This window comes from Dendropsophus ebraccatus, chromosome 3, assembly GCF_027789765.1.
Source record: "Dendropsophus ebraccatus isolate aDenEbr1 chromosome 3, aDenEbr1.pat, whole genome shotgun sequence".
Classification (NCBI taxonomy): Eukaryota; Metazoa; Chordata; class Amphibia; order Anura; family Hylidae; genus Dendropsophus; species Dendropsophus ebraccatus.
In genome coordinates, this window is record NC_091456.1 from 64287803 (window position 1) to 64348750 (window position 60948).

At 41.1% G+C, this 60948-nt stretch overlaps 2 protein-coding genes across 7 annotated transcripts; one reads left to right on the forward strand and one right to left on the reverse strand.

Annotated features, from left to right (window-relative positions):
- Positions 1-10616: 10616 nt before the first annotated feature.
- On the reverse strand, positions 10617-48057 carry SPATA6L (spermatogenesis associated 6 like). Of its 5 annotated transcripts, none has more exons than XM_069961917.1 (14): positions 47618-48056; positions 46784-46902; positions 46553-46690; positions 41271-41319; positions 29611-29652; positions 22390-22514; positions 19613-19690; positions 19225-19485; positions 16025-16100; positions 15489-15529; positions 15233-15354; positions 14937-15027; positions 11214-11305; positions 10617-10707 (listed from the first exon to the last, which is right to left on the reverse strand). In XM_069961917.1, exons 2-13 carry the CDS (start codon positions 46820-46822, stop codon positions 11219-11221), a joined length of 1149 nt encoding a protein of 382 aa, XP_069818018.1. In that variant the 5' UTR covers positions 46823-46902; positions 47618-48056; the 3' UTR covers positions 10617-10707; positions 11214-11218. The 5 variants fall into 5 exon arrangements, with proteins under 5 accessions (XP_069818018.1, XP_069818017.1, XP_069818016.1 ...); XM_069961916.1 differs by having other exon boundaries at positions 16004-16100; positions 46784-46898; positions 47618-48055; XM_069961915.1 differs by having other exon boundaries at positions 16004-16100; positions 47618-48055.
- CDC37L1 (cell division cycle 37 like 1, HSP90 cochaperone) lies at positions 47751-60575 on the forward strand. Of its 2 annotated transcripts, none has more exons than XM_069961921.1 (7): positions 47751-47905; positions 51893-52161; positions 53643-53730; positions 54057-54172; positions 57425-57547; positions 57890-58054; positions 59962-60575. In XM_069961921.1, the coding sequence occupies exons 2-7, from the start codon at positions 51898-51900 to the stop codon at positions 60055-60057; spliced, it is 852 nt and encodes a 283-aa protein (XP_069818022.1). In that variant the 5' UTR covers positions 47751-47905; positions 51893-51897; the 3' UTR covers positions 60058-60575. The 2 variants fall into 2 exon arrangements, with proteins under 2 accessions (XP_069818022.1, XP_069818021.1); XM_069961920.1 differs by lacking the exon at positions 47751-47905 and adding an exon at positions 47912-47974.
- The last annotated feature ends 373 nt before the right edge of the window (positions 60576-60948 follow it).

Genomic DNA, 60948 nt, shown 5'->3' on the forward strand with positions numbered 1-60948 from the left:
GATACATTTCTAAGCCCCGTAACACCCAAGAAATGTAAAATATGTTTACGAAATGAAGCCAGAATAAAGAGGACATATTGGTAATGTGACCTAGTAACTAATTTATGTGATACAACTTTCTTTTTTTAGAAGCAGAGAATTTCAAAGTTTGTAAAGTGCACATTTTTCATGATATTTTTATGTTTTTCACAAAAAACACAAAAGATAGTGACCAAATTTTGCCACTAATATAAAGTACCATATGTTACAAAAAAAACAATCTCAGAATCGCTAGCATACGTTAAAGCATCACTGAGCTATAAGCGCATAAAGTGAGACAGGTCAGATTTTGAAAAATGAGCCTGGTCATTAAGGTCTAAATAGGCTTTGTCCCTAAGGGGTTAATGTGTGGTGAAATTGGAAAAAAAAAAACCATTTGTTTTATTTTGGGGGTATTTGCTTTTACGGCGTTTGCCCTGGGGTAAAACTGACTTGTTATATATGTTCCTTAAGTTGTTACAATTACAACGATATATAACATGTATAACTTTTCTTTTATCTGATGGGCGGTAAAAAATTCAAACCAGTTAACAAATATATGTTCCTTAAAATCGCTCTATTCCCAGGCTTATAACGCTTTTATCCTTTGGTCTATGGGGATGTGTGAGGTGTCATTTTTTGTGCCATGATGTGTTCTTTCTATCAGTACCTTGATTGCGCATATGCGACTTTTTGATCGCTTTTTATTAAAATTTTTCTGGATTTGATGCAACCAAAAATGCCCAATTTTGCACTTTGCGATTTTTTCATGGTTACGCTGTTTACCGTGCGAGATCAGGAATGAAATAAATTAATAGTTCGGGCAATTACCCACACGGCGATACCAAATATGTTTATTTATTTATTTATTTATTTGTATTTATAACATTTGAAAAGGGGGGTGATTCAAACTTTTATTAGGGGAGGGGACAGATCCACTTCAGGCTGGGGCTTACATCAGGGGACAGGACTGTGGAGGTAATCTCTCCATAGCTGTAACCGCTCTCTCCCCGGACAGAGAGTGCTACTATACTGTGCTCACATCTGCGCTGCTCATTCCTTCATGCTCCCTACAGTCTATGTCCGCCCTTGTGTTTCCCATCCTCTCCATTACTGTACAGTAATTTATAAAATCACATATTCTGCTGTTTCTAAATGTTTGTTTCATTAGTTTTACATGTTATTCAGAATATTAAATAATTATTTTTGGGGTGGGCACCACTGTATGTATATATATATATATATATATACATACAGTATAATGTACTGTGTAGCAGCTCCAGTTAAGAAGCAGCAGACAATAAATAATTATGCATCCCATACATAGAACAACTATCTAACACAGGTACCTCTACACTATACATCATACCACATGTTATATAGTTACCAAGATTTAAAAATTTTTTCCAGGAACACTTCAGCTTATTGTCTGACTTATTGTGTTTCTGGCTTATAACCTTGAGGGGTCCCCTCCATAGCGAATGAAAAGAGCTACAGGCCACATACCAACCCTCGGCTCCATCCATAACAAAGCCAGGGCTTTGATCTAGATCAGTGATGGCTAACCATAACACTCCAGCTGTTGCAAAACTACAATTCCTATCATACCTGGGAAGCCAAAGCCATATCTTTGGTTGTTCAAGCATGATGGGAATTGTAGTTTTGCAACAGCTGAAGTGTCAAGGTTAGCCATCACTGATCTATATATTCATAACAAAGGAGCCAGGGCACCAATCTATAGCTCCTGTGGATAGGGAACAAGGTTAAATCTGAAAACCTCTTTAAACATGTTTAACACAAACCAGGCAGCAAGTGGGTCTCTATGTGTAGTGTCCCAATACAGGTGGTCCACTAAGCTTTAAGTCACCCAAATAAAGGTAACTTTGACGGGTGTCACATTCTAGGATGATAGCTGCCTTTAGCATTTTCACCACTTGGTGTCTCACTTATCCACTTTTAAAAGCACAGTTGCAGGACAAAGGGTTAGCTATGTGCTTTTCTGTGTTCACTGTTTAACCAATAACAGATGCAGGTGCTTCACACACCAAACTACCAACTACACTTTTCCTCTCTCTTTTCTCTACACTGCCCCACCAACAGAAGGTTAGACCTGGTAACCCCTATTTAAGCTAGTTAATTCCAAGTAGGAGGTCTTTTTCTAGTTATCTGCAGTGAAGAAGATACACCTGGCTTAGGCCAGGGCTCTCGGAAGGTCTTTAGTTTGTTGGTCTGGGAGTTGGAGAGAGACTAAAATAGAGCTGCTTTTTCTTCTATAAGAGACTTCTAGTTAAGATACACTTCCAGAGACTGATCCCCAGTAGGACAAAGAGACTAAGCTGACAAATCCATATCCTGATCTACACTCAACTACCTTGCGAAGGCTTAAAGTGACACTGTCACCCCCTTTGTGCTGTTGTGGGCGGGGCTAAGCGGCGCTAATGCCGTGAGGCCACGCCCACTTAATACAATCTGCAGTTGATAAAAGGACACTTTTTACTTGAACAAACACCATGACGTATGATATGAAATAAGGTATGAAAAACGCTAAATTTACCCTTTACACCTGTGTAGAGATGTCAGAATGCACAAAGGGGGTGACAGTGTCACTTTAAAGAGTTAGCTACACCCAGGTGTAAAGGCCTGGGGCTTGTACTACCAAATCTGGCACTCGCTGAACTGGTTTGGCAAAGGCGGTCTTCTCTTAATTGTGCTTTTAACCGTGAGTTCCATTTTCTACAGTACACTTAGTATTCTCTCAACACTATGCCAGCAAAATACTCCTCTAAAGAAACAGAGATATGTCATTTATAGGAGCACACCAACAAATGTTGAGAAAATACAAGAATTATACAAGTGTATTAATTATTACCACACAGATACAAAAAACACAAAAAATGGCAAAGGAAACCAGATCCCTGCACATTAAAAACATTTAAAATTCCCAAAGAGGGAAAAACACGGTGGGACCAACACGGTATTTGGGTCCCCCAGGCCAGCATACGGTCATATGATGTAGCTCAATCAACCCTCAGACAAATTAAAGTGAATAAGCAGCATAAGCAGCAATGAAAGTGTCTGAAATGTGCATTGATAATGTGAATGGTGACTAAACTATGAAATACTGAGCAATAAATAAATGAATCAGTCATGCATATCACCAGTGAGGGAGAGGAGCGACTCGTTGCGGTCCATGATGCCCCTACACGTTACGTTTCACCTGAACTTTGTCAGGGAGAAAGAGTACCATACAGGGATCCTATTTATCTACAGTTAAAGCTAGGGAGACATCTGTTGCAAATAATTCATTAAGATTCATCACCAACCTGTAAGCAGCAATTCATCTCTCATGGTGTGTGTAAACACGGCAAGATGGCGCCCGACTGCGCCCCACTGCGCATGTGCGGGAGAATTACTGGCAAAAGGTTAGACCGGAAGTTCCATCAAAAGGGCAAACGGCACATCACAGCTTGTGATAGTATGTTGTATCACATATAGGACAGCACTAATAGCGCGTACTGATACACCAGGCGCATGCGCACAGAACTATTGGCAGAAGTTAAACTCAGGACATTTATGGGCAAAATTATACACATAATGCACAGCATAGCATAATGATTCTAGGTCAGTCAGGAAGTCAGTGTCTCCTATGTATCATTAATCTCTCACATTCCCCTGTGTATTATTAACAATATCCATTATAAATGAACACTACACGCCCCATTCCTCCAGCGCATGTGCAAGTGACACCATTCATAACACATAACCAACACTGATTCAACCATTGAATATGGCGATCATAAAGATAAAATGCAGGTATCGGGTCGCCGATCACTGTTCATCTGGCATATAGCCATCCCAATGGTGCATATAACATACAGATTTGGTGTTAGCGATATTAGCATAATAACCTCCGCTATATGTCTAATGCCAACGGCGAATTAAAGTGCTTGCGAATAGCCAAGAAATAAACAGCGGCCCATGTATACACAAAATTTATTCAAATCGCCCATGTTGGTATAGTAGTCTTCACTATATGTGCTATCGGCGAGTTATGCAAATGCAAAGGAGATAAAATAATAAACATAATTATATCACTAGTGTTCTCGGCGAGTTATGCACATACGCGAGAGGTCAAATGGTAAATAAATGTGTATGCATATATAGAATATAATAATCAGCCCTCCTGGGACACTGTCATGTCGCTATAATAAATAGCACGGTATGATAGACAACTGTATATGCCAGATAGCTATAGTATAGAAATGGTTATGTATATAATGTATAATAAGCAGACTGCACTATATGCAAAATATACTATATATAAACAGAGAGAGACGGCAAAAGAACAAACGGCTGTCATGCCCATTTATCCTAAATGCATGATAGCAAATGCCAACCGCTCTAAGGGTACTATTACACCAACAGATCTGACGACAGATTATCTGCCAAAGATTTGAAGCCAAACCCAGGAGTGGATTTGAAAAGAGGAGAAATCCAGTTTATCCTTTATGACCTGCTCTCTGATTATAGTCTGTTCCTGGGTTTGGCTTCAAATCTTTGGCAGATAATCTTTCGTCAGATCTGTTGGTGTAATAGTACCCTTAACATGAAAAAAGGCAAGAATATATATATACAAAAGATGATATGCATGCTACGGGTACCTGCCAAGTGTATCTTATACCAATTTATCCTTGTTTTCATGTATAATCATACAAGCCCTGCATGTAAGTTTGTTTGTGCTGTTTATCTGTTATAAACAAAAAATGTTCTAAAAAAAAAAAAAAAACAAGTAAAAAGAATTATAAAAAAAACTTGATTTAACAATACGTGATTTTCTGATGACACATTCTCTTTAATTGTACCTGCTGAGGTCAATAAAGTAAACGTAAATTGTCTTGCTAATCTCCCTGTACTCCTGAAGGAGATTGAATTGCTCTTTATAATCTTCAGGGCCAGTCTCCCCATTCTTGGCCTTCAGTGAGAGTTGCACTAAGGTAATCTCCCCTCTGCATCTGCCACTCTCTTTTCCTTACGCAGACCTTGTGTTCAACCCATGAATCAGTACACTCTGGTGACACATAATGTTCTTTCTGGGAAAATACTTCATTAACTCATTTACTGAGTTTGGTGTCTCTGGTCAGATGTATTTTCTTCAATCTTCCCTTCTTTTCAAATTAAATTTTTGGTCTATTTTTATAGATAAACTCTGAGTGACATCTTTACATTGTCATTGCATCTGGCAATGCCTATTTGGCTTATTTACTAAGCGATCTTGAAAAACAGAGAGTTTTTAAAGAAAATTATATGTTTATAAGTATATACTGTATGCCTATAATGAATGTAATACAGAGGGCTAACTGTAGTATGATAACATGAGTTTCTGCCTTGCACAACTAATAGTCCGAGTCCATTCATTGCTCTGACAGTGTATTAGGATAGCTACTGTAGCTATAGTGCATACCAATATTACTTGCAGAATACAAGAATGAGGTTACAGGAACACAATTATAATTACAGATTTCTCCTTATATGATTGCTCACAGACATCTGGTGCCTGACAATAAAAGTGGTTTTAGTTTTATGTGAATATAGCATAATTATTATACAATTAAATTATGTTGAATTTGCTCATTTCCAAATATTAATATTCTACTTGTTGTCAGTGAATGTCCGTACAGGGGATTAAAGTGGACCTCAGAGGGAATTTGGTGTATAAAACACCTCTGGTCTGCAGAAAGTTCATCTCCTTCACTTGTTATGCCTCTAAGGCTGCTTGTAACCTCTGAGAGTCGCACGTTGTTCTGCCTGAACTCTATCTGGCCTTTTTTTTTGTCATACCCTTCCACAAGGTGTTATCCAGGGATTAAAGCCTTAAGGCACCTTGCTTAGAACAGTCCAGAGTCCAGTTAAGTACCTTAAAGGGAACATGTCACCAAGACAATGCTTTTTAATCTAGGGGCATCATGTTATAGAGCAGGTAGAGCTGAGCAGATCAATATATATCTTTGTGGGAAAAGATTTGATATAACTTGTAACTTGTTGATTGAAATCCTGCTCTTCTGTGTCAATCAATGGACTGGACTTTTTAGCATGGAAACAACAGAGATTTCTATCAATAAATTACAAGTTATACTAAATCTTTTAAATCTGCTCTGTAACATGATGCTGAGACCTTAGGGTGGGTTCAAGCTTTGAGTGAATGAGAGGGCGCGCGCGTCCGCAGCCGCCGCTCTCTGCTCAGATAAGTGACATGTCATTGCTTTGAGCGGAGAGCGGTGGCAGCGGAGGAGCACGCGCCCTCTCACTCACTCAAAGCAGCACACTAACACTGAGAACACAAACACAGCCTTTTATTAGTACCATAAGGCTTGGGCTACATGGTGCAATTTCTCTTTCCTGGCGACCAAAATTGCTGTTGTGTAGCTTGCAGTGCGGCTAATAAAAAGGAAAGTTGAATTGTCACTGCGACCCAAAAGTTGTCAGAAGTTCATTTTGGATGGATTTCTGCTCATGTCAACACATGGGTTGAAAAGTGACATTTACTTTTTTATTAGCTGCAATACAGACACTATGACACTGTTATCTTTAGACACAAAACATGTTGTGCCACCAAAATGGCTGTGTTGCCCTAGCTTAAATATTAACCATGTAACCATAAATATATGTTCAGGGAATAAAAGCTTGGTCCAATCCCTATGTTGCGTCAGTGAAAATAAGGCGTATGTCAGCAATTTAAGTGCTAGTAAATATGTAAAGTCACTGCTGCAACCATTACCACTTCTACAAAGAGATGAGCTGATCCACATACTCTATGTGCCGCCACCCTTGCACTCCTCGGAGATATGGCATTTATAATTCACTGCAGGGTTTCAATTATACGCTCGCTTTAATTAGCTAACCCACCAGGAGCTCTAAATAAACCAGAGGTGATAAAGATAAGAAAGGGCTCAATGCAATGAAGAAGAGTTGCCTCTGCTCATGTATAGTAAATCATCCCAAATCAGTGCTACTGCTCGGATTATTGTTTTGTATGTGTGACTGTGAAGTAATGATATCATAGTCATTTGGTAAGCCAAGGATAGGAATGCCACTGCAACAGACAAGGCGTTTGGTATAGTTGGTCAAAGTAACCACTAATATATATGTAAAATATATTTGAGTTTTCCAGGTATTTACTATTGATAGCCCTCTATTTGAACAGCTGATCCGTGGGGTATTGGGTGGTACACTGCTGGTCAGACACTGATGGCTTATTCTCATCAATGTTATAAACCCAGAAAACCCCTTTAATCCTCTTTGGCACTTCACAGATTGACTTATGATAATATGGCACACCTTTCTGAGTAAACTGACAATTATTTGAATAAATCCAATATTCTTAAAGAGTCAATGTTTTTGTTTTTTTGCAGAAATCAATAGTCCAGGCGATTTTAAGAAACTTTGTAATTGGGTTTATTAGCCAAATATGCCATTATCTGCATTTAAAAAGCCTTTTCCCAGGTCCCCCCTCCCTCCTCTTTTCCATCCACTGCAAAAAATCAGGAAATTGTGACTTGTTGCATCAGACGTAGCCTGTCTGTTTCAGGGAGAGGGGAGGGGGGAGGAGGGAGTGACAGCAGAAAGCTTAGAACAAAGGATTAGAGGCATGGAGCTGGGTTAACTCTGTATTTAGAGGTCAAAGAGGTCAGTGGTGACTGTCAGAGGAGATAGAGGGTGATGTATTTGTAGATTAACTCTTTGTTGTCCTGTTTTGGTGTTTTATTTAGCTCTCTCCATAGGAGAACAATGAAGACAGGGGGGAGAGCTTCAAACTGCTTTTTCTTGATAAAAATAATTTTTTTCGGCTAATAAACCCAATGGCAAAGTTTCTTAAAATCGCCTGGACTATTGATTTCTGCAAAAAAAAATTTCACGACAGTGACACTTTAACCCTATGAAGACCCCCCTAAAACGTAACTTTTATGTGTGTTTACATTCTTCCCTAATACGGGTATCAAGTTATTATATATCAAGCAAAGTCGGCAGCATTAAGATTGTTAAATCCAAACTGGGTGTAATGCTGATATTAAAATCACAATGATCAGGCCCCTCTACGTGCTTTGTTGCCTAAGAACCGTCATCAGGAGAAATAGGCACTCGAAAAAGTATTGTACCCCTGGCCTTGTGCCTTAGGGTTAAGAACGTTGCGTCAGTTGTGGAACCACAGAGCCACCTGTGAGAGGGGTATGTATTGGTCAATTATCTGAATGGACCTTTGCTTAGAACTTTGCAGACATTCCTTTTAGTGCCACTCAACGGATCAACTACCCACACAATGCGGATCTAAGTATTTTGTCATCCCAACATCTTTCTGCTACAAACTCCTATCATCCTCACTTGCTGGCCAGACCTATACGTGAGTACTACATCACCACGCTCCACCGGGAGTCAACATTACCTCTGATCGAACTGGAACCACAACATCATAGTTGTACCATTATTGATATACCGAGGGACAGCTGCCTACTGAAAGTTGTGTGTTAGCCTATCCATTTACCTCATCTAACATCAATAAACCTACCGCATGAAGCAAAAAAGCATAAAGGACACATTGGTTATTCACATCCAAACCAAAGGACGTGCATAAACCCAGGACATCGGCACTAGATCTGGCTACATCTCTCAGATCAAACCACTCTTTGGACCAGGAAGCCTATTATCATCGATATACCTCCAGAGGGTTATACTCAAGTGGGAATGCCCACACCTAGAGGGAATTTAGTGGTCAGGCAGGGTATAACAGGTCCTTAATGACACACACTGTAAATAAATGCACCAAGTTTCTACTACCCACCATTCTAGTGTCAAAACTCTATTTATGTATTAACCAATAAAAGTTTTAGTACACTTGAATAATTGTCCTCCAATACTTGAACTGTAGACATAACTGTCATGACATAACCCAAGGCTAGACACGTGGATCTATAGACTTTCCTGTTTGGCAATATTGGGTACCTGTCACTATGTACTGCCTCCTCCCACAGTTCAGTACAGAGGAATGCGGACAGTCATTGCCAAGGAAATGACCAATGCCCAGCGATGTCTATGCATGAGCCATGTTAATTAGAATAAGACTTTCAGACAGAACCTGTCAATCTGGGGGCACTTCCTCAGCAAAGGCATGAGCTTTGTTTTTTCATGCTAAACTATGGGGGAAAAGGCAGCACACTTATACTGTAGGCTGCCTATAAAACTGTTACTTCGGTCAGTGTCACACAAGTGCATTAAGGGTAAATTTTTGTGCCCATATTATGCCCAAATGTCTGAGCCCAACTACAAGTTTACTGACCCAAACTCACTGCACTAGAATTACCAGACCAGGTCGCTGACAGAACCTGCACTGTGTTGCTGTCACTATGTGTTACCTCTGGGGTGTTGCAGCCCAGTTTTCCACAACAGTGGGTGCAAAACACATGGTTGAGAACTAAGCAAGAGGTTGAGTTCTGAAGCTAAATATCTTTGAAAATATAGGTTTAGAACTAGAGATGAGCGAACCGGGTTCGGGTTCGAGTCGATCCGAACCCGAACCTACAGCCAATGACTATATCCATGTTTTCCACATAGCCTTAGGGCTTTATCCAACTTCAGCAGCCACCGCTAATCAAATGCCGAAAGTTCGGGTTCGGATCGACTCGAGCATGCTCGAGGTTCGCTCATCTCTATTTAGAACCAAAAACACTGTGTGTGTGTGTGTGTGTGAGTGTGTGTGTGAGTGTGTGTGTGAGTGTGTGCATGTGTGTGTATTCACATGCTGCAATGTGTTGCAGTACTAGTGGCTAAGAGTAAGACTGAATTTCTCTTTGAGGCTATGTTCCCACCCAATTTTTTTTTGCCATTTTTTGAGCCATCATTGGCTAAAAAGGACCATAAGTAAAATGTGTGGGAACCTAACCTAACGAAAAATAACAGTCGTTACTTTAAAGGGAACCTGTCACCCCCCGTGCCAGGGTGACAGGCTCCCGACCCCCTGCTAGAGCCCCCTATACTTACCTGATCGCTTCTTGACCCGGTGGTGGAGTTTTCCGCACCCGAAGCCCGGCGCGCGCGCTCCTGAGATGAGTCCGAAGCTCATAGAGAATGAATGGAGCATCGGACTCACCATTCATTGTCTATGGGCATCGGACTCATCTCAGGAGCGCGCGTGAGGGGCTTTGGGCGCTGAAATCTCCATCACCGGACCGGATCAAGAAGCGGGACCCGGCGCGATCAGGTAAGTATAGGGGGCTCTAGCGGGGGGTCGGGAGCCTGTCACCCCGGCACGGGGGCTGACAGGTCTTCTTTAAAATATTATATAAATAGCGGTTATTCTTTTAAAATAAAGGTAGTTATTTGCCGGTAAGTAACGGCCTTCTGAAAAAAGCGTCCATCATTTCAATAGTGTGTAATCATAGTCCTAGCCTGCAAAGCAAATGTTATAACACACAGGCCACATGTATATTATTCTTTATTATCATTCAGCATTGTTTGTGATGTATAAAAAATTAATATTAAAATTGATATAAAAAGAAATGTAACACGCAGAGAATAAATTATCATATTATGTAGATTTAGACACACACTGCACTTACACTCTGCATATTTTAATATGATTACATATTTTCAGTACATGGAGTTGAAGATTTCTGGGTCTTCTGGGTAATCTATTCAGTTCTAGGTTTACAAAATGAAAAAAAAAAAAATGCATTGGTAACGTTAAAATATTATGACAATGTGGCTATCTGGTAGGCTTTCACTGTAAATAGCTGTCCTCTGTGCACTCTCTGTCTAAATAGCTTTAACCTATTTCCATACCCAATGCTCTCTAGCATGGGGTACTTCATGGTACAGCTAAACAGAGAGAGGGCCAGGAACAGCAGGTGACAGTGTAGCTATGCTACTGACCACAATTATTTTTTCCACTTTTTTTTACCATAGTATGTGAAAGTATGTGAAATATAAGTAAATATATATACCTGACATATATCGCTATACACTTTGTCTTTATAACTAAAAAAAAACTAAACTTTTTTTTTACTGTTTACTGAAAAACTGAGATTAAATGTAGTGCAATTATTATGTGCAATTTTTGAGTTCTAACAATTTTGCTAAGTAAATGTCCCCAATGTGTAAATGCATATTGTAGTTTTTCTTTATATTGCATACAATGTATATCTTACTTTCTTTAAAACAGATTCTTTTCCAGACTGCTGTTCAGTGATCTTCTTGATGATCTTTCAAGAATTCGATCCACTTCACTCTTAGAAATACCCTAAAAGTACATGTAAAATTAACTGGAATATTTTCTAAATGTAAAATTAACTGGAATATTTTCTAAATGTCTTTAAAAAATACTGCTTTCTGTAAGCCTTTGGCTAGTTTTAGACAAGTGTAATATAGACACATTTTTGCACATGAAATCCTGGCCTGACTGTGGGTTTAATTACCTGAACTAAAAGCATCACAGGGATCTACAATGCCTTCTTTTTGGGTCATTAGATCTAGAGATGAGAGAATATACAGTAAGGACGAAGCAAATCGCTTCGTCCCTATCTGTATTCCGCTCATCTCTAATTAGATCCACAGCTCAGACAGAACTTGGTTCTGTGTAAGGCTTCCCTTAGACACAAATTCTGTATGCCTTTTTGGGGATGAAAATATGTCACAAAAAACTGCAGTTTTTCCTACTTTTTGTAATTTTTCTGGCCGTTTTTCTGGTGTTTTCTTGCTTTAGTGTAAATTGTTATAGTAGTTAAGTAACTGCAGGATCTCTATTGAAGAAATGGGGAAAAATGCCAGAAAAAACACCAATATGCATATAATTTTGCAAAACTGAATGGTAAACAAGAATATCATGTGGGTATAGCGTTTCTGATTTCTCTATTGAGTGTTTTTGAGCCAAAAATATGTGGTGTATTTATTTGTGGGGGGTTTTTTTTGTTTGTCTTAAGAAAAAAACATCTAGTGCATTTCCTCCCTTAGGATTGCCTAAGGGTCTTATTACATGCAAACAATTTGCAAACGATCAATGATAAAAAAAGGTCCAAATTATATCAAATTCTATGAAATCGTTTAATTGTTGTCTGCTATTACACTAAACGATTATTGTTCAAATCCGAACAATCTAACGATTTTTCAAACAATAATCGACCCGTGTACAGTCATGGCCAAAAGTTTTGAAAATGACACAAATATTATATTTTCACATGATCTGCTGCCCTCTGGTTTTTATGTGTGTTTGTCAGATGTTTTTCATCCTCTCAAAAGAAAAAAAGCATATGCACAAAAAATGGTAGCACATCACGAAAATCTTTATTATAACCCTGACACAAAAATACCACATAAATATATGAATGTACAGGAGTAGTAAAATGAGGGAGACAACACCCCAAATACTGCTCTACATTAAAAGCACTAAAATGTCACCATACGTCCTGCTGGCGTTCCAGCCGGGACTAATCTACCACTCTGACTCTGAACTGTATGTACAATAACAAAAATCCAACATCTCTACCTAGACAGAGACCCGGTAAAACAAAATATAACCACAAATAATGAAGAATAGAAAAAAATTGGAAAAGATCACCATATGCAGTCCAACAGAATGAGAGTCAGATGGGATAAGAAATCACCCAGGGTCACTCCAGCCCTGTCCTTATCAACACCCACACCTCTGTTAATGGAGCAATCACTGAAACAATGTTAGCTGGTCCTTTTAAGGCAGGGCTGCAATGATGTTGAAATGTGTTTTCGGGGATAAAGTTTTCTAGGCAAATATTGACTTTGCAAGTAATTGCTGTTAAGATGAACACTCTTTATAACATTCTGGAGTATTTGCAAATTGCCATTTTTAAAACTGAAGCAGTAGACTTTGTAAAAAATTATATTTGTATCATTCTCAAAACTTTTGGCCATGGCTGTAATAGGGCCCTGAAACTGGTCTTTCTTTGCAAATGTTTTTTTACGTGTTATTAGCTGAAATAAGACAAAAGATATTTAGCTGCTAGTGCAACCTGCATAGCCATCTCACATACAAATATGTGTGGGTAATATCAAACCCAATACAATTATATGAAGGTGATTTCACTAAGAAATCCTTCCATTTTTAAATATAAGTACATTATAGATACTTACATTCCCAAAATCCTATATAATAATATATATGGTTATACTGTGTACTGTCTAAAATGCAGTGACTAAACCTAAAATAAATTAGAAAAATATAGATTTCAAGACTTTATGGAGATTACTGAAACTGCTAATCTAGTGTTGCACAATACTGGCAGATAGCATTGCTTTACCTTGTAATAAACTTACTGCCTAAAGTCCATCTCCAATCACATACTCGAAACACCTTTTGGAGACATCAGAGGTGGAGGGGAAAAAAATGTTACCAGTTTAATTGCATTGTGCCTACTGTAAAGTCTGGTGGAGGAGACGATGCTATGGAACTCCTTAGTTCCATAGAAAGTGAAATCTTAATACTTTGACATACCAAGGCATATCGAACACTGTTGGAACAGTTTGGGATCAGCCTATTTCTGTACCAGCCTTACTAAGCCCCAGTGTACAAAGCAAGGTCCATAAAGGCATGGTTGGAAGAGTTTGGTAACACTTCTGAGATGCACTACAACAGACTGCGAGATTGTGAGTCAGACTCTATCGTCCAACATCAGTGTCTGACCTGATGGGGATATGGGGATGTGGCTTGGCGCAGATCCAGGATGCCCGCAAAAAAGAAAAGCTCCAGCATACTAAAAGCAACAGAAGCAAAGAATAGCTGCTTTCCCGTGTAAACTTGGGTCCTGCATCTCCCTAAACCCTTGCTTCTGCCATAGAAATGCCCAAGAGAGCAAAATTGGCAGCAAGGGTCCGCAAACTTACAGACTTATATTCCCACTCAGAAGCAGAAGAGTCTTGAGATGGTGCCCGCGCAACTGACTTACAGAGCACCAGCACCCCCTTAAAAGGTCTGGGGACAGATGCTTCTCTGACATCTTACATAAACAGGACTTGTTTGATGTATGGAGGATGCAGCACCCTACTGAGAGAGCCTATTCATTTTACTCTCCAAGGCACATTTTACTCTCCAAGGCACAACGATCGCAAAACAAAATTTCCGTACGATATATCGTACTGTCTAAACACTGATCGTTATGAAAAAAATATGTTACTCCGACATTGTTAATCGTACGATCGGGCCAATTATCGTTTCGTGTAAACGCAGCATAAGTTTTCTTCAATCTTTGCCCCGATCTTAACAGCTTTGATCCAAAATGCGGTAAAATGTGGTAGACTCTGGATCCCTGCCTTTGAGAATCAACAAGCCCTTATAGTAACCCTACCCAAACCTGGTAAATCTGACAGTCCCCCAAACTTTTGTCCTATCTCTCTATAGAATTGCAATACTAAAATATATACTAAATTGATAGCTTCCCTCCTTGCCCCGATCCTTCCCTCTTTGATCTGTAATATCCGAACTGGCTTTGTGAATAGGCGTCTATCTTACAATTCCATCTACTTTGTACAAATTCTCTATGACTGTTTATATGTATGGCACGATTTATGTGATTTGTACTTTTACAACTTTAATTTAAAAAAATTTAAATGAAAAAATTGTAAAAAGATTCCCAGACACACTTCAAAATGTTTTAGAAAGTCTTCCCAAGAAGGTGGAAGCTGTTAAAACTGCAAAAAGGAGATCCAATTGCATATTAATGCTTAAAGATTTAGAATGGAGTGTTCTAGATTATTCTGCAGGTGTAATGTATATACAGTAGATGTTCAAATAGTTTTTCCATACAGTGTAATGACATATATATATATATATATATATATTCTGCAGAAAATTAGCAGTGAACCAATCTTGTAATAAAATACCATATTGACAGCTTTATACTCACTAAGGATAACCTTTGCTTGGCACTATGAGTGGACAGCAGATTACGCACGCGATTGTGTATTGATTCCCAGGTGTTATTCTCAGATCTCAGCCTAAAATGTGCAAAAAAAAAGTAAATGTATTGAACACTGTAACACTCAGCACCACCATCATTTCATCATTTATATTTCAATAGTAATAAACACTATATTAAGTTTTTGAACAAAAAAAAAAAGCTGTAGGAATTAAAAAGTTTTACATTACTAGCCTCAAAAGTTCACAATTTAAATTACAACTTTGGGCAAAGTGAATACAGACCTTTCCTTTATAAATCCCCTGAGAACAGGACTGGCACCTAAATCCTGCTGAGAATCTGCACTGGTAGTGGTAGGAGCATCCAGAGATGACTGTGAGTCAAGGTCATCAATGTCTAGGCCGTCCTAAGCAACATATTTAGTATTTAGATTTCAGTAAGCTACTACAGAGCAAAATATTACAATTTACAGGGAGTCCTTGCAGTGTGTCCCCCACCAATCAGAAAGTGATATAACATATCCTTCAATTATAAACCTACCTCTCCCACAGTATCACAGTGCAGGTTGTCAAATAATAATTCTGTAAAAAAAAAATATATAAATATAGAAAACAGATAAGTAATTTTTATTGTCAATACTGCAAAAAAAACAAATATCATTGAATGAACAGTAAAGTAACTATATGGCGCAAACAACATGAGAAGAACTGTAATAAAATGTTAAAGCGAATGTATATATATATATATATATATATATATATATTTTTTTTTTTACATGAATAGACTGGCGCCAGGATGCTAGTGCTGCGGTCCATTTTCTGAACTGCGCACTGCGCTGGTCTATTACCCAGTGCCAACCGGGGATGAAGCACTGGAGGTAGATTGACACTGTGCCCAGGAACCAGGCCAGGGTTTATAAAAAGGACCATGGCACCGGCATCCCTGCACTGATGTCGGTCTCTTAATGTAAAAAACAAAAAAGCAATGTACCGGTGGTACATTCGCTTTAACTACAATATCATGCTAAGTTATTTCTGTACACAGACTGTAATTACCTCTTCTTAAAGAATTCTTACTATTTGCATGACGTTTGGCCTTGGGAGATCGAAGCTGTGAGGATGTCTTCTCACCTAAAGGCTTAGAATGATCGATCTGCAAATAAAGAATCAATGCTAGGCTTTCTTCAGACATTAGCCATTTTTGTAATGCTGTTTTTTTTTTCTTCATGATGCAGTTTTGTGGTGTTTTTTCCATCATAGTGTGCATCAGTATATGTTTTTATGGTCTTTTATTACCTGTATTTTCCTTACGCAACTCTGATCATATGCTTTTGACTGAATGTCAGTAAACAAACATCAGAAAAAAAACACACAAGCACATTTACACATTCATTTTTCTATGATTTATTTTTCAATCTATTAGGGTAGTTTCATGCCTTTCATTGCAGTGGATTTCATACTACGAGTCCCGCAGTGAAATCCGCTTCAGTGCTCTGTCCTGTCATCTCCTATGAATCTACATTCTTGCAGTGGGTTTTCACTCCGTGTGCGAGAATGTAGCCCCTTCCCACTTAACCCACTGCTGCCGGGCTAATACATTACCTGTCTGCACTCCTGGCTGATTCACTGGCACCAGGCTCCCTGACGTCCCACTCAACTAATCAGTGGCTGCGACGGGACAGTGCACTGATTGGCTGAGCAGGACGCCAGGGAGCCAAGAGCCAGAGAAGCAGGCGGGAGCGCAGACAGGTAATGTATTAGCCCGGCAGCAGTGGGTTAAATGCGCAGGGACTACATTCTCTCAGTGGAATGAAAATCCACTGCAAGAATGTAGATTCATAGGAAATGACAGGACAGAGCACTGAAGTAGATTTCGCTGTGGAACTTGCAGTGCAAAATCTGCTGCAATGCAGTACATGTGAAACTGGCCTAAAGGAGGAAAAAAACACCACAGCTAGAGCACACTGCATTTTAAAAGGGACACAAACTTGAAGGGGTTATTGGGGCTTTCTTCTAGAAATCTTGCCACTGAAGTCAATAAAGCTGAATGCAGCACTTGTATCTAAAATTCTGCCCACATCTGCTCCCCTAAATTTATTGAGAGGGTATGCCTCTTAAAGGGAAACTCTCAGCAGGTTAGAAGAAGGCTAGGGACATGTCCCTATAGTGCACAGGATTCAGAGGATGAAGGTAAGTTTCTCACCTTGATCCTCAGCGCTGTTTTCAAGTATTTTTTTCAGTTTATTTCCTATGAAAATACCGTGGTTTAGCGCACTGGGGGTGGGACTACTCAGTGCACCAATCCACCCCAGCAGGCCCACCTCTTCTCATATATATTCATCCGGCACTTATTCTGCAGTGATGAGGACTGAAGTGATGTCACTGCAGAACACCGCCCCATTATTCATTAGAAGGGTTGGGAGAGCCAGATCAGTGAGGGTGGTGGTTCTGCCCCCAGTGCACCAAACCACCTTATTTGCATAGGGAATAAACTACAAACTACACAAAAACAGTGCACAGAATAAAGGTAAGAAGCATCCTTAGGTATAAATTTGGCTGAATTTCAATTCTTGAAGCGGAGAGTGAAGGCGTGCGAGCCCTCCTATAGAGTGTCCGTTTGACACTGAGGCAGACGGGATTCTGCCAAATTTACTCAGTGTGAACTGGCCCTTAGTGTCCCGTATGCTATAGGGACATATCAACAGATTAGATGCTGATAGTTTCCCTTTAATAAAAGCATGTGGCAACCTCAGGAAACTATAAGGTGAACCAGTCAGCACCATTTTGCAACTGGTTTCCTAACAACTTTTTTTAACCGTGATTTTGTTTCATGAGCTAGAAAGTCTAAACTGTTCAAATAACCCTTTAAATGTGGCATGTGGGGGTATGCAGATGATGCCCACATAGACATCGTGGAGAAGACTGAATTGTGACTAGTCACAGCTCTCTGCCAGTGAAAGAGGCTTCTATGTATTGGCAGGTACAAACATGATGTTAACCCTGCCTTAAAGGGAATAGTGCTACAATATTCTCAACAGGTTTCTAAGAGGGCCAATACATGGCAAGTAGAAGTCCTTTTGGCATACAATTGACCTGTATGTGATTCTGTACCACCAAATAACAAAATAAAAAATGAAAATAAAGCTTTATGAAAGATGCCTAGAAAGTGGTTCTTAAAAATTTACCTGTAAGTGATTCTGCACCACCATTTCATAATTATCATAGTGCATTTCAAATTTACCATACAGCCTATGCAGATATCATTTACCCCAGTGAGGCACATTTGTCTGCATATATTAAGCAATTTACATTTCTGTGATCATAACACAAGCCATTAATACTTATAATATACCCCCACCTAGTGGCACAGCACAGCACAACTGAAGACATGTGCAGGGGGAAAGAAATAAAAAAAACATTCTTTGGCAGTGTAATCTTAGACTAGACAGCCCACATTTATAACCACGGCTCAGGCTGTCTTAAAATATAGGACATCTTTACACTCATCAATGTTTACACCATCTATTAGCTGGCTTATATTTAAAATTGAAGCATTGAATTGAATGTCCAGGTGCTGGAACATGTTTTTTTCTAATTCTAGTTTCTGATTGTATTTTTTTATTTTTTGCATATTACTATGGGGGCAGCCATTGTTATACTATACAGAGCAGATCCTCCTTGTCATCACAGACAAAACAGGAATTCTCTGCTTAGTTTTTCCTAGTGGCCAGATTGAGTACTACAAGACTTCAGTATTATTTTAAAATCTAGATAGTAAAATGAAAAAAAAAAAAAACCTACAAATCATAAAAACATAAACAACAATTTTCTATTTCCCATAAGTCATGCCCCATTTCAAGTTAAAGAAGCACTCCAGAAAATTTTCTTATTTTTCCCCTGCTGCGTGCTGGTGTGTATCCGCACCAGAGATGACCGGTGTTCCGCGGCACGGCTTTGTACCAGTCCTGCAGCACCGTTAAAATCCCACGCGTGTCATCACTTTTTTGTCTCCATATTAATTGAAGGCCAGAAGTCATGCTCTCCAATGCATTCTCTAAGGGGGAGTGGGACTTCCGGCATTTAATCGACATGGAGACAGAAAAGGGGTCAGAAGAGTCCCGCCCCTCATGTCTAAAACACATTGCAAATGTTGTGCAAAAGTTTTTTTGCACAAACTGCACCAAGTTTTTATTTCTCTCCCCTAATCTGTTACAGAGAAAAAAGGGCATGTGAATGGTTGAGTATACTTGTCTTTCTGTGAACTGTCAAATACATACATGTTTTACTATGAATGGAGGCCTTGACTCTGCTTCAGACTTGAATTCGTGATTCCCCAGATGTAAATGAGCAAGCCGCTGTTGATTGTCTTTGTTTAGTTCACACATTCGCCTTCGTGTATATGGCGATGGGGAACGGGACTGTGATGACCTTGTAGGGCTGTTGTAACTCTTGTCTGGACTGGAGGAACATTTAGATGGGCTCATTGACCTTCTATTGGGAGAGTTCGGCAAAGACCTTTGGGTTTTTTTCTTTATGGACTAGACAAACAAAGGAATGCAGATGTATAAAACTGGTTAGGGGGGGTCACAATAAGGGATTTTGTGGTCAAAACTAAATAGTAACATGCAAGAATACACTATTTATCATGCAGAATAGACAACTTACATCACATCGCCTCCGGGAACCATTTGTTGTTTCTTTAATAGTTGTTGTAGTAGAAAACTCAATTTTAGGTGCAATTCCCTTTAACAAAAGGGGAAAAGAAAGGTTAAAATGGAAAGGTTGTATCCACATTTGTAAATAAGTTTACAGTTTTTCAAGATATATTCTATATAAAGAGCTGAGTAACTCAGTGTATAAATGGAAAGTAGTGATGTAGCCACATGTTGCCTCTCATGGCAGGGCTTTGGACTGGCATTTTTCAGCAGGATAATGCTTGTCAATACCCACAAAGGATTACCGAGGTCGCCAAATGTATGGTCAATCGTGTATTTATGGCAAGCCAGCTTTAGCAACCTACGAGCAGAATCTACAGAACCAGCTGAAACATCTGCGGGTAAAAGTGCCACAAGATGCGAGAATCTGTATGTCTGAAAGGGATATGGAGCCTGTATGCCTTTATACCCTACCATCTCATCTTAAATGCAGGCTAGAGACCAACAGGAGTACTAGAGACTCCTTTCAATTGTACAGCTTTCCCCAGTAACATTATCCTTTCTCTCTTATATAGTAATCATTTACATATATCATCATTACATTTACACACAAAGTTTAATTTAATTGCAATAATTCCTTCGTGATATGCTATTTTTGGCAAAAGATGTACAAGAAAATGAGATGCTGCAGAAATAGTCGCTGTTTCTTAATTATGTTTTCGGTTTGTAGCTTTTTTAGCATTTTTTAATTTTCCATTGCCTCAGAACAGAATCCAATTCTTTTGCATTTACTTTTCAACAACTACATCTTTGCACAATTTATGGTATCCCTTTTGGAGTCCGCAAACAATTCAAGCTTTCTATAGACTTTGCTTGCGTTCTAGAAATTACAGTACAAAAGAGGTTTAGATAGGTCAATGTCAGAGCACCAACAAGTACTAAGCTTATCTCTGTGGTTCTGAGATGGAAGGGTACAGTGATTTAACATCCCATTAAATAACCCACCAAACCATAATATCCTCCTGTGGCATGACTGAGGTTTAACAAGCGAGCAGTAAATTAAGTTATAAGAACTGCTTGGAAGAGAAAAATTACAGCAGTAAATAATGTGACACATCTGTTCAGTCAAGGACATAAAATCTTTTGAATTTCTCAGGTACAAAGCTGACTTAAAGAAATCAGAAACCAAATGATAATCGAGAAACCAAAAAATCTGCGTAGTGAGCACTTAGGGTGAGGGATGAATGCACTACAAACCAACACAGCAGAAGATTCTCATACTGGTTCTTCTTTTTGGGAAGGGGGGGGGGGGGTATTAAAAATTGCGAAATTTGGTGCCACTTTACTACTGCTCGTTCTGTCCCTTACATGAAGGGTGAAAAGTTATTTGGGAGATATATACTTTTTATGACTGCTTTGTTTTAATAAAATGTTGCCCTTTGTTACATTGACCATATGGAATCCACTAAGGTGGTCAAACATGCTCAGCTCAACTGCAATCTCTTGATCTTTGACGATTTACATTACCTATCCATGCTCCGGGGCTGCTGCTGAGCTCTGCTTCTCCCCGGGTCCCGCGCGCTCTAGTTTCAGAGCGTCCTGTCTGAGCTGACAGGCCGCTCAGCCAATCACAGGCCAGGACCGTCGCGGTAGACCGCAGCAGCAGCCCTGGAGCGTGGATAGGTAAAGTATACCGGTAACAATGTCCTTGTAGCCCTTGTTAAACGATTATCAGGCCGTGTAATAGGCCCAGTAAACGAGCGCTGATCTAGCAGTTGTTATCGGGCCCCTATCGGCCCGTCTAATAGTACCCTAAAACTGGTGGAATCCTGTGGCAGAACTCTCCGCCACAGAATCCTGCCAGCCTCAGTGTCACACAGGCAGTCTATGGGAGGGCTCGTGCGCCAATTCAGTTTTGTATACATAAATGAGAAAAAATAAAAATATATATTTCATTTCCATCAGGGGAATTGAACTAATAAAAAAAAAGTTGTTGGTGTCTACACAGATGATTTACCCCAAGCCCATGGCTCCAACACATTTGGGCTAAAATGTTCTATATCTGAGTGTTTCTTATAGACATAAACTACCTACAGAGGACTGATCTGCAATCAGAGACACTGGCTGACAGCTGAGTGAGCAGGAGGCCTGACAGAAGAAATTTTTCATGAAGAACAGGGAGGAGCAAGGAATGGTGAGGCTGCCAGAGTGCAGCACAAACAGTGAGCCAAAACTCCTAACTGACTCTTCATTACAGTAGGACACCTAAGATTGTGCATAAATCACTCAACGGAGAAATTACCAAAAGGTACCATGCTAACACGGGGCTAACAGATTCCCTTTAACTAAGGGTCCATTTACACAGAAAGATTATCTGACAGATTATCTGCTAAAGATTTGAAACCAAATGAACCAGGAACAGACTATAAACAGAGATCAGGTCATAAAGGAAAGCCTGAGATTTCTCTTCTTTTCAAATCCATTCCTGGCTTTGGCTTCAAATCTTTGGCAGATAATCTGTCAGATAATCTTTCTGTGTAAATGGAGTGAGCAATGAATTTATTTAACAACTTAAATATTTTTTTACAACAATATATCATATTTCACTCTGCTCTTCCTGATCTATAACATGTCTATAGATTAGATAGCATTATCTTGGTGACAGGTTACCTTTAATGCATCTAAAAACTGCATCTCAATGCAGATAAGCTACAAGACTAAATACATTTATTTTACTGTAAAAGTTACTCAAATAGCAATAAAATAGAATAAAAAGGTGTTACTCACTGGGAAGCCAGGTACAGATTTCATTAATACCTCTCGATCTACTCCTGGGTATGGAGGAGTCAATTTTGGTTCAGGGAATAAAAAGTCTCTGTGGTTCTCTTTGTATTTGGCCAAAACTTCCCCTCCTGCAGCAACCAAACAAGAGTTTATAGAAGTAGAAAGAATTTGTTTAAATCTACATACATTTACCAATGGAACACAAACTCAAATGTAAAAGTAAATCACATAGATATTTACACCTCCAAAGCATATTTCTTGTACGGATTTCTAAGCCGATGATAACTGCTGCTTGGAAACTTCAGAAGCGGACACATTGAAGAGATACCCATGGGAAGATCCCTTATGGTTCTCAAGATCTTTGCTTGTTGTCAATGAGAATTGTCACTGTTCACATCCAGTGGATAAAAATCTATCCTGGTCATGTGATGTCATGGGCATATCCAACACATGACCAAGGCAGATTTTTATGCTCTAGGCTTAAAAAAAATCAATAGACAGCAAGAAGAGAAATATAGAACCATAAATCATTCATATCAAAACTACCAAAAAATAGTCTAACTGTATTTTAGACAATGAATAACCTTTATTTGCCAAAGCTGATGAACCCTATTAAGTAAAAAAGATTAACTGCCGTTAAGCCCCACACCTACAGAACTGTCCACCAACAATAACATGGATAACATGCTAGGCACGTCCCCAGCACCATGGCTTGGGTTCTAAAGCCTTTTTTATGATTAAACGATGCACTGAATTGTTTTAGGATGAAAATTAGTTGTACATGATGAGGGAGCCGTCAGGTGTTAAAATAACGATGTGTGAACACAGCAGACGGCGTGGCATTGCCTTCCATACAATGCTGCCTTTGCAGCAAAGAACGCACGCTGATTCCATTGCAATCAGCGTCCATTCTATACTTAAAAAAAAGTTGTGTGAACATAGCTTAAGAATGATTCTGGTCATTTATAGTTTTTTCTTTTCTTTCGTGATTTGACATTTCTCCCACCCCTTATTATGCGTTCATGTCTTTCATGAACCTTGAGTAACTACCATCATTTACATGAAGTAATTCTTGCACCTGTAGTTTAAAAAATGTTTATTATCTATAAAAGCTTTTATTTACCAAACATCCTGAGAGGGGACTACCACTAGCCCAAACAGAGACTTTCAGCATTTGCAGATTGTGCTATACAGTATCAATAGTCATTTTCTGGAATGGTGTTATTGTTTGAAGATGTCGGAGGAATAAAAGGATGTCTGTTTGGTCCCTCTCTCTAACGGTATGTCCACACTACGGAATTACAGCAGATCACCCGCCGTGGATTTGGCAGCTAGCCCCCGCGCGCATCTCCGCTGGTCCCAAAGGCTTCATTCTATGGTTTGGCAGATTCCAATTTCCTAACCCGCTCATTCTTCGGGTGGACGGCGGAATCTGCCAAACCATTAAATGAAGTCTATGGGACCAGCAAAGATGCGCGTGGCCGCGAGCGGGGGATTCCGTAGTGTGGACATACCCTAAAGGTGAATGGACTTCATAATTTTTCTGAAGTTAAAATTGCAATTCACATTCCAAACCGCTAACACTTACTAGTACTACAGGTACCAAAAACCTTAAAGCAGTTGTACCACTCAGGCAAAGAATAAGACAACCAGTTGGATTTATATAGAAGAAATAGCAGCAAGGTAACAGAGTTTAGAGTCACAAAGTGACGGTCATGGTGAAAGTATATAACAGCCTTTCCATTCTAATTGTTAGCATTAGGCAGTTTACAAATGAGTGTGTGAACCTTATAATATGCAATGCGGCCCCATCCAGGTTATCAGAATCTTATTGCTTCAAAGACGATTGCCGTTGTTACCTTTTTGTAAGTAGAAAAAGGCTCATTAAAGGAAAGCTAGAGAAGTATGGAACGTACCTTAACAGAATGATGCCTTCTCATGAGAAATGAACCAATTAGCATTCTAATATCCATTCTAAAGAGTCCAGTCCATTGAGTGACACTGCCCACTGGACTCCTTACCACTGAATGAGCAGGGATTTTAATCAACATGTTAAAAGTTATACCAAATCATTTACCATAAAGATATATAGCAATCTGCTCAGTTCTTCCTGCTCTATAACATGGTGGTGATAGATTAGATTGGCCTTGTCTTGGTGACAGGTTTCCTTTAGCTTATAGAGGCCCTTCTTGGGGTCTCCTAATATTAATAGGCAAAATTCTATAAATCAAAAGGTAAAGATTGTTTCTAATCATAGCTGTCAATAGAGATGAGCAGAACCTGAGCACTTGAGAACTTGAAGTCCATATGAACCTGGAAAACTCAGCATTTGATTACCGGTGGCTGAAGAAGTTGGATGTAGCCCTAGGGCTGCCTGAAAAATATGGATACAGCCATAGGCTATGTTTTCCAGGACTCCCTAGGGCTACATCTAACTTTTTCAGCCACCAGTAATCTAATGCTGAGACGTCCGGGTTTGGGGCACTTGAGCAGGCTCAAATTACGTTCATCTCTAGCTGTCAATTTTTTGCCTCCCCTTACAAGATTCATCTAAATATGATTTTTGTACATAGCCCCACTACTGGTCTTTGCTGACAAGCTGTATTTTTACTATATGATTTATCCTAATTTTACAGCTAGATCAGTAGTAGTAGACGAATATGTATCTGCGAGCTTTGACCCAAATCTGTCCTGCCCTTATGCTCTTTCCTTTCTATTTGTATTAGCCTATAATATTAAACCAAATGACAGAAGACTGTTTACCACAATGGCCAGTACTGCTTGAAATGTTGTTAGTGATGTTGCTGCAACAACTCTAATAAAACACGTAGGAGTAATAAAGAATCTCAGGAACCATAGACACGCTATCAAATATTTCAACACTTTATCAACTTCATAGGGAAAATGTAGCTGATAACTGAACAGACAAAGCTTTTGTCTTGGACAGGGCTACTGCGCCACCTTGTGTCTGGCTGCAACATGGTCAGCACAAGCTCTAACAGCATCTGTTGTATAGTGAATAAATTTTTAGGCTACGCCTTCACAGCAACTTTCACTGTATGACATCATAATTACAGAATTACACAATTAGACTGCAATATCATATCTAATAATAGTCAATATGACATAACATGACCCTGACTGTCGCCAAAAATAGAAGCCTCCTTGATATCTGGTCACTGGTTACCTATGTTTGCCTAAACCTTATTTCTGACCTGTCTGTGTTTTTTGTTTTTACTGTGTAACCCTAATCTTAAAGGAATTGCTTACGTCGTCTCCTCCCACATTTGGTTTCGCCTGCACATGATGATCAGAACTTGACTTACTCTGCCCCCCTCTCTTCTCGGAAGGTAAGTGCCAGGGAGAAGTAGGCATCAGCCCTTATCTCCTTGACTTCAGATTTTACATTAAACTCATGTATACTTTCAGGAGTTAAAAGAGGTTTCTTGACACATGACCAACTACTTGGAGTTTGATGAGGAAAAAGTGAAGGGAGCTGGAAATATGTAGAGGAGTTGAAATACTCAGCTTGTAGCTGTTTAATCAAGGAATATGGACCTAAAAACTGAGGAGCCAGCTTGTAGCTAGGAGTTTTCAGGTAGAAATATTATTTCATATCCACACTTATTCACTTTGCTTTAAAGGGGTTATCCAGCGCTACAAAAACATGGCCACTTTTCCCCCTACTGTTGTCTCCAGTTCAGGTGCAGTTTGCAATTAAGCTCCATTTACTTCAATAGAACTGAGTTTCAAAACCCCACCCAATCTGGAGACAACAGTAGGGGGAAAGTGGCCATGTTTTTGTAGCGCTGGATAACCCCTTTAAGAAGAATGATGGTTCACACACAAAAAAATATTAAGTCTTGCCATATGTGGGAGAAACCATGTACAAGGTAATAATGTAGCTGTAAGTACTTTAAAAAGTTTAGTGTCCAGATCAGGGATGGGGAACCTTCGACCCTCCAGCTTTAGCTTAGGCTGTCCAGGCATGATGGGAATTGTAGTTTTGCAACAGCTGGAGGGTCGAAGGTTCCTAATCCCTGGTCTAGATGTATTGTATAATGCCAATAAACAATAAAGAAAAGGGGGGCTCTGCTGAATTTTCTGACATTATTACTGTATGAATCCGGCTCACAGTGGTAGGTTCACCTAGTCATTCAGCTGCAAAAAAGAAATTGAGCTTAAACTTCATAGGTTCACATTGGGAAGAATTTATCTTTGCTGTACGTCTGATATTTTACAGTTTACACCTCATCCTGAAAAATCTGTTTCTAAACGCACGTGATAAACTAGCCAAGAAAAGAAGCTAACCTGAAGCCAAAACAGAGAGATGGCGAGCATGATGTACACTACAGAAATCTAGATAACTTGCTTAGATGAATGTTGTTCAACAAAATACATTGGAGGACATGTATGAAAAGGCGTAAATGCCTTTTTTAGCCGCAGATGGGGCAAATCGGCGTAAAAATATTTGCAAGCGTTATTTTTGAGAATATTTCTTTTACATCTGCCCCATCTGCGCCACCTTTGCCAGTGGGGCGGGGAGGGGGCGTTACGGGGGGTGCGGCTGCACGCAGAGGGGGCGCGGCCTTTGCTTGCGCCGCATTTATCATTTTTTCTGTGAAAAAATGATACTGAAATCTACGCTAGCTCTGAGCTGGCGTTGGTTTTAAGATTTTCGCACGGAATGGCTCTGTACGATCGGGATTTATGTAGAGGCAATGTGCTTCTACATAAATCCCCTTAGCTCCGGAGTTGTGGGGACATTTGTAAGCCCGGCGTAAAAAACACAGGACTTCATAAATGTCCCCCACTGTGTGCAAAAACTCAGTATTAGCCAAAAAAAAGAGTGAAAACATGGTGGAACATTGGCCCCCATGTGTCTGTGTTCAACAGTGTCTGAAGTCTGTCCTCTAAAAGCAAGCAGCCAACAGAAATGCTAGAAGTGCGATAGACTGCCCTGTAATACACTTGCAATACAGTCTACTACGCTTTTGTCAGTTCCAGCAACTGCTCACTTTAGAAGAGGACAGTGTACCTGCCAGAGTTTTGAAAACGTATCCTGCAACACCAGCAGAATAATAGGCACACACACATTTTTTTCTGATTTATGATGTGCCAAAGGGGCAATTCAGAATAAGTAACATTATATTTTAATAGACTGGAAAATTACACACAGCAATAACTAATATGCTTACTTTTTTGTTTACATTTTGTTTTTATTTGTACATTTTTTTTCTTATACAAATATACCGGAAACATATAACAGAATACATATGTTTGATCAGTAAAACAAAAACTGATGCCCCCTGACAGGTTCATGAAAGTGTAAATGTGTGAATGATTCCCAGATGACACATGAAGAAGCATTATGTTCTTAATCTGTCTCTGACTAGTACACATATGAAAAAAATTAAGAAGTGTCCCTTTCAAGGTTGCTTTGAAGTAGGTATGGATAAGCCATAAGCCATAGATAAACTAGCATCTTATACAAAATGGCCTTCTTTAATCCATTCATGATAATCCTTTGATGGAAAACACTTCCATTAGACGGCTTTAGACATGCTTAAAGAAAGCCAATAAGTAATCTATTGTGAGCATGTACAGATCGGTTACACAACTCAAATACACATGGGAAAAGGATGGAAAATTCCAAACTATATATGTATCGAGACAGATGACCACCCACAAAAAGCCTCATAGTCATCTACTGCATGTAGTTCTGTCCATTTTTGGTACTACATAATTAAATGACAGAATTTACCTGAAGCTGGGGTAACATCTTCAGTAAACAGAACAACCTCCTTTAGGCTGGGTTCACACACTGTATACTTCAGGCAGTATTTGGTCCTCAAGTCAGGTCCTCATAGCAACCAAAACCAGGAGTGGATTGAAAACACAGAAAGGCTCTGTTCACCCAATGTTGAAATTGAGTGGATGGCCATCATATAACGGTAAATAACTGCCATTATTTCAATATAACAGCCGTTGTTTTAAAATAACAGCAAAAATTTGCCATTAAATGACGGCCATCCACTCAATTACAACATTATGTGAACATAGCCTTTCTGTGTTTTCAATCCACTCCTGGTTTTGGTTGCTATACAGCCTCACAAATACAGCCTCAAATATACATAGTGTGAACCCAGCCTTAAAGGGGTTTTGTGGGCAAAATGTACTGATGAACCATCCACATCCCAGCACCAGTGCCAATCAGCTGTTCAGCACAGTAATTTATTGTGTAGAAGGTGGCGTTGTGTAACTGCCGCTCAGCTCCTATTCTCTTGAATGAGACCTGAGCTGCAGTTACATATCGCAACTGCTACAAAATGAACGGCAACAAACTTCATTCCCTATAAACTGCGGTGCCAAACAGTTAATTGGCCTGGGTGTTGGCACCCCACTGATCAGTAACTGATGAGATGTCCTATGGATACCTCATCAGTACGTTATGCACAGAAAACCCCTTTAAAGAGGCTCTCAACAATTCTTAATCATTAAAAAAAGGGTAGTTTTAACAAACAGCTATTTTTATAAACAGCAATTTTTAAATCCAATTTCAGGAGTTGATAAATTATGACACTAAAAACTTCATAAAAATCCACCATAAAATACTGTATAAAACTACACTTAGCAGAGGCCATTACAAATGGCACACAGTTGTTGTAGATGGCCATGTTGTATATGTTTAACTGATGACTGTGAGGGATGCAATAGAGTTGCATCCTTTATCCTTATGCTACAATGTTAAAAAAAAGAACGGTGGTATATGCTTTTTTTTTTTTTACATCATCTTGTTGTATTGAATAGTATATTGTACTGCAATATTCCACACATTAATTTTTCAATATACTGCTAAATGTTATAATGATGCTCCTGGTCCTGCGCTGGTCTCTGCTTCTTCCATATCTCAATCAGTGGCCGCACCAGTGTTTGGCCTTAGTCGGTCAGGGTTGCCTGAGCAGGGCACTTCCCACAGGGTCGTGACGTTACAGGAACCCAGAAGAAGCAGAGACCAATGGAGAAATGGAAATGTCAGCATGGCAGTTGTGAGGAAGCAGGATGGGTAAGTTTAGCATATTATTACAGCCATGGAGTAAATTTAACGGAAGCCATGAATAAAGTCTTACAACGTACATTGTACATACTATGCAGATAAAGCCAGTATTGCTGTATGTATAGCCTTATATAATGCAACAACTGAAATTGTAATCTAAATCTTACCTAATGGATTTAGTTGTATTAATTCAAAACCCGCAGTGCGCTCTGGAAAATAAGAATGCATGCATACATTTTAGTGGTAAAATACTATGGGAAAGTTAAAATATATGTGTATAAAAAATCAAATATCATAGCAACCATGCACAAGATAAAATATCACAGTCACTTTAAATAATGTTACCTTTATCTTTTTTTAAGGCTATATTCCCACACAGCATTTTTGCTCAGTATTTTGCAACCAAAACCAGCAGTGGATTGAAAACACAGAAAGTGAATGGCCGTAATTAATTGGCAAATAACAGTGTTTGTTTTTTTTCAAAACAATAGCCGTTGTTTTAACCCCTAGATGACTTAGGACGTACCGACACGTCCTGGAAGTCTGTGCCCAGATGACCAAGGACGTACCGGTACATCCTGAGCTATGAAGCACGCTCCGGAGCGGAGCGCACTTCATAGCAGGTGGGGGCCGGCTGCAATCAGCAGCCGGCACCTCTCCGTAATGACAAGCTGCAGCGATCGCGCTGCAGCGTGACAATAACTCCTTAAACGCCGCGGTCATGGCGCAGCTGTGGCGTTAGGTGTAAGTGACAGGGGGAATACCCTGTCACTTACTGACCGGGACCCCCGCAGTGTGACTACGGGTGTCCCAATCATTAAAACGGACCGCCGGAGGTCTCTCGCCTGCCTCCGTGCGGTCCGATCAGCGCTCTGGTCACTGAGCCTGCACAGGCAGGCTCAATCAGCAGAGCACCGATAACACTGATCAATGCTATGCCTATGTACAAGTCCCCCAAAGGGACTTAAAATGTGTAAAAAAAAATAGTTAAAATCACTAATACACTACCCCAAAGCCCCTCCCCCAATAAAAGTTGAAATCCCCCCCTTTTCCATTATATAAATAAAACATATAAAAATAAATAAACATATAATATACCGTAGCGTGCGTAATTGTCCGTTCTATTAAAATATAACAAGCGTTAACATTATATAACATTGCGAACGGCGAACGGTGTAGACAAAAAGAGGGAAAAATGTGCGCGGATTACCGATTTTTTTGATACATTATATATTTTTTTTAAATCAATAAAAAAGTGATCAAAACCTCTGATCTTCACAAATATGGTATTAATAAAAACTAGAGATAAAAAATGACACCCCATACAGCACCCTAGGTGTAAAAAGAAAAGCGCTATAAGCGTCACAATAGGCGCATTTTATTAATTATTAATTGCCCAAAAAAAAAGGATTTAATAAAAAAATATATATAACATTAGAAAATCTGTGTAAGGTTACAAACACACTTGGCGGGTCTGCAGCGAGTCTCCATGCTGCGTTTTTGCAGCGAGACTCGCTGCAGATCCCGGCCCTATACTTTTAATGGCAGACAAACACGCAGCAGGGATGTACATCCCTGCTGCGAGTTTGTCTGCAGCCCGCCCCATTAACCCCCCGGCCGCCGGAGCTGATACTTCACCTGATCCCGGCTCCGGCGGTTCCCGATGTATTCAGCAAGCCGGAGCGGGGACCAGGTGAGGTATATGCTCCAGCCAGCCGCCCGCAGCCCCGGCCGCCCGATCGCACGCCCCCCAGCAGCACCGATCGCACGCCCCCCCCCAATCGCCCCCCCCCCCCCCCCCCCCCCAGCACCGATCACTCGCCCCCCCGCAGCACCAATCGCTCGCACGCCCCCCTGCAGTCCCAGCGGCCGGGGCTGCGGCCGGGGCTGCGGGCGGCTGGCTGGAGCATATACTTCACCTGGTCCCCGCTCCGGCTTGCTGAAGACATCGGGAACCGCCGGAGCCGGGATCAGGTGAAGTATCAGCTCCGGCGGCCGGGGGGTTAATGGGGCGGGCTGCAGACAAACTCGCAGCAGGGATGTACATCCCTGCTGCGTGTTTGTCTGCCATTAAAAGTATAGGGCCGGGATCTGCAGCGAGTCTCGCTGCAAAAACGCAGCATGGAGACTCGCTGCAGACCCGCCAAGTGTGTTTGTAACCTAAACCTGCATATGGTTGTGTTTGGACTGCCCTATAGAATAATGGTATCATGTCGCTTTTACCATATAGTGCATTACGTAGACACAGGAACCCCCCAAACGTTACCATATTGCATCCTTTTTTACGATTTCACTAATTTATATCTTCATAAATAATAATTTTGGGATTCCGTCATACATGTTATGGTAGAATGAAAGACGCCATTACAAAGTACAACTATTCCGGTAACAAACAAGCCAATACATGGCCTTGTAGATAGAAAACTGAAAGTGCTAGAGCTCTTAGAAGGGGAGGAGGGAAAAACTAAAGCGCAAAGAACTAAATTTGCGCGGCCCACTGGGTCATTTAGGGCCTGGTCCTCAAAGGGTTAAAATAACAGCTATTATTTGTCATTAAATGCGGCCATCCACTCAATTTCAATGTTGTGTGTCAACATAGCCTTTCTGTGTTTTCAATCCACTTCTGGTTTTGGTTGCAAAATACTGACCAAAAAATGATGTGGGAACATAACCTTAAGGGTGCCTTCACACCTACCGACTCGCAGCGATAATAACGCTGCGATTCGGCTAGGTCCTGGCAGATCGCTGTCATTACATACGGCCATTACATACGGCCGCTTAACCCCTTCTGATGCTGGCCGCCTCCCGCTCCGCTCTGTATACATACCTCCTCGCTCCACGGGTTCCCGGCGTCCTGCTCTCCCGCCCGTCCAATCAGTGTGTTGCCCAGCCGCAGCCACTGTTTGGCCGTGCGGGAGAGCAGGAATCTGGGACCCCGTGGAGCGAGGAGGTATGTATACAGAGCGGAGCGGTAGGCGGCCAGCATCAGAAGGGGTTAAGCGGCCGGCAGATTTACATACACGCAGCAGTCGTTCAGACCGCTGCGTGTATGTAATGACAGTGATCTGCCAGGACCTAGCCGACTTGCAGCGTTATTAACGCTGCGAGTCGGTAGGTGTGAAGGCACCCTAAAGAGGTATTCCAATTTATATTAAAACCACACTGCCTCTTACTGTGTGTGTAAAATCATAAACTATACCACAGTCACTTTGTCCGGTCCAGCGTCAACACTCCAGTACACCTCAGAGTTTTTGGTTACTTACCTTAAAGGGGTTATCTGGATAACAAAAACAATATTCTAAACAATCCCCCTTCCCAATACCACCCTATGTCTAACATACATGTATAACCTATCTTGCACCCCTTCCCCTGTTTTTTCTCATTCTTATCCGCTCTGGAGGTTTAAAATCCTCTAATCTGGGTCCACTCTGACCACACTCAGCTCCCTCTTCCCCCCCTCTTTCTAGTCACAGGACATGTGATCTCCTCTCTGGGGGCCAGGTAAGCTGTCTATTGACTTTGTAACTCGACCCCCAGGAGACATTATCTGCATCTGCATGCACCTGTGCTGCTTCCATAGACATGTGCCCTTGAGCCTAGGTTTCTGTAATATGAAAAGTTATAGTTCTATATCTGCTTGCTGTCACTGAATGCAGGCATATGTACCTGTCTTTGTGTCACAGCTCTGTATATTGTAAGTGTTATAGATATAATGTTCTTAGGGTCTGGATGGAACTAGAATGTTTTCATTCACAGTCAACAAGAAGAGATCTAAACCTGCACTATACCCCCCACCCCCACCCCTTGGTAAACAGATGCCTGTTATGCAGCACATAGCTACACCATGTGTGCATCAGCTCTGCTACATCATCAGCTAGTATGGAATACATATTGGGGTGATGTGATGCAAAATTAGTGAAAATTAGTCCAGTGTTTAATGTGCAATAGTAATGACAAAAATGGGCAAGAAAGAAAGTCAAAGGGGTTAGCATGCAAATGGACCAATCAGGGAAATGCATGATGGGAAATGTTGTTTCCTATCTTGGATATAAATATAGAAAAACTTGTAACTCAGGAATGGCAGCAGCTAGAAAGACACGAGATGGCTTAAACTACTAAGGGAGACTTTGTGAGTAAGACCAGCTAGCATTTAATTTTTTCGCTCTTAGGTGGATAACACCTAACACCTTCAATGACGCACTCTCCCTCCTTTGCTGAAGATATTCGGGACCTCCTGCAGCCAATCAGAATAAGTAATTAGGGGCACCAGGAAGAACCTGAGTGCCAGCACTAGACTGGGTAAGGTGTAGTGCAGGCTGCAGTGTGGTTTTAAATCAACCAGAAAACCCCTTTAACCCCTTTAGGACCAGGCCTAAAACAGCCTTAATGACCGAGGCAAATTTTATGAACTTGACCTGTGTCACTTTATTCATTAATAACTTCGAGATGCTTTTACCTATCCGGCTGATTCTGAGATTGTACTTGACATATTGTACTTCACGTTTCTTGTAAAATGGAGTTGATACTTATAACAAATCCAAAATAACGTGAAAAATTGTGAAAAATTGCATTTTTTCAACTTTGAAACTTTTCTGCTTATACAGAAAATGGTTATACCACATAAATTATATATTAAATAGCATTAACAACATGTCTACTTTATGTTGGCGGCATTTATTAAACTCTCTTTTTAATTTTTAATTTTTAGACAATAGAAAGCTTAAAACATTAGCAGCAAATTTCCAAATTTTCAGTAAAATTTCAAAAACAGATATTTTTAGGGACCTGTTCAGGTGAAAAGTGTATTTGAGGGGACTGTATGTTAGAAAGCCCCACAAAGCACCCCATTTCAGAAACCACACCCCCAAAACTCTGCAAAAGCACATCCAGAAAGTTTTTTAACCCTTTAGTGGAGTCACAGAAATAAAAGCTAAGTATGTAAGAAATTAGAAAATTTTAATTTTCTGTGCAGAGATTTTATTGTAATCCAATATCTTTCATAATTATAAACCTATTACCAGAGAAATGCACCCCAATATTGATTGCCCTGTTTCTGCAGTTTATAGAAATACCCCATATGTGGCCCTATTGCGCTATTTGACGCAACCACAAGCCTCAGATACAAAGGAGCGCCTAGTGAATTTCAATGCCTCCGTTATATTTAGTCATTTCTGACTGTACCACTTCAGGTTGGCAGAGGCTCTGGGGTACCAAAACATAAAAAACACCCCTAAAAGGACACCATTTAGAAAACTACACCCCTCAAGGAATGTAACAAGGGGTGCGGTGAGCATCTGGACCCCACAGGTGCTTCACAGATTTTCAGAACAATGTGGTGTGAAAAAAGAAAAATTTATTTTTTACACTAAAACGTTGTTCTAGCCTTCAATTTTTCATTTTCACAAAGGGATAAAAGGAATAACAACCCAAAAAACGTGTAGCGCAGTTTCTCCCGAGCACGGAAATACCCCACATGTGGACATAAAGTGCCAAGCGGGCGCAGGACGAGCCTCCAAAGGGAAGGAGCACCAATTGGCTTTTGGAAGCTGGATTTCACTGGAATGGATTTCAAGGGCCATGTCGCATTTACAGAGCCCTAGTGCTGCCAAAACACTGGAAACCCCCCACCAGTGACCCCATTCTGGAAACTACACCCCTCAAGGAATCTAACAAGGGGTGCAGTGAGCATATGGACCCCACTGGTGACGGGCACAAATGTGGAACAATGTGACGTGAAAGTGAAAATTTTCATTTTTTCACTTTCACAGCGCAAACGTGCCCGTCATCCAGGGGTTCATATCCTCACTGCACCCCTTGTTAGATTCCTTGAGGGGTGTAGTTTCCAGAATGGGGTCACTTGTGAGGGATTTCCACTGTTTTGGCAGCATGTGGACTCTGTAAATGCGACATGACATTTATCATCCATTCTGGCCAAATCCAGCCTTCAAAATCCAAATGGCGCTCCTTCCCTTTGGAGACTTGCCCTGCACCCACATGGCGCTTTATGTCCAGATGTGGGGTATTTACGTACTCGGGGGAAATTGCTCTACACATTTTGTGTGTTTTTTTCTCTTTTAACCCCTTGTGAAAATGAAAAATTTAAGGCTAGACCAACATTATAGTGTAAAAAATTTAATATTTCATTTTCACGCCACATTGTTCCACATTTGTGCCCGCCACCAGTGGGGTCCATATGCTCACTACACCCCTTGTTACATTTAGTTTCCATAATGGGGTCACTTGTGGGGGGTTTCAACTGTCTTGGCAACACAGGGGCCTTTTACATGCAACAAGGCCCTCGAAATCCATTCCAGCCTCCAAAAGCCAAATGGCGCTCCTTCCCTTTGGAGGCTTAAAGGACAACTCCGGCGGGACCCCCCCCAAAAAAAAAACACAGACACACACAGACACCATACTCACCATCCCTCCGGTGACGATCGCCACTCCATTCGCCCGCCGTCCGCCTCACCGTCACCTGCCTCCGCCGTCCAGCGATGTCTCTTGCTTCCGGGTCCATGAGAGAGAAAAGGCTGCCAGTGCGCTTGCGCACCGGCAGCCTTTTCATTGGCTGGAGCGCATCACATGGCTTCCAGCAAGCTCAGCCAATCAGGGCTGAGCAAGCTGGAAGCCATGTGATGCGCTCCAGCCAATGAAAAGGCTGCTGGTGCGCATGTGCACCAGCAGCCTTTTCTCTCTCATTCACTCTCAATGAAGACGCCGAGGAGGAAGAAGACCCGGACCGCCCCCAGCTCTGACATTACCCGACACCAGAGAAGAGGACCGTGACGACCGTAATAGGTAATGTATATATTCTTTAACTTCCGGGGTGGGGGGTCGGGGGTCGGAAAGTGGGGGAAGGGGGCCAGACCGGGTATTTAACCACATTACAAAGTTATATAACTTTGTAATGTGTGTTAAATAAGCCAAAAAAAATTTTCGCCGGAGTTGTCCTTTAACCTGCACCCACATGCCGCTTTATGTCCACATGTGGGGTATTTCTGAACTCAGGGGAAATTGCTCTACACTTTTTGTGTTTTTTTTATCTTTTAACCCCTTGTGAAAATGAAAAAATCAAGACAAGATCAATCATTTAGTGTAAAAATTAAAAAAAAATTACATTAAATGTTGGTCTAGCCTTGATTTTTTTCCATTTCCACAAGGGGTTAAAAAAGAAAATAAACGCAAAACGTGTAGGGTAATTTCCCCTGAGTAGGAAAATACCCCACATGTGGACATAATGTGCCATAAGGGCACAGGGCAAGCCACTAAAGGGACAGAGCGCCATTTAGAGGCTGGAATGGAGGATGGAGGCCATGTCGCAATTACAAAGCCCCTGTGCTGCCAAGACAGTAGAAACCCCCCACAAGTGACCCCATTCTGTAAACTACACCCCATAAGGAATCTAACAAGGGGTGCAGTGAGCATATGGACCCCACTGGCGACGGGCACATGTGTAGAACATGTGCCGTGAAAATAAAAAATACCATTATTTTTTTTTTCATTTTCATGGCACAAATGTGATGGGGTGTAGTTTCCAGAATGGGGTCACTTGTGGGGGGTTTCTACTGTCCTTGCCGCACAGAGGCTTTGTAATTGCATCATGGCACCCCTCTAATGGGAATGGCGGCCATACCTATTTAGCTGGGGAAAAGGGACAATTATTAATTTATTTGGGGGTATTAGGCCAATTATTAGTTTATAAGGTTGAAAAGGACAGGTGTCCATCAAACTCAACCTGTGTTGATCCAGAGAAAGGCAACTCATTACAGGGGAAAAATTCCTTCCCGACTCCATAATGGCAATGAGAATAATCCCTGGATCAACGTGACCCCTGAAATAGGAATAAGGGAAAGAATTTAGAAAATGTAGAACTCCAATGACATGTGGTACGCCTTAAAGTGATCCAGTATGCAGAGGCCGGGGTGATCAGGACAGGCGTCACACTGGAAAATGGCGTCCTGCCTGATCCCCCTGTTACGCCACACTCTGCACTTCTTCTGGGGTCTCCTGTTTTCCAGTGTGGAGGATGTCACCTGGAAAATGTTGTCATGGTGCGATACGGGGTCCTTCATATCCAGAAGCGCTGGGTCCGTTCCATGGCTGCTAAATATTAGGGCTCTATTACTGCTTCTGATATTTTCGGATCGTGCCGCAAGCTACAGTAGCTCGGGCAGCGAGGGAGCGGAAGAGGGGGTGCTGGTATAAAAGTTATCCCCGTACAGGTGGTAACCTTTATCCAGCAGTGGGAAGATCAGTTCCCAAACGATCTTCCCACTAACTCTGAGGATGGGGGGGCAACTGGGGGCTGGATTCGGGTGCCCCTTCCTTCATACACTCTAAGGGTACGTGCAAACTGCTGAATGGCGAAGGATAACCCTTTGTGCATTCCGCAGCTGGCACCCGCTGGCGGACTGATACGGGCGCGCGTCTCCGCTCGTGTCACACTCCATTCTATGCACGGGCGGATGCCGCCCTCTGTCCAAAGAATGAATGTGTTCATTCTTTGGACGGATGACGGAATCTGCCCGTGCATAGAATGGAGTCTATGACACGGGCAGAGACGCGCGCCTGCATCAGTCCGCCGGTGGGTGCCAGCTGCAGAATGCACAAAGGGTTATCCTTCGCCAATCCGCAGTGTGCACGTACCCTAAATCTGTAAGTGTACCCTGAGGTACTCTCACAGAGTTTGTAGAATTTCACGCCATACCTTGATCTCTTATTGGGACGGTACTGGCGGAAAATACGTGTCTGGGGGGCAGCGTACGCTACGCTACCCCCAGACACATCACTGGATGATGAGGATGAATGGAAGAAAGAAGGATCCCCCATTCATCCTCACTGGCTGTTTCGGTGTCGGAGGCAATAATAACGTATGCGTCCTACGCCGAAAACACCCTGGGGGCCATTTTTATATGGGGATTAGTATATGGGGTATGTAGATGTGTAGTGGTGTAGTGTAAAACTTTATTTCGTATAGTGTAATAGTGTTTTTTACGTGTCTTTTTAACATTAAGTATAAAAAAAAAACCTACGCCAAGAACAGAGTTGCTGATGAATGCCGCACTTATGTGCGGTACTTATCAGCAAAACGTGGCTGTAAGATATAGAAAAAAACACCCTACGCCAAAAAGGAGGAGTTGCTGATCAGTGGCGCACTTACGTGCGATGCTGATCAGCACTCAGCGGCGATAGGGTGCGGAAACGAAAAAAAAAAAAAACACCTTTCTTCAACCCTATAGCAACTGATAAGTGTATAATATACACTTATCAGCCGCTAGGGGGCAGTAGGTCCTGAATTCCGGAAATTGCCGATGGGAGCCGAGGGGAGCCGAAGCCGGGATCGGCGGAAATACCCGAAGACGCAACGAAGAAGAGGACGCGATCGGGACCCGGAAGAAGCGATCGGGACGCCAGGATCAGGTGAGTATGTGCCAATACCTGCTGGGGACACCTCAGCTACCTAGCTGAGGTGTCCCCAGCAGGTATTTAACACTTTTTGGGGACTTATATCGCGAATGGGACGTGGCACCTGGCCACCATTACTTTTAACAGTAATGGCGGTCGGTGCCGTCCTCGGACAGCACCGACCGCCATTTTTTTCCTGGTCATCGGGTCACCGATGACCCGGAAAGCTTCAGATCACATCTATTGGCTGATCTGAATTGATCAGCCAATAGCGGCGATCGTCAGCACGGGGGGGGGGGGGGTTAACCACCCCCCGTGCCGACAAGCTAGGATGGCCTGCTATACATTATAGCAGGCCATCTTCGCGGGCGTAAATATACGCCCGTTTGTGTTAAGGCACGGGTTTTGGGGGCTTACACTTACGCCCGCGGTCGTTAAGGGGTTAACAATATGCAGTATTAATGTCTGCACAAGTACCCAATATTGTTTATAGATGGCCACCATAAATGTAGAATCCCAAAAATGCCAATTACACAGAAATCATTTAGAAAGTACAGACAATATGCATCATGAGTAATAATGGGCCATTTAGGGATTAAATGTACAATACATAAGCTAGGCAAGCAAATAAGTTACCTTTTCTGTGAGACAGTTACCCCTATTTTTTTTCTTCTGCCATTAGGGTCTAGTATAGCCATGTTAGTTCATGGTGTGAAAGGATGAGACCATCTCCACTTTATAGGGACTTGGTGCAATAGAAGTTGGCCGTAAGTTCCAGCACTAAAGTGAGAACTGAGCAGCCAAGACTATTTCACAGAGCTATTTCCCAGAGATGCTCTTTCAAAAGAGGGGTGTACCAAGTACCAAGAAGTCCATAGGTAGGAGAAGTATAGCTGAAACAATTTTTTTAATTGTGTTATATGTGTGTACAGGTGTGTGTTGGGAACAAACTATTCCCGCTGGAGGATTTATTATAAATATGCACATATTCTGCTCCAAAAATCTAGGTTCTGATCTCTACTGGAGCTAGGGCTATATAGTGATTCTGGCTGTAACAGTGGTGTCGCAGCCAAAAATTTCTGTATCACACCATATGGGTCGTGTTGTATAGAACTTAAGGTCAGTGACCGGAATTGTGTTGCGACGCCCAAGTACTCCTGACCACCACCTGACAGACCCAAAGAATCCAACCCAGATGGATTTCATGCAGCTCCCAGGTCGAAGTATCTGGCAATTTTGGGTTACAGTGCAACCATGTGATGAAGCATGATCCACAATGTGCAACATGTAAAGTTTTGGTCATATGATCCCTGGCGCAGCTAAAATCACTGTGTAGCCCTAGCATAAAAGCCAGACACCTTTGCAATGATTTTTTTTTTTTTTTTACTGTTGATTTGTTTCCTGAATGCAAAATAAAGTCTGTCTAAAAGTCTACAGTAGAATGTTCCCACCATTTAACTGCTACTCAGATAAGGATTGGGTAAGTCCATCAGAGTCTGTCCTCTCAGTGTTTAAAGTGTCACTGTCTTTAAAAAAAAAATTTGCAATTGGGTTTATTAGCCGAAAAATGAATTTTTATCATGAAAAAGCAGTTTGAAGCTCTCCTGTCTTCATTGTTCTCCTATGGAGAGAGGGAAATGAGACACCAAAACAGGACAACAAAGAGTTCATTTACAACTACATGACCCGGCTATCTCCTCTGACAAACAGCACTGACCTCTCTGACCTCTGAATACAGCTTCACCCAGCTCCGTGCCTGTAATTAGAGATGAGCGAACTGTTCAGACTTTGGGTCCGAAAGCAGTTCGCTCTCTCATTATGCCTGAGATCCCGGCCGCATAGTTGCGCTCCTGGAAATATGCGGCCAGGATATTCCAGGGAATCCATGGTGAATTCCCTGGAATATCCTGGCGCATATTCACAGGGTCGCAACTATGCAGCCGGGATCTGAGAGAACGCCGATGCCGTCGGACCAAAAGTCTGGCGGTCCGCTCATCTCTACCTGTAATCCTTTGTTCTCTGCTCTCTGCTGCCGACTAATGTCCCTCCTCCCTCCTCCCCTCTCTATAGAACAGACAGGGTTGTGTCTGATGCAACAAGTCACAATTTCCTGATATTTTGCAGTGAAAAGGAGGGAGGGGTGGGACCTGGGTAAAGTCTTTTTAAATGCAGATAATGGCATATTTGGCTAATAAACCCAATTAGTTTCTCAAAATCGCCTGGAGAGAAAACAGAGCTCATACAGCACATTGTGGAGGCTGTATAAGCATAATAGATGAAGACCCGTAGAGTAAAATTATTTTGCACCATAAAAAGTACAATGCAAGAATAAAACTAAATTGCATTTCAAAGGTGTCCATAGCCAGGACTGGAAATAAGGTAAATAATCATCATCTAAGGTCTAACAACTATTCCCACTCACTTTCTAGTAGCTCTACTACTGCTGCTGGGTCCACTGCCTTTTGAAAAACCTAAAAAAAAAAAAAAAAAAAACAGAAACAATCAAATTAGTTGTACGCCATCTATATATGTTAAAGGCAAAATGCTGCAATAACATAAAGTACAATGCAAGAAATTGGAGTTTTAAGGAGGCATGTGATCAGTTTTGAGAAATTGATAGTTTTTAAGATTACACTGTAGCCTCTGGTGCCCTGATATATACTGATTTGTCTTTTCAGTTTTCTTTCTGCATTTTTCCCTGAAAAGTTGATTGGCAGGAACTTTATTTCAAAAACATGTGTAAATTCTAGGATTGGGGGGGGGGGGGTTAAGAGGTAAAGGGGGTGTAAACCAGGCTCAGGGAGTATAAATAAGAAAAGAAGAGGGTATGAATCCAAGAAATATCATTGTCACTGATGTTCATATAGTACCCAAATAGATAACTATCACTAAAAAAGGGAAACCAAAACTTAACTTAGATTGTGTCCACTACAGCAAAAATGTAATCCATCAAATCAAAAAATAAACAATAAATAATTAACATTATAAACAATAGTGCATACAGATGTTTCTTCAAAGATCGGGAGCCAACACAGTGGCTAATAAAGAGATGCATATAAACAAATAAACTACTTTTGGGCATCAGTTACAAAATGAGACAGAAAAAAAAAGTATAATTTTTTTTAACTGACCACAGATCCACTATGATCAACTCCAAAGAAAGGAAATGTGAAATGTGCGTTAATGACTTCAGAGGTTTACAGCACACAGGAATTCTATTTACATTTTGTATTAGAACGTATAAGCACCTTAGCAAGGTCAACAGGCCTAGGCAGGCTGCTGTTAAAGCGACTCTGTATCCACAATCTGACCCCCCCAAACCACTTGTACCTTCGGATAGCTGCTTTTAATCCAAGATCTGTCCTGGGGTTCGTTCAGCAGGTGATGCAGTTATTGTTTTAAAAACAATTTTTAATCCTACAGCGCTGTGTCTAACGGCCGGGGCTTATATTTGTATATGCATTAGGCTGGCACCACCTCTCCGTCCCTCCTCCCCGCCCTCCTCAGCATTAGGAATGATCCAGGAACATTTACTGCTGTTTGAGCTTTGCACAGGTGTATTGACAATCCAGCCCATGTTCATTATACACACAGGTGGGGAATAGGAAGCAATCTGCCTGGAGCATTCCTAATCATGAGGAGGGTGGGAAGGAGGGAAGGAGAGGCTGTGCCAGGTTAATGCATATACAAATGTAAGCCCCGGCCGTTAGACACAGGGCTGCAAGTTTAAAAGTTGTTTTTAAAACAATAACTGCATCCCCTGCCAAACGGACCCCAGGACAGATCTTGGAATAAAAGCAGCTATCTGAAGGTACAAGTGGTTGGGGGGAGACAGATTGTGGGTACAGAGTCACTTTAAAAGGGTTTAAAGGAGGAGTCCTGCTAAATTCAAAAAGGGAGGAAGGCAAGGGGTGTGGGGAAATTATTAACAAAGTAACCAGTTCTTGTGTCCCGTAGCACCGCTCCCGGGTCCGGCTGATAGACACTGGTGTCCTGCCGATTTTCCAGCTGCAAGATTAAGTACCCGGCTGAGCGATTGCTGAGTGATGACTGGCTGAGTGGGCAGTTGCAGCTGGAAGAGTCGGGTACTCAATGTAACCGGATTCCAACTAAAATTGACATTGAGCAGCCATTGGCAGGACCGGGAAGCAGCGCTACTGAAGCACGGGGACGGGTAAGTTTACTTTGTTTATTATTTTCCAGCATCCCCTGCCTTACTCCCTTTTTTGAATTTAATAGGACTTCCTATGGAAGTGGGTAAATACAAAGTCTTTTTTCTATTTTTCAGTTATGTGAGTCACTTGGTATCAATACTTATAGTATAACTGTCATTTCAAACAACTTTGCAGAAATCAATAGTAAAAGCAGCGATTTTCAGAAACTCTGTAATAGGTTTTATTAGGCAAAAGAGCTTCCCTCTTTACTAACAAGGCTGTTTTCCAGCCTCCACCGCCCCCCCCCCCCCCTCACATCTTATCTGTTCATTATCAAGGCAAAGTTGTCTCCATAACAGAGAAGCAGAGAATGCTGTATCCATTTGTGGAAGCAGAATTGTGATAACGGATATTTTACCTTAGGTGTACACAGTTTTTGCTACTAACTTGTATTCACCATTTGGTATTTTGTAGTTTTTCCAAAAGGTTATTTTAGAAGAAATGTATTTTAAGATATTTGTGTCTATGGAAAGAGGATTTTGGTTGATGGTTCTTGAAGAAGAAGTACTCCATGTCATACTGCCCAGACTATACAAACAGGATCTTGAATTAGAATAAGGAAAATATATGTGTCTAAACTGAATATAACTGTAATAAGTTATGAGAGCTGGTTGGATGTATATATCATGTATGCAGGATAGAGATTATACAATTGTCTATATTATTACCATATGATCCCCTTTAAGCTAATTTCACACAACATATATTTTTGTATTTATACGGACATTGTTGGCGTGTAAATACGGAAAAATACGTTGGCCTGTCTGTCTATGGGATCCCGCCCTGAGCATATACACACAGTATACGCTCCGGCCGGGACCTCGTGCGACGGAAAGAACTGACATGTCAGTTTTCTGCGGCCGCTATTTAGTGAATAGCGCCCGTAGGAAACCATGTCAGTGCACACTATGAAGCGAGCGGCTACAGACGCAAGTTTCATAGTATGCTATGAGGAGTTCTGATGTGGACGCACGTGGATGCGCACGCATCAAAACTCTGCGGCAGGAAAGATCATCTGGCCAGTACTGCAGTACCAGCCGGGATAATCTTTGCAGAATGGCCGGCCTCTTACGCCATGTGAACATGGCCTAAGAGTCTATTGCAATTCGTACTTCTAAGAGAAAAGCCACATAATAGAGTCTGTACATACATCCCCAAAAAAAAATTATAAGCCCCAGAGCAGTAGAGGTATCAACTGCACTCTGCCGATACCTATGATAAGGTGAATTGGATGTATTTGTGAGCGCTTTGAGATGCACAGGTGATAAGACACATTGTTGTTGTTACATATTTAAAGCAAATGTACCCACGGATGGATCGGCACCGGGGAAGTTTTTGAACTGCGGCCCGGTTCCCGTGCCGTTCTATCCACGGGTACCGGGCCGGGGCTGAAGCACTGGAGGCTGGCCGGGCTGCCCCAAGTGGTAGAAAATCCCCTCCCCTATATGATGCTGCTCCGTTAGAATCAATGAAGCTGCGTCATAGAGGGATAGGGGATTCCTCCCTCTGGGGGCGGCCCGGCCCAGTACCCGTGGATAGAACGGCGCCGTACTAAAGATGGACCGTGGCACTGGCTTTCCTGTGCTGGTGCCGATCTATCCGTGGGTCATATTAAAGCAAATGTACCTCATGGTACATTTGCCTTAAGGGTTAATCCATGCAAATAATGCAAAACATCCCAGGAACCTAGTAAAGACATTGTCATGGGTTTGATTATTCACCTGTCAAGCTAGACACCATGTGATGTTTGAAATAATATGCAATGTTATGTTTTTGCTAAAATAAGTTAATTATACTAATGTGTAAAGTGTGATTAGACACTAGTCTTTAAGGGCGGTCCATGGGCAGGCTGAAGTTGACCCCTGGGTTGTCCATCCCGCCCTAGGAAAGTTTTCTTATAAATAAACTGAACTTTCCGGAACTACTCGGAGAGAGACTCCATAGTACACCAATCTGCGTGTCTGTGTTTCTCTCTCCCCAGCGCTAGCCCCTCCACCAAGGGGAACTCTAATTTGGTTCTGAGTCTAGGCTTATGGTCAAGAAGTTTACCTAAAAATTGCGTTAACACATTATAACCTATGGAGGGGGGAGAGGCCAAGGGGATGAATGAGCAGGAAAAGGAGAGAATCTGCCTTGCAGTTTGAAGACTTTCTGGCCACGAAAAACACTGGATTTACAGGTCAGACTGCTCAGTGCTGGTCTAGGAACTTGTTAAGGTAAGATTGTAGAATGTTGCGCTGTGCTGGTTCCTATACTGCAAACTGCATAGGCTGGTTCTTTCCCCTCCCTGCTCGCTCATCCCCCTTGGCCCCTCCCCCCTTCAGAGGTTATAATGAACACAGCAAACCAGTCTTCATTTTGCGTCTCTGCAACAGACAAGAAGTGAGGGGAGGAGGTGGGAAAAAAGCTTTGTCAATACAGAAGGAAACTCTTTTGCCTAATAAAACCTTCTATGTCTTCTTCCTGCTAGATCCACTTCTGGTATTGATTTTAAACTGCAATAGCAGCTTTCCAAAAACTGCCATGTGTGACAGCAGCTTTTCAGTACATCAATCATAGCAGAGTAGTTACCTCACATATGCCCTGGCTATACAGCTCTGTTGGCAATATCCCTTTGCCTTGGTACTGTTTATTGTGTAAAACATTGCATGAGATGTATGTTACAATGCAACTGTGTGCAAGTTCAGCCATATTCTGTACATATTTAATGTAGTTACAGTTAGATTGACTGTGAAATTAAACAAAAAAGGCTACATTCTTCCACAGTATATTTGCTCAGTATTTTGCAACCAAAACCAGGAGTGGATTTTAAACACAGAAAGGCTCTGTTCACACACTGTTGAAATTTAGTGGATGGATGACATTTAATGGCAAATAACGGCTGTTATTTCAAAACAACTAACTAAAACTACTGTGTGGGAACATAGCCAAAGGCTGTAAAATGCCCTTTTAATCTAATGTGTTTTATTATTCCAAAGATAATTTTGGAAGATCAATATTCTGATGACTGTACTAAATTACAGCCGTAATTCTATACACTGTTTGCACAGATGTCCGATTTCCTGTGAGAATCATTATATTTCTGTAATTACGGTTATCATTTTTCTTAAAAATGGCAGTCGTAATTTGCCCTTATTTTACGTTGTGTGAACATACCCTTAAATTCTATGGAAAAGGTGCCAGTGCTGGAATTACGCCTATTTATGATACAATGTGTGAACAGACGGTTGCTATTCCATAGACTTTAAAAGAACTCAGATCAAAAAAATACTGTCCCTGCAGTTGGCACAAGCTACATCAAAGCACACAACTATAGGTCAATGTTCCCCAATATGTGGCTTTCCAGCTGCTGCAAAACCACTATAGCGTTTGTCTGTCCTGGCACAATAGGAATTGTAGTTCTGAAACAGCTGAGGAACCACAAGATCTATACACTTCTATAGCTAATAATTTGGTTACTTAAAACATAATAATAGAATGTCCTTCTCACCTTCTCAAACCTCATCTTCTCATGAAATAAAAGAGGGAACACAGCAGGCAGGCATCTCGTCTCCTTAGCCTGGCCCAAAATACCAACATTGAGAAATATGTCATCTTTATCTGGCAAGAAAACTCCCGGGCATGTGACCTAAATGGGAAACAAGATAGATGTATGGTGGCGATTATATCACCTAGGATCCTCAAGGAAAAAATTACAATAAACAACCATACAAATACTTACTGCATGGATCTGAAGCTCCACCACCACTTTCAACGGCATGTTTATAATAAATAGCAGCTAACACTGTATCCAATGAACTGGGATCTGATATTATTGCTCCATTAAGTGCAGACACCTATCTGAAAAATAAAATGAATGAATGGATCATGACAGCCAGAGAGGAGATAGATAGATAGATAGATAGATAGATAGATAGATAGATAGATAGATAGATAGAAGATATATAGATAGATGGATAGGAGATAGATATATAGATAGGAGATAGATATATAGATAGGAGATAGATAGATAATAGATAGATAGATAGATAGATAGATAGATAGATAGATAGATAATAGATAGATAGATAGGAGATAGATAGATAGATAGATAGATAGATAGATAGATAGATAGATAGATAGCAGATAGATAGATAGATGGATAGGAGATAGATATATAGATAGGAGATAGATAGATAGATATATAGATAGGAGATAGATATATAGATAGGAGATAGATAGATAATAGATAGATAGATAGATAGATAGATAGATAGATAGATAGATAGATAATAGATAGATAGATAGGAGATAGATAGATAGATAGATAGATAGATAGATAGATAGATAGATAGCAGATAGATAGATAGATGGATAGGAGATAGATATATAGATAGGAGATAGATAGATAGATATATAGATAGGAGATAGATAGATAGATAGATAGATAGATAGATAGATAGATAGATAGATAGGAGATAGATATATAGATAGGAGATAGATAGCTAGATAGATAGCAGATAGATAGATAGATAGATAGATAGATAGATAGATATGAATATAATAGGATACACACAGAAGGACTAGTGTATCTTCCCCTCGCTTCCTAGTATCACAGAAGCGTCGCGTCACCATGGAAACCAAACTTCGGGCTGCTGCTCTGTCGTCATCAGTAGGCGCAGCCCAACGTGCTCCCGTCGCTCAGTCAGTGACGCACGCAGTGAGGACGCCATCTTGGTTGAGGCAGAAGTATCTAGAAGCCGAAGAAGGGCGGAGCTGTCGGTATGATTTGCTGATCCCTCCGGAAGGGGAGTGTGTTACATGTCCGGTTGTCTCTGCCTTTGATGTTGTTTTCTAGTAGCAGGTAGGTGACTGGCTTTCCTGTAGATGCTTGTTTGCACTCACGTGTCTGCCAGTTGTGGCGCTCTGAGGGGTTAGGAAACCATTGGTTACTTTGTATATAACAGTTATGTGGTCCGATCCGGTCCAGCATTCAAGAAAGTGCTCCTAGTGGATGAACTTTCCAGTGTCCCATACATAGATCGCTTATTTCCAGTGCAGACGTTTGTGCTAACTCATCACGTGTTCAGACTGGCCATCACTGTCACTTTATCACTCATTGATGGCCACCCTATCGATCTGAAGTCAATCAGAGACGAAAACACGTGGTTTGGTGACTACTGCCTTGAAGGAGATCTCCAGACTAAGTATTAGTGATGGGTAGTTCGTGAGTAATTAGTTAAAAATGAACTAATCTTCAGAGTGAACTAGTTCATCTAGTTCACCATCCTGACAGAGATTAGTTCATTATGAACTAAACAGAAAGTGGGAGGAGCCAGTGATCCCTCATCCAGCTCCAGGAAACAAGCTCCCTGCTCTCACACTTGCTCTATAGCTCTTGATGCTGTAAAATTAGGTAGTAAAACACTATACCGCACACATCACATACAAATATAATAGTAATAATATTAATAACATTGAGATTGCACAGTAGACAGACACAGCCCATATGTGTGTATGAGAGAGAGAGAGTTTCTATGTGTGGTTCATGTCCCTCACCTGTCTTTGGGATTAGATCAGCCTCCTGGAGCCTAGAAGATCAGTCTTGCTAAAATCTTTACCCCCTGGCTCCTGTTCTGTACTCACAATGGTGGCTGCTAATCTGCTTCTCAGCTCCCTCATACACATTCATTATGAGTCAGTACTCTACACTACCACAGGGGGCAGTGCTGGGCTCAGTGATATGCATCACATTGAACTAGACTGTCCTGATTCACTCTCAAACCATTTCGTTCAGCAGTTCATCTAGTTCATTTAGTTCACAGGTCACAACTGCCAACAGACTGAAAGAAAATGTTTTCAAATCAACTGGAGAATGATGAAAGTTAAACATTTAAAAAAAAGTAAGCTTTCCAGTACTTATCAGTTGCTGTATGCCCCACATGAAGTCATGTAATCTTCCCAGTCTGACACAGAGCTCCTTGCAACATGACATTCTGTGGGACATACAGCAGCTGATAAGTACTGGGAGGCTTGAATATTTAAAAAAGGAAATTACTAACTTGAATAAATAACTTTTGAATTTATTTTCTCCAGAGTACCCCTTTAACAAAAGTTTGTTATATAATGATCAGATGTATTAACTATATCTGATCATTTTAACAAGATTATAACTCATCCTAGGAGCCACAGCCTCTGTGTAATGAACTAGAACTGTTCAATATCTTCTCAGCAGAATCCAGAGAAATACTGAACTAAATGAACTAATCTTTTCAGTGAACTAGTTCATAGTGAACTAATCACCAAAACGAAGTAGATTTCCCATCACTACTAAGTATCCAATCATGTTTCACTTTGGGAAGATTTAACCCCAGCTTTGGTCACTGTAGTGATTACCTCTGTTACCATAGTAACACATGATAGTACTGGAAGTAAGAGCTTCAGTCCAGAGTTCATATGTTTGGGAACATTGGAGGGGATGTGATCATATATACCAGCTTGATCTCCCTTCCAAAATTGCACTGACGTTTGCAAAACCACAAAGAAGAGCTTGTTCCAAAAAATGTCCAAGATTAGAAGAAAATAATTTACTTTTTGTATTCAGAAACAACAGGAATGCTAGGCATGTGATATGGGCATGAGTGGTGCTGTGTCGGGTTTAATTTTTTTTTTTAAAAAGGGAAACTATCAGCAGGTTAGAGAAACCTAACCTGCTGATATGTCCTATTGCACACAGGGCACTAAGGATGAAAGTAAATTTCTTACCTTCATCCTCGGGGCAATTTCCGTGCAGTTTGAAGTTTAATCCCTAAGCTAGGTTGGTGCACTAGAGAAGGGGCTTCTGCCCCCGAACTACCCACATTAGATGAAGCAGACAGCCCACCTCCAGTGCACAAAACAGTCTTCCTAGTCTAGGGATTAAACTACAAACTGCATGGAAATGGTGCCGAGGATGAAGGTAAGAAACTTACACTTATCCTCAGTGCCCTGTGTGCAATAGGGACATATTGCCAGCTTAGAGGCTTTAACCTGCTGATAGTTTCCTTTAAATGCCTTTATAGTGAGGTGTGATTAGGGCCAGCTCCAGATTTTTGTGCACCCTTGGGCTACAGATCCTCAGCGCTATCCTCACACTATGCACAATCACTTAAGACATTACTGATTGACACACACAGAACTTACAGCTCAGTCTTCTCCCTCTTCCTTTCTGCCTAGCCGATCTCTCTGTAATTAGGTTGAGGACCTTCCAATCATGTGATCAGGTCCTTCATCCCTCTTTCTCTGCAGGACACTGGCAAGTCCTGCCCTTTCTCTTCCTTCTGATGTTCAGTGCAGGCTGAATACCAGAACACCAGGCCCTTCTCTCTCTCTCTTTCTGGGCCCCTGGAAGCACTGAGGGCCCAGCTTTTGCCTGGGTAAGCCCTGTGCTGACACCGGCCCTGAGTGTGGTGGTTGATATAGATATAGAAGCTAGATGATAGGAACCAACTGGGGGTGGGGGTGGGCGCAGGAAGCTACCTGGATGATCTTTAGATTGCCTGTTGCCGCTCCTATTACACGGAGTGAGCGCGTGTTTCATCATGTTGAAAGATCACGATCAGCTGACATCATGTGACCTTTTAACAATCCCTACTACACCAAGCGATTATCGTCCGGGTGATAATTGCTTTGTATAATAGGGTCTTTACACTCTGTGCTTGCCCTGGCTGTCATCTGCTTCTGAAACTGTGCTGATGCTGTTTAGGAAATAAATGTTTAGTCTGTAAATATGAACCTGTAATATCCTCATTATTATTAGGCTTTGCGGGCAGGTAGCAATGTAGCTAATAGGTTCTGTCATGACTGAACATATGTACATATAGAGTAGTAGTGACATGTCTCCGTAGTACCTACTCAGCTTTTTTTCTGTTTTGACATGACTTTTATAAACTTTTGACTAACACAAATAATAGTGACCAGAAAATCTCTCTCCTATGTGCAGCCATCCACGTGAGAGCACGTTACATCATAGAGCTCTATGGTTTTTGCCACACAGTGTCACATCTTAAAGGGAACCAATCAGCCCAATTGGGCTGATATGGTTCCCTGAACTGCTGTATGCAGCCCCTGCAGCAGCCGTGGCACGTACCGGCCGTGGCTGCAGCAGGAGCTGTATACCCGAAAAAAGGACTGACAGGCAGAGCACGGTGACTAAATATGGGTGTAGAGCCTCCCAGATGACTACTAAGTAGTCATCTGGGCGGCTCCCCGTCTGTATCTATTCACCGCTCTCTGCAGTGAAGCTTGGAGAGGATGAATGACAGGCAGAGAGGTCCCTTACTTGCTTCTTTGCAGGGCAATCATCCCTCCAAGCACGCTGACAGGCAGAGCACGGTGACTAGATACGGACGGGGAGCAGCCCAGATGTCTACTTCCCTGCCGCTGCCTGTCACGCTCCTGAAGGATTAAAGTCTTTTTACCAGGTGTACAGCTCCTGCTGCAGCTGCGTTCGGTACGTGCTGCGGCTGCTACAGGAGCTGTATACAGACATTCAGGGAACCATATTAGCCCGATTGGGCTCATTGGTTCCCTTTACACAACCCTTTTGTCAGACATGTTTAAAAAGTGCAGAAAAGTCTCAAAAAAGAGTAATAATAAATGTGCGGCAAGGCATTTTGGTGCATTTGCTATAGTAAATGTTCTCCGCTATATCTCAGCTTATAACCGTGTTGCACCAGCTTTGTTAAACTTGTACATCAGTATCATAATTGACAAATATATATGAAGTTCTTGACAAATACATAATTTCTGTAACCAGTTGTCTTTGGCACTATAAATATATGTATGTATTTTTTTCACATGGATGAAATAGGTGGCATGGATTATCCTTGCCAGCAGCAGTATGAGGATGCCAGAAGCTCCATGGCATGCATGTGGAGCTTGGCAGAGGCTCAGCAAAAAATGAACAGTTTGGCACTTCATAATTCAGAATCTATAGATCAAGAACACGCCAAGGCCCAAGCTGAGCTGTCAGAACTGCAGCGTACCGAGGAAGAATGGAGACGGAAAGAAGCATCTTTGCCACTGGGTGAGAACTGGGGAATGTCTTCGGATGCCTTTAGTCAAGATGTTTTTAATAAGGTACTGTAACTTGTTACTAAGTATTAAGTACACCAGCATGAGCGGCCACCTTATAAAGAAATGGCAGTATTAGTCCTCAACCTAACTGTGTAGCAGTCCCTCTCAGAATTTACTTCAGGGCATCACGGTGGGACAAAGCCTCAAATCTTTCTGTATTCTCCTAAATAAAGGAGACAGGTATGTATCTTTAAAATAGCTGTTTGTGTTATATGTAGAGATGAGCGAACCTCAAGCATGCTCGAGTCCATCCGAACCCGATTGTTCGGCATTTGATTAGCGGTGGCTGCTGAAGTTGGATAAAGCCCTAAGGTTGTCTGGAAATCATGGATATAGTCATTGGCTGTATCCATGTTTTCCACATAGTCTTAGGGCTTTATACAACTTCAGCAGCCACCGCTAATCAAATGCCGAACAATCGGGTTAGGATGGACTCGAGCATGCTCGATCTTTATATGTAAAGAAGAAAAGTATGTGTGTGTGTGTGTGTGTGTGTGTGTGTATATATATATATATATATATATATATATATATATATATGATAAAGATGGTATGAGGCAGGACTTCTCACCTTTTTTTACCTTAAAGGGAACCAATCACCTCAAAAACGCATATATAGCTTTTTAAATGTGCTGTTAGAGCACACAGCACACTTTCCATACATGTTTCTATATACTCCCTGCCTCCCCGTGTAATCCATAAAGTAACTTTATAAAACTGGCGCCCGGTATGCAAATTACATCAGGTAGTCACCTGGGCGGTGTTCGGCTAGTTGGTAGTCACAGTCAGTCCGGGTCCCCTGGGCGTACTTCGGCGGTAATCACGCCCCTCTGGGCGTGATTCAAATCACCCAGTAGCTCCGACGTCACTCGGGAGCACTACGTCGGCGCACCTATGTTCTTAAGCCGCCGCACATGCGCAGTACAGCCGCTCCCATTCAGGCTGTACTGCGCCTGTGCAGAATAGCCTCGAACTCAGTGCGAGCCGGAGTTCGAGGCTATTCTGCACAGGCGCAGTACAGCCTGAATGGGAGCCTAAACTGCAGATTGTGCAAAGTTCAGTTAGGGGGCAGGGCCTAAGTCAATATGACGTCATGGAGGGGCAGGGCCAACGGTGGTGCTGTGGGCGGGAGCAAGTGGCGCTACTGCCGTGAAGCCCCGCCAACTTAGCACAATCTGCAGTATGATCATGACGTATGATCTAAAATAAGGTATGAAAAACGCTACATTTACCCATTACACCTGTGTAGAGATGTCAGAATGCAAAAAGGGGGTGACAGTGTCACTTTAAGTGAAGTTGTGTATTTTTCTGATCGTTTTACTTTATATGAATGCCTCTACCGCTGTCTGGTATTTTACATAGATAGGTGTATCATAGGGTTAACAAGATGCCTCATGCTCATTGTATTCTACTGTACCTTGTCCTGTTAATACATGTGGTCCATATTTATTGAACATACTTTATTTTTTCCCCTCTCTATGCAGAGCTTTATCAATCAGGTTAAACATCAAGAGGAAAAAGATGAATCACTGTCTTTTATACAGAAATATGAAGCGAAGATTCGACATTTTGGTATGTAGAACTATTGTGTCAATTCATGCAGTTCAATCAGTGCTATTTCCATAAAGAAGTTAGCTGGTTGGTCAGAGACCCAATCAGAAACTTTCCTATTCACTTCTATATGGGAAACATGATAACCATTTGGTAGCATATACAGCAGTTGTCCCAGTGTAGTCTCTGTGGCAAAGCCATTCATTGTCACTATAGGGTTTTATTAGCTGTAGGTATGCATTTTTCTGCAGTTAGTCGTAGGTCCTCAGTCCCCTAGTCAGATAACTAAGGTAATTCTCATACGCACAACGTTGTCCCTAAAGAAATACTGTTTTCCCTCTTTCCAGGAATGCTCAGCAGATGGAATGACAGCCAGAGTTTCCTGTCTGAACACCCTGACCTTGTTTGTGAAGAAACTGCTAGATACCTACTACTGTGGTGTTACCATCTAGAAAGTGAGCAGGTATTGTCTCGGAGCCGCCATTTGGATTACTTATACTGATCTGTTTGCTGTAACTTTTCGTGATTAATTACACATCAACATTTATTAGTGATGGTAGTAGTAGTTGTACTAATGCAAGAAACTTCAGAACCATAAAGTGATATAAATGTGTATGGACAAGTTTATTGCACTCTGCTGTGCAATATTAGCCAACACTACATTTATTTGGCCTAAAAACCATCTAATTTGGTTCAGGCTTTGGCTTACCCAACAAAACAGTGATCACCATGTGAAGTAAGGTTAAATCAGGAAAAAACCTTTAATGTATATGAGTGTAAATTGAACAAGGTGCTTAGAGAATTAGAATTTCTTTGCTGTGATTAGAATAGTAAATGAAAAACAGCAGCCAGTCATAGCATTACACTTACAGACAGGTACGAAAATAACATTGCTTGTCTTATGACAAAGACCACGATCAAGGGCTGGGCAATATTAGGCAGCAAGTAAACAGTCACTTTTTGAAAGAATAATAATATATAATCAGTATATAAACACTACTGTTCTGATTCTAGATAGTATACAGTAATGTAACAAATGCCTTTATATAATGTATTCACATGGATGCCATGCACCATACAGAATCAGTGTAGTAGTGCCTGTTTACAAGTATATACATATAGGTGCCTTGACTATATTAAAGGGGTTGTCCAGGCTTAGAAAAACATGGCTTTTTTCCAGAAACTTTCTTCCAGAAACAGCACCACTCTTGTCCGTAGTTTGGTTGTGGTTTTGCAGCTCTGTTACATTAAAATGAATGGAGCTGAATTATAATACCATAGCACAACCTGGGGAGAGGGGTGGTGCCGTTTTTGCAAGAAAATATCTGTTTTTCTTTTAATTCTGGATAACCACTAAACCACTAAAAAAGCTAAATGTTGCATCTATTAAAGGACAACTCCCACGGGACCCGAAAAAAAAAAAAAAACAACACAGACACCATACTCACCATTCCTCCGGTGACGATCGCCACTCGATTCGCCCGCCGTCCGCGTCTCCGTCATCTTTTCCCGCCGTTCTGCGAAGTCTCTCACTTCCGGGTCCATGGGAGAGAAAAGGCTGCCAGTGCGCTTGTGCACCGGCAGCCTTTTCACTGGCTGGAGCGCATCACATGGCTTCCAGCAAGCTCAGCTAATCAGGGCTGAGCAAGCTGGAAGCCATGTGATGCGCTCCAGCCAATGAAAAGGCTGCTGGTGCGCAAGTGCACCAGCAGCCTTTTGTCTCCCATTCACTTTCCATGAAAACGCCGAGGAGGAAGAAGACCTGCCCTCCCCGGCTCTGACTTTTATCAAGTTATATAACTTGGTAATGTGTGTTAAATAAGCCAAAAAATTTTTTTCGGGGGAGTTGTCCTTTAACTTCTGACAAGTAGTACAAGTAAAAATGTTAGGGTACATTCATACTCTGTGAATTAGTCGCAGATTTCAAACTGCCTATTTAATTAATTGGAGGCAAATCTGCAGTGTGTAAACATAGCATTCTAACATTTTCTATTTGCATTACTTGGCGGAAGTATATATATATAGTGCAGCCTATTGTAACTGAACATTTCATTCTGATTTCTAATAGGACTGGTCTTAGGTAATACAGTATGTATTTGAAATGTTATGTACTGCAGTTTTGTGGGGTTTAGTTTTCTAATGAAAATGAAAAAAGAAGTTATTCTAGTATTCAGTAAGGTGGGTCCAGCCGCTCTAACACCTGATGATCTAGACCAGAATCCTTCTACCATGTCGCCATCCATGTAATGCATGCATTTGCCAGGCCCACCAGAGCAGCAGGAGCTCTTTTTTTTTTTTTTTTTAGATTTGCCCTTGTTGACATATAGGCTGGGTTCACACTACGTATATTTCAGTCAGTATTGTGGTCCTCATATTGCAACCAAAACCAGGAGTGGATTAAAACACAGAAAGGCTCTGTTCACACAATGTTGAAATTGAGTGGATGGCCGCCATATAACAGTAAATAACGGCCATTATTTCAATACAACAGCCGTTGTTTTAAAATAACAGCAAATATTTGCCATTAAATGGCGGCCATTCACTCAATTTCAACATTGTGTGAACAGATCCTTTCTGTCTTTTAATCCACTCCTGGTTTTGGTTGCAATATGAGGACCACAATACTGACTGAAATATACATAGTGTGAACCCAGCCATATACTGTACATTCTAATAGCACATTCCTAACAAGACAGTTATTGTCATGATGAGCCAAGCATTTTAAAGCGATTGTACCAGCAGATACATTGCTTCAAGATTGTTACATCAATAGACTGGCGCCGGTCCTTTTTTTTTTTTTTTTTTTTTTTTTACCGTGGCCCGGTTCCCATGCACAATGCCGGTCTATTCTGGAGGCCGGGCCTTAGAATCAATGGCGCTTTCGTCACACTGGTGGGTGGGGGGAGGGGGAGTGGGGGTTGGGCGTTCCCGCCTCCAGTGCTTCAGACCGGGCCAGTGAATGGAATAGACTGGCACCATATGCCAGTCTATTGATGTAGAGATCTTAAAGGACAACTCCCGCGGGACCCCCCCAAAAAAAAAACAACACAGACACCATACTCACCATCCCTCCGGTGACGATCGCCACTCCATTCGCCCGCCGTCCACCTCACCGTCACCGCCATCCAGCGATGTCTCTGATTTCCGGGTCCTGGGGATGGAAAAGGCTGCCAGTGCGCTTGCGCACCGGCGGCCTTTTCATTGGCTGGAGCGCATCACATGGCTTCCAGCAAGCTCAGCCAATCAGGGCTGACGAAGCTGGAAGCCATGTGATGCGCTCCAGCCAATGAAAAGGCTGCTGGTGCGCATGTGCACCAGCAGCCTTTTCCGTCCCATTCACTCTCTATGAAGACGCCGAGGAGGAAGAAGACCCGGACCGCCCCCCGGCTCTGACGTCGTCGTCACCAGATGCCGCCCGGGAGAAGAGGACCGTGACGATCGTAATAGGTAATGTATATATTCTTTAACTTCCGGGCGGGGGGGTCGGGGGTCCGAAAGTGGGGGAAGGGGGCCAGACCGGGTATTTAACCACATTACAAAGTTACATAACTTTGTAATGTGTGTTAAATAAGCTAAAAAAAAATTTCGTGGGAGTTGTCCTTTAAAGAGATGTACCTGCTAGTACATTCGCTGTAAGTATGAGAATTGTAATTATACTATGAATGCTGTGCTTTTGGCTATGTAACCAATGAATTATATTTTTGTGACCTTGCAGAAGAATGCACTTATGGAACAAGTGGCTCATCAAGCAGTTGTCATGCAGTTTATTATTGAAATGGCAAAGAGCTGCAGCGTGGATCCTAGAGGATGTTTTCGGTTGTTTTTCCAAAAGGCAAAAGTAAGTTGTTTATACACCTTCCCAAGAATTACAAATAAAATTGCAGATATCCTGACATACTGACACCTACATATGTCTATATACAGTTTCTTCTGAATATCTGATACTGCTATTATGTCTGTGCTCCCTCTAGTGGCAGTTGCAGATAGCAACTGTGTTTTCTTTTCTGTTATCCTTTCTATCCATGTCTATGTAGGGGATTTGGAGCTCTGTGTCACAACAGCAGAGCTTTAACTGCTGCAGAAATATCTGGTACCTAAAATACAATCTGATGCTAAAATGCCAAGATGTATGGTATAATAAGCTTATAATGTATTCTTCCATATTTCCTATCATTGGCAGGCAGAGGAGCAAGGGTATCTTGAAGCTTTTAAAAGTGAACTTGAAGCATTTAAATCTAGAGTTCGCGTGCCCACAGAATCTCAGAGATGTCCAGCAGCAGTGGATCAGAATGTGTCTTTTAAATCAGACTTGGAAAATATGAAAATACAGTATTTTAGCCAACAGGTATGCGTATGCATTATATAAAAAATTAGGGATCCACAATTCTGAATCTGTCATTTGCTGTTTATATTATATAAACTACCAGTATAAATGCATGAATGCATAGACTAACATGAGCCGTACAGTTACAACTTACAACCACACGTGCAGACTGTATTACATGTTCAGTGCTAATTGCATAGTTGTTTATTAAATGGCTGCACTACACCGTGGATAGGACAGCACGGATGATATTTTTTTAAAAAAATTTTTAAACCTCCCAAAACGATCTGATCATAATTGTGTAATTGGGACCTTACTTTACTTATAAGAAAGTCCAGGAAAAACAATTGGTTTTAGATCAATAAATCAAGTTATACAAATTTGTAGATTTCTATTTAAAAAAAAATCTCCAGTCTTCCAGTACTTATCAGCTGCTGTATGTCCTGCAGAAAGTGCTGTTTTCTTTCCAGTCTGATACAGTGCTCTCTGCTGCCACCTCTGTCCGTGTCAGAAACAGTCCACAGCAGTAGCTAATCAAGCGTAAACAGAAATGGTACCTATGACTGACCGATCGGAACCCCCTGCAGCATGACAATCCTTGACAGCTGGAGGTCTCTTACCTATCTCCATGCTGTCCGATTGGCTCCTAGAGGCTTCCTCAGGCACATGCTAGTAGAAGATAGCTAATCTTGCTGATCAATGCTATACAAAAAGTTAGCATTGACCGATATAACCAATCTAATAATTGCTTATAAAAGTCCCCTATGGGGACTTAAAAAGTGTTGGGCTGGATTCACACTATGTTCCTTTTCATTTGTTTTTACAAAAAAAGGATGCATTTGTGTGCATCCTTTTTCCTATTGACTTCCATTATAAAAAAAAAGGATCAAAAATGCATCAGTTTTTTAAATGTACACAGAAATGGGGTTGACCATGTTTTTGTGTATGTAAAAAAAAAAAAAAAAAAAAAAAATTTTTTTTTTTTAATAATGGAAATCAATAAAAAAAATTGCACACAAATGCATAAATGTTTTGTAAAAATGGATGAAAAAACAGTGTGAACCCAGCCTAAAAAAAGAATGTTTTAAAAATATAACAGTTGCCCCCCCCCCTTCCCATCTTACAAACTAAAACATGTAAAAAGAGGGGGGGGGGGGAGCATTGTAGCGTGCAGAATTGTCTAAAATATTCAATTATAGTGATATTGGTGAACAGCATAAACAAAATGAGAATGGTTGCATTTTTTGTCACATTATATTTCAAAAAATTATTCATAAAAAGTGATCAAAAATTTCTATCCACACCAATGTAATAGCAATAAAAGCTATAAATAATGGGAGCCCCTGAGGGGTGTAATCAGAGGATATAGCATCGCCGTCAGATTAGTGTTGGTGTTGCACATAAGCGTTCATTCAGGTCCTCGATCATCAGCATTTTACATACAGTATAATTCTCTTTTGAATCATTTTTGATAAATCCCCTTTGGTGGGGGGTGTATTGCAATGTTAAAAAAAAAAAAAATAAATAAACAAAAGTGTTTTTTTTTCACACTTTTTTGTGTGTGATGAATGGCATCTTGTAATATTTCTTTATAGGTTATTATAGGGTGTAACAAAGTTTTATTCCCAAGTGCCTATAGTTTTTGCCTTTATTAGACTTAAAATATACTAGCTCTGCCTTGGACATATGGGAAGTAGGATAGTCTCTGCGTGAAGACTAAACTGAAAGTATCTATCCTTCCTCATTCAAGTTTATACTAATTCCCCATGAGTTCTTATATGGTGGTGTTTATGCTCCAGTTTACATTGTCTCCCATGGTTGGATTGTTTGATGTGAGTGTGCAGGATATGGGCAAAAGAAAAAAAAAACTGGGAGTGCTCCTCTACTTTGTTTCTAATTTTTTTTTTTTTTTTCCTGTCTGAACACAGAATATTTCATCATGTCAATTAAATACTGATATGGACCATGCCAACCTGATGGAGCAGATAGGGGAAGAAGACACAAAGATGATGGATATGCTATAATTTCTTCCTCGTCTAATATTGCTACATGAACTAGTGTGGCTTAATTCTTATCAGTGACAACTAAATACACAATGCTGCACTTTATTTATTGATCTTTCATTTTCCTTCCAATGGGTGAAATCCCGAGAACTGTTTGTGCCGTCTTTCAGCGTGAACATATTGCTGCTATTTTACCATGTCTAACAGAAGAATGGAGCTGACTGCAGTGCTTCTGCCAATAGTAGTTTTGCCTTCACACTCATGGTTTTTATCAGGACTAGTATTATAATCCTGAATAAAGAGATAATGAACTATTTACAGTATTTTTGGCTGATATGGATTGTATTTCTTTTTGAACATTACTTTCCTTTTTACAACCAGCTAGATCCATGTTCAAACTGAGAAAGGGCCTTAAAAATGAGGTAAATGAAAATAGATCTGTCATATTATTTGACTGTAGGACTGTGTTGTATTTTTAACAATTTTACCGCTATAAATTAGAAATGTATGTAAATTAAAAAGGTATGGATCACCTCTGATTGTTATTTTACAGTGTGTATATAATCTATTGGAAATGTTGGTTAACTTCAGACTTTACAGCCTGTATATTAAATTTGCGGTTTTGTCTATATGCAATACCTGTGTTCCTGTAAAATGTAAATACTAAATAATTTAGGTCTATTGCAAACAGCCGTTATACTGCTACTACAGCTATTACAAACTACAACCAAAAAAAGAAAACAAATGCTGATTTTTCGTAGCAAAAACTTTTATATCTTTATTAAATATATATATTAAAACAATACATTCAAGTTTTTTTTATGAATTGTTTTAATATATATATTTAATAAAGATATAAAAGTTTTTGCTATGAAAAATCAGCATTTGTTTTCATTTTTTGATTGCAGCCTG

Coding starts and splice junctions, on each gene's coding strand:
- SPATA6L (XM_069961916.1), bottom strand. CDS start 46,822: ATGCCGTTGAAAGTGGTGGTGGAGCTTCAGATCCATGCA. Junction 41,320..46,552: donor AGAAGATGAGGTTTGAGAAG/GTGAGAAGGACA, acceptor TTTTTTTTTTAG/GTTTTTCAAAAGGCAGTGGA. Junction 22,515..29,610: donor AATACAACTAAATCCATTAG/GTAAGATTTAGA, acceptor TGGTTGCTGCAG/GAGGGGAAGTTTTGGCCAAA.
- CDC37L1 (XM_069961920.1), top strand. CDS start 47,929: ATGCTTGTTTGCACTCACGTGTCTGCCAGTTGTGGCGCTCTGAGGG. Junction 54,173..57,424: donor ACCATCTAGAAAGTGAGCAG/GTATTGTCTCGG, acceptor GTGACCTTGCAG/AAGAATGCACTTATGGAACA. Junction 58,055..59,961: donor TACAGTATTTTAGCCAACAG/GTATGCGTATGC, acceptor GTCTGAACACAG/AATATTTCATCATGTCAATT.